The sequence below is a fragment of the Camellia sinensis genome, chromosome 11 (genome assembly GCF_055761805.1).
Source record: "Camellia sinensis isolate YWXY chromosome 11, ASM5576180v1, whole genome shotgun sequence".
Taxonomy (NCBI): domain Eukaryota; kingdom Viridiplantae; phylum Streptophyta; class Magnoliopsida; order Ericales; family Theaceae; genus Camellia; species Camellia sinensis.
The window spans coordinates 8,276,083-8,348,171 of record NC_138971.1 but is presented as its reverse complement, the minus strand read 5'-3'; the positions used below and the strand labels follow the sequence as shown (position 1 = coordinate 8,348,171).

Sequence of the window (72,089 nt, the reverse complement as noted above, 5' to 3'; positions counted from 1 at the left end):
TAAGTCACAGTGTTTGTCGTCTGCTATTCCCGAACGGTTTGCCGGAGGCTCGCTTGGAAAAGCGTACCATAAGGCTGATCGGTTGCAGGCTCTGCCACAATGGGAATACAAACCTCGATTTTTACCAGGGCACCCTTTTTGACCATTCGACCTAGTGCATATTGGAATCCATAGTGACTATTCTAAACTAGGACAAGTTGCTTACCCGGTTATAGGTTGTTTGAAAACGCTGCGTGCGTAGTGAAACCCTAGCTCCTGACAAGATAGGATAGGGAAATCCTACCCCTCCATAGGGGTGTTGAGAATCAACTGTATGCTTTATGGTCGTCCCTTTATGGGTCAACTATTTTTGCTAGTGCTAAAGAATGTACCACGTATGATTAACTGCAAATTCTGATTATGAGTATGATTCTGAATCTGTTTCTGTTATGAACTCTAATTTCGAAACATGACTATGAATTCATTTCTGGTAACTTCTGAATTCTGTTTCTGTAACGATTATGGACAACATTCAATAAAATCTTTACTTTGGTATTATTCACTGGGCTTCCACTCATTGTATTATTTATGTATGTAAGTGATCAAGCGCGTGGCCAAGCTCAGTGATGATCGCCTGGAACTCCATTTTGTCGACCACCCTTTATGTCTCTCGAGGAGGTTTTGGATTAAGTTAAGTCTTGTGGTCTTGTTTTGTGAGCTATGTTTATGATTTTGCTTTCTTTTAGTGATTCTCGAACAAATTTCTGTTTATCTGTATTTAGGGCTAAGCCCCGTTCTGGTGACGTAAGACTACTGTAATTTGATGTCACATATGTTTATCAAGGTTTAAATCATCTGTTCCAAGTATGTTTGCACAGCACAATGGACATAGTATTTTTTCATATTTGTTTCCACAACCCATTTTTATTTGTTATTCTGTTCAGAGGCCTTTCGTAATCCCAGGATTACTAGCCGGTTACGACGCTAAACCTATAGAGGGCAGGTTTGGGTCGTGACATTGTCGAAGTCCTCGTGAAGGTTGAAAAAACTGGGTAGCTTCTCCATGCCATAGCATTGCTAACTGAGTTATTGAAGCACAACTAGTAATCAAGTTAACCTATGTAGTAGAGAACCAAAATTCCTCGAGAATACTCTTAATAAAACTCTATTCTATGCGATCATAGGCTATTTCAAGGTTTTTTTTTTTGCAGCTATGCTACCTCTCTTATTTTTAGAACATTTCATTGTATGTAATAGCTCTTGCATAATGATAATGTTATCCGATGTTTGACAACCAGGGATAAAAATGGGATAATTAGCTTAGGTAGTAAGGGTCAAAGCCGACCAACCAAGATTTTAGAGATGATGCACATGACAACGTTACAAAGAGAAATGGTTCAAAAGTGTCCCATAGTTGAGGGCTAGTCCACCTTCGAAATCAAGGTAATTAGTGTCATGTTCAATTCAGTATGAATGGTGCCTGTTTGGAAAGCAATCTATATAACATCAAGTAAAGATGGTCCAACCGTGTCGCAGTATTTCTGATAGAAGAATGGTTGTAAACCTTCTAGACCTGGGGCCTTGAAAGTGCTCATTGCAAAAACTGCCATCTTAACTTCCTCTCCCAAAATTGGCCTATCCAACCAAGAGGCCTTATCCACCGACATATGTGTGATAAAAGGGGAGAGGGTAGGAGGATTTATCACTGGCTCAGATTGGAAAAGATTCTGAAAGTATTGGATTGCCCTTGTATGAAGTTCATTTTGATCATTGCACCAAGTTCCATCCAAATTTTTTAAGGCCATTAACTTATTCTTCTTACGACGAATAATAATACTGGAATGAAAGAATTTTGTGTTAGCGTCACCAAAAAGGAGCCATTGAGAGTAGGACTTTTGATACCGATGTATTTCCTCTTGAAGTAGAATTCGATTGTACTCAATAACAAGTTCCCCTTTTAATTTTTCTAGAAAAGTATTGGGCCAAGTAGACAAAGCCTTATGTACTCCATTAATACAAGCTAACACTTGTTTCTTATTCCAAAAGATATTCCTAAAACTTCTTTGTTCCAAGACCAGACCGCCTGAGCAAAACGGGCAGTGGTGATATCGAACCTGCCTTTACTAAAATCCCAAGACTGTTGAACAAAAGAGTCAAATGAAGAATGTGTCATCCATGCGGCCTCCATACGAAAGGGACGCTTGGTTGGATGAGGTACAAAGCCAACAAAGGAAATAAGGATAGGACAATAATCAGACGTAGTTCGGGGCGGATATTGAATCCAAGCTTCAAGAAAGATGAGTCTCCAAGAGTTATTACATAAAGCATGATTGAGCCTTTCTCTAATAGTAGCTAACCCTTGGCATCTATTAGTCCACGTAAACTTAGGGCCTGTGAAACCAAGGTCTATCAAATTGCACTAATCCATACACTAAGTAAACAAATCACATTGTCTCTGAGAAGTAAAGGCACCACCTTGCTTCTCAAATCCTGAAGCCACATCATTGAAATCCCCAACTACCAACCGAGGGAGGGGCAAGCCACAAGCTACCCTAGCTAAATAATCCCAAAGCTCTATTCTTGAACTCGGATTAGGGCTTACGTAAAGGGCTGTAAACATCCAATCTAGCTTATTTTTGCAACGAATAGCTGTGCTAAGAGCCTACAAATGAGGTGATAAGATTTCAAGTTCCACAAGATCTTCACGCCATAACATCCAAATGCCACTGGAAAAACCCGAAGCTTTGATCGTTAAGAGGATCGAGAAACGAGTCCGTCGTAATATCATTTTAGCACGAAAACTTTGAACCCGTGGCTCCAAAAGAACCAACACAACTGGATCATAAGCTCTTGCTTTGCTAGCTTGCAAATTGTTCCCAAAGATTCATCACTACCAGCACCCCTGCAATTCTAGACAAGAATCTTCATAGGATCAACAAGAATTTTAAAGCCGAAGGCCTAGTTATAAGTCCATCGCAGCTATCCCGCTCTAATCGAACTCTCTTGCGTTAAGTATCTCATCTCATCTCGTACCTCCATAAGGAGGGAGAGCTCTATCTCAAATTCCCTAAACATCCCCAGTGATGTCCATTGCAGATCTCTCATTTTGAGTTGAATCACATCTACTGGAGGGCTCGGTATGATCAGACAGAGATAATCCGTGGGATGGCCTGCCATGAATATCATGAGTTGACTGATCAGGTGGGCTACCTAAGGAAAAAGAGATAAATTGGTTGGGGGGTAAAAGGTATGGTAGTGGGTTAATGTGCCAAGGTCGATCCATGTGACACAGTGCATTTGGAACCACCAATTGAGAAAGCAATCAATTGAGGGAATTCGGTGGGATCGAATGCAGGATTAAAGAGAGCTAATTTCTGAGTGTTGCCCAGATTTGAGGTCGTTTAAAGGAATAAGGAGCTGGGAGAGCAACTTGGGGCGAAGTGGAGACATTTAGGGTTCCATCAGATGAGTAATTGTTGGGTTAGAAGTGTGGGTGTAAGATTTCTTATCTAAGTTCCTCTTTGAAGAGGAAAAAGTTTTCACAGGCCCAAACCTTACGTTACGCAACCTAATCTCCCTATTTGTACCAATAGAAAAAAGGACCAACCTAGAGAACACAAGAGACTGTAGCCCGACTTTTCATGCTCCTTTCAGAAGAGAAATAGCCCTACGGTTCGGACTCCACTTGGGGTTCTGAATCTGATTTCATAAGTGCAATGTGAAATAGTCAAAACGCAAAAAGAGTCCAAATCCGGCTTGGAAAATCAATGTTTGAATCAAATGCCAAAAATAGATTGCTTTGCCAGATTACAGAGTTGCCACCTAAATATTTTTGGCAAATTTAGAAAACACAAGACTCGTGCCAAAGGCCATTAGTCCGTCATCACTAAAGTGTCTCTCTTCGGGAACTTAGGTACGAAACGGGAAGGTCATGAATTGAGCACCCCACTTGCCCGATCAAAGATCGGCCTTTACTAATCATGATGTGTTTCTTATTTACATTATATACTCTTGTTTCGATTTGTTAACTATTTTTACTATGTGATCCGCATAGAAGGTATAGACTAGTTTGCACAAATTGGAACACTTGATCTCATGTTTTGTTTCGAAATTGTTTTGTGAATTTACCACTTGAAAAAGTGGGTTAAAATGGACATTAATCAAGCCATCCCAATTTAAGCAACTAGCCTTCATGCACAGGCATTCAAAAAATTATATCATTTAAGCAATTAGCCTCATGGTATTCATGCTTTGGACATGACAACACAAGCATTCAATGCAAGATGCTAAAGCAATAAAAGCTCACCTAGTACTCTGAGCCAAAACAAGGATAAAAGTTAGAAAAATATGCATGTTCCTAACTTATGCAATATGGCTAATGCAACGCACACATTATGTATTTTATGGGCTCGGCTATGAGCATGGCATATGATTGCATTTAAGACATGCGAGAGAGCACGTATTCAAGTAATGATTTTGAACATTTGATATCGGGTTAGTATGATGAGCCGAGCCTTGGATGCATGCAAGACAATAGATACAAAGCATGAGAATGCTAATGAAACGTGATGCCCTATACTAACCATCGTAAGCGAGTAAGTAAAATGGAGAAAAACGCAGGGTTGGAAGACATACAACTTATTACAACATCGCCCTCATGCAAGAGGGTGCGAATCAAAGTCCAAAAGTCCGAATTAAACTAATTATTACAAAACTGAATGAATAAATAAGCAAGGCTAATTAACTAGCTAACTATGCTATTACAACAAGGATAACCATGATAAACGAACTCACTATTTAAACTAATTAACTATAATAATTACAAAAGGACAATAATAATAATTACAACACTTAATAATTAACGAGACTAATTACAATAAACAATATTAAATTAATTACAACAACGATCATAATGTAAGCGAGGATGCGCAAGGATTGTATGCATGCACATGCACAATGTTCAAGAACAGCTCTGTCTACCCCAGGCTTGCTCTGTTTCATTTCAGCCACTGCCCTATGTTTTCTGCAAAAAATACACTATTAACCAAACATTAAGGACCGACCATCCCTCAATGAAGCCCAACCGGGCCTAAAGAAGGCCGGTCGTGCCTCAATTTTGTGTAAAACTCTATTTTGTGTTCTAAAGTGAAAACAGTGCAGACAGAGTTGTTCAAGCTCTATTTGTCCCTCTCACACTTCTCTGTCATGGGAAAGCCTCGAGAGAATGTTGGAATTGTTTCCAAAACCATCAATGAGCAAGTTGATTGCTTGATGATTTCGAATGAGATTTTGGACAAAATTAGTGAGCAATGAATATGACCACTCCTCCCTCTTTGTCATGGAATGAACTCAAAAAAAAAGAAGTAGAGACGCTTCAAGGATCATCAAAACGCCATGAATTAGTGTATGACCACTCTTGACTCGATAAACTTGGCATAACGTCCGACTAAGCCCAAGCAATATGACTCATTTTCTTTATGTGTGTTGGTTGCTTTTAAGCCAATTCTCTTAGTCATTTCCATTCTTTAGTCCATTTGTCCGAAGTAATGATTAAGTCCTCTAAAAGGAGAGAAGCGTCAAACGGGAAGTAATTCTCAACATGAAAGAGAGATTATGCCGTTGACAATGAATCTTCGTAGAGATTAAGCCACTAAGCGTGAATCTCTAGTTCATGTGTTGAATGACTGTCAACCGATTGAAACAACTCTCAAATGAAAGAAATGAGTGGCAAGTTGATTCTTAAAATGAGGTTATTAACATAAAAGTTAGACAAAGAAAGGCTAAGAACAACATAATACAAGCTATGTACGATGACCAATGCTACAACAAAGGAACTAATCGAAGCTTGAATCAATTAAATAAATTAGGAAAGCTCTAAAACAGTCTCTAATAAACCAAAACAGTGGCTTAAAATGCAAGAAAAGAACTCAAAAAAGCTAAACAAAAAAGTAAAGACATTAAAGTTATATAATCAAAAACAAGGAAGGGTGGTTAACCCCTCCAATTTCAAGACTTCAAACCATACTTTTTGGCCTTAATTAAACTCTGAAAATCAATTCAAAAATCAAAGGAAAAAAATGTAAAAGAACTAAGGGTTGAGCTATGAAGATAGGTGCAAGTAAGGGTGTCACCCTTACCACCTTTAGTAGCTTATTCAAACCCAAGTTCCAACACTTAAAATGGATGCAAAATAACCCAAGAATACAAGAAATAGATAAAAATGAAGTAAGCAAAAGCAAGAACAAAAGTTGCAAGCTTATACCTCTCAAAATGGAGTAAGCTTTGGTTAGTGATCAAACTCACTCTTGACACGCTCTCAAACTTGAATTATGCTTTTAAGGGTCAACCAAGGCTCTAAGATGATAATTCAAGGTTGTGTATGGTGTATATAGATGATACAAGGAAGGTATGTTAACTCAAAGATAGCTTGCAATGGAAGAAGGAGGAAGAAGGAGCTCTCTCTATGTCTATAGGCTTTCTCTCAATTGTTCAACCACCTAAACAGATGTATATTGTTGTATTTATAGAATTTGAGCAAGAAACATCATAAATATCTTCAAAAATGGACAGTTGGCAGCCTCCCGCCCAGAACAATGTTTCTCGCTACTAAAACCCAGCCAGCCCTCAATAGCCATGACCAGCCCTCAATGAGGCACGACCGAGCCTCAATGAATTCCCCTGTTTTTCTGTTTCAGCCTCAACACAAGGTGTACAAATGAATTTCTTGGGTATGATCAGTGGGAATATGGAAGGTTTGGGGTTGTTTCGAAGCTTACATAAGGCTCCTTTGTTAAGACCTCGAACCACGCATAATACCACTTTCATCATCGAGTGTACCGAGCAAAGCGCCCGAGCCTTACGGGCAATCAAAAATGGGGTGTCCACAGGGACTTACTAGGCCTATCCCCAGAGTGTGACCCAGTGTTGTTATGCTCAGCAAGAGCTGTGAATCGAGTACCCATGGAGTCTTTTGCTACCACCGTCTTCCCTTTGCTGACCGTTGTATGAGTACTGACAGACTTGTGCGCATTATTCATCTTAGCAGACGTAGTGGCTGAGGTAGAGGGGTGGCCACATGTATTCCTGGGTGGACCTCTGGTCCAAGTCGGTGCCATCATCTATGGTCCAAACTAGTGAGTGAGAGTTGAGTCATCCGAGTTGGCCCTAGTTTCGATACCCTTAACGTTCTCTCCATTAGTCTCACCACCAAGCGATACAGGGATTACCTGGGATTATTTTAGAGTTAGACAGACATCCATCTTGTGCCCATACTAACCACACTCAAAGTAAATAGCATGCAACCCCTCATATTCTACATTAAACGTTTTAGAGTTGATATCAATTTTGGAGGGTAGACAGATATGGTGACTAGTAGTGATGGGTAGCTGAATGTATCCACCATAGTTAGTAATCAGATTTGGTCGGAGGACATGAGGTGACCGGAAGGACGCCAAACGATGATCGAAGGCTTGATGGTGACCGCCTATCGGCTAGTCAATCGCCAGATGTTGGCTGGAGCTCGCCACTCACCAATAGCGGGAGTGGTGGCGGCCGGTAGGTAGTGGTGGCGACGGGTAGTGGCCAAAGATGACGGGTGAAAGGAAAAAGTGAAAACTTGTTTTAAAAACAAGTGAAAATAACTTTTTTGTGTTTTTAAAGTTTTGAAAACTTTAAAATCAATTTCATTTTTTTGAAAACAAAAAAATATATATACCAAATAAGTTTCATTTTTAGTTTTCAAAAAAAAAAATTAAAACAAAAACAGAAAAGAAGAAATAAAAACGTTAACAAACTACCCCTAAAAATCAAATTAGAAACTAGCTTTTGAATTTTTTAGATTTTTTTAAAAATAAATTAAAAGTCAGATGCTAGTTTCACAAAAATAAATATAAAAAATCATATTTCTGAATTTTTAAAAAATATTTTTGCTCCAAAAAATAGTAAATTATAAAAATAATGAGTTGTTTTTTATTTTTTTAATTTTATCTACTAAAATAATTTTTTTTTAAATTTGGAAAAAAATTCATAAAACTCAATCAAATAAAACCTAAAAGTTCTCCCTTTTTTTCAATAATAATGTTTTAAATTTATTAAATTCTTTTTTATTAAAAAGTTATAGAGACAGATTACAACTCTCTCTCTTACAATTTTTTGTAAAACAAATAATTATAAAAAAAATAAAAATAAAAAAATCATAAACTAAATTAAATGGCCTTGTTTGTTTAGTTTTTGATAAGTCATATGATTGGATTGACAATTCTATGAGCCCAAAAACAAAAAAAAATGAAAAAACAAAAAACAAAAAACAACAAACAACAAACATATTTAGTTAGAAAATAAATGGGATGGGATTATGAATATCCTCTAAAGATGATAATAACATTCTATGGGAAGTGGAATTGTTAACCCAATCTCATAAGATAGAATGTGAATAGATTATTGTAGATTGTAGATTTGTTTCACATTGATTAAAAGCAAGATGAACTTGGAGCTCGTTGAGGTCTGCAAAACAAAAAGCCCGTTACTAGTTTCCTGACTTGGTTGTTGGTCAGAAAATTACTCCAACAATTAAGTCAATACTTGATAAGAGAATGAGAAATAGAATTCAAATGGATGTTATTAGGTACATCAAGTGTTACCTTCCCTCTATTTACACTACTTTTCCCTAGTAAATTTTTGGTGGCGTGGTGACAGCTTGTTGTCTATATGGCGTTCCTCTAATGTTTATCATTTTATTTAGGCCAAGTTTGGGAAGATTAAATAAGTGTACTTTTTGATTTTTTTTGTATTATGTGTAAAAAAAGTAGAGAGAAGATGTTGATTGATGTGACCCAAAAAAGATAAAAAGATGAAATAAGTGCACTTTTTTTTGTTAGCCAAACTTGATCTTAATCTGATCGACTTTGTTGTGCTTCTTTAGCTAACGTAGTTTGTCGATTGAGCTAGTTTTTCCTGACTGACCTACTCTTTATGTGCGCTTCTCCTCCTTTTGGGTCCAAAAAGGAGATTAGCGATTAGGTTTTTGGCATTGGAATAACCTTTGAGCCTACTCCTCTGGATCAATAACCTTGGAGCCTACTATCTCAAAAGTAATTTTATTACTAAATCTCACAGTACTCCTAAATCTAATCCTATCGAACAAATCCGATAATTATACATGACTAAGAAAACTTATATCGTATTGATTCTCATGCGTATAAATTCAATTATGGATACCATTTTCTCATATAAGGTAGGATTCACACATTAATAAAATGTCCCGTTAATGGTATTATCAATAAAAGACTACAAAATTTTAAATATTTATAATTTGAATACAGTTTTCATATATCTCAAAGTACTTCTATATATTTTTATGACCTTTTATATATTTCAACACATTTTTATGTACAATTTCTAATGCTAACAACAACCCAATCTCACTTCATATAAAAATTTTACATTTCATTTTGTGATTGAATCATATGTACTTAAAATTTAAAAACAAAATAAAATAATATTGTATTTAATTTTGTGATTGAATCATATATACTTAAAATTTAAAAACAAAATAAAATTGAGACCTACAATTTTTAAGTGATAGAATTGTTGCCACAATAACATAAATGGTTATGTATTAATTTTTTATTTATTATAAACTTCACTATGTAAAACTTAACTACTTTATGTAGGGGTAGGCAAGCATCTTCCTAATCTGTTAAAATTGAATGATTCGCACCAATTTGTCACAGAATAGATGGTTTCAATGGTTTGAGCGGACAAATAATGAAGCATTTTTTCTAATTTACCTATGTTTGAACGAATGGCGGATAAGAGTCCACCCGTCCTATCCTAATTCGCCAACACTTCTAAGAAAATAAAGTTATGTGTTTATTTTTTGTGTGTCAAAAAAAGGATAAATCCCAAATACACCCGTTGAGATTTACTTAAAATACGAATTGTCCCTTCTGGTTTGGAAAATTACAAATACCTCTCTGTCAGAATTTTTTATTTAATAGAACTAATTGAAAAAGTGAAATTTCTAACTGTTCACTTATATAATAATAAAATTATCTGAAGGATTAATTGAAATAAAATTTTAACATTATTAAAAACTATTAATTAACTTGATGATTTATTAATAAAATGACCTATTTGTTATGAAATTAGAAATCTTAAGGACATAATGTAATTTCTAAAATCATAGGGGATAATTTGTAATTTAAGTAAGTCTCAGGTTATTTACCCAAAAAAAAATGATAGTTTATTTAGTAATCATATTTGCTATTTATGAAATATGAGAATTAGGCATTTATTTTTATCACAAAAAATGAATAATAAAAAATTTTGAGAGTAAAATAGTAAAGAATTACTGGAAATAGTTCGAAAATATGTCCATAACAGTTAATCTCAAACCGTGAAATCAATTAGCATCTACCCACCAATTTGTATAGCCATTTCAATCCGCATCTGCTAACTAAACGAACAAATGTGAATTGATATTTTTTTCAATCCGTCTAAAGTCAGACATATAACGAATGAAAGACTACCTGACCCAATCCGATTTGCAAACGCTCCTATTTTATCGTATTATTATTGTGAGTGAATTGTAAGACTTAAAATTATAATAATAATGCTTCGCTTGTTTGGGTGGAAAATATTTTTTGATAAATATTTTATGTATTTTATGGTGTTTGGTATAGTGAAAAACAAAAAGTCAACGAAAAATATTTTCTATGATCAATAGAAAATAAATCTATTTAGGCATAAAATATTTTCTACTTTTTAAAACCCAAAAAATATTTTTCAAACTAAAATTTTGCCGATGTCACCACACTACCACCGCCACAATCACCGCTGTTGTCGCCCCACCATCATGCCACTATCTCTACCTTCACCTTCGTTCCACCACCACCACCAAACATAAAAAAAATATTTTCTATGGAAAATGTTTTCTGGAAGGGTAAATTACAAATATATCCCATGAGGTTTGCTTAAAATATGAATTGCTTCTTGTGATTTGAACAATTACAAATACCCCTTGTCAAAAAAATTTATTTTACAGAGTTAATTGAACAAATAAAAGTTTCAACTACTCTTCTATATAATAATAAAATTGATATCATTAAAAAAATTTAACTAACTTGATGATTTATTAATAAAATGGATAATTTGTTATGAAATTAGAAATTTCAAGAGGCAAAATGTAATTTCCATAACTATAGGGATAATTCGTATTTTAATCAAATTTCAATGGTGTTTTTTGATTTACCATTTTAATTTTATAACAAATGGTCATTTTTATTAATAAATGATCAAGTCAATTAATAATTTTTATTATTGTCAAAATTTTATTTCAATTAATAATTCAAGGAATTTTATCATTGTGTAGTAGAGCAATTAAAAATTTTATTTTTTAATTAATTCTGTTAAATAAAAAATTTTGATAAAAAATATTTATAATTTTTTAAATTATATGAGGCAGTTTAAATTTGAAGTAATGTATTTATATATTGAGAGGGTAATTTATTTGAAAATTGGGCCGAGCTGGATCTATGGGCCGATTTGTGGGTCATAATAAGAGAGGCCGAGTAAAAGGGACTAGAAGTTAGCTCGGTGCAAGAGAGCTCTGCAGTTAGCTCGGTCACCACACTTAGAGCGATAACAGTTAACTCGATCATGCCATGTTGAGCCGAAGTAAGGTGGGCTTCCCTCAGAACCTTGCTATTGGTTAGCTCGGTCCAAGATCATTGTGGATAGCACGGTTTCAGACAACCCAGTTGGAATATGTGAACCGAGGTGCACACACAGTGAAAGGAAGAACCGAACTAGTTGGAACTCGGTCTAGTCTGCGGCTCTAGCGTAGCCATGTTATCTCAGTCATAACATCCAACCATGGTAAAACCATCTCACTTGGTTTAAGCAGTGAGGGGGGTGTTGAAGGATAAGCATTATCTTTCAGGAATGTGATTCCTTGGAAGACTCTATATGGAGGAGTAAGAGTCCTACTAGGATTGTGCCACACGGAACCTATAAAAGCTCATAACATCACCTATGGAGAGGTAACACAACTTTGATTCCCGAATACACAGAGTTTTTGTCTATTTATCTATTTTGCTGACTTAGGCATCGGAGAGGTATCCGGCACACACCCGCCGGCACACACCCGCCGGCTAGCTTGCGTTTGTGTTTTGAGGGAGTAAAGCGACGTCGTACGGAGGAGAGCAAACTTGATCAACAGGATTATACGAGAAGGTTTATTTATTTCCCGTACAATTGGCACCGTCTGTGGGAATCACAAAAAGAACAAAACCTCTTGATCAAAGCTTTCCTCGCTAAATTAGACGCAATGGTGCACAATGAAGATTTGCCGCAGTCCGCCATTAACGGGCAAACTCCAAAGGGAGATGGGAGGCGTGAAGGTTTGCCTTCCATCCCTCCCATGGCAGATCTGGAGCTCCAGCGACAGAATCCCCGAAAGGATGCAAGGGGAAGGCGGGGTAACAGCCCCCGTCGCTCTTCAAATCCTGACAGACAGAAGCGGAGGATCGACCCTCAAGTTTTGGAGGATCGGGTAAAGGAGCAGGACGAGTTAATCAGGAAGATGACGGCGGACATGGAATTGATGAAGCGCTAGATAAAAGGGAAAGGGGTGGCGACAAGAGAGGGGCACAAAAGCAATACGCCCTCTCGCCACTCTGAAGATCGTGGAAGGCATACCACGCCATCACAAGCAGAGAGTAGGAGTCTCAGAACAAGCGACACTCAATTAAGAACTTTCAGAACTCGTTACTCTAGGTCTGAGAGAACGAGATCATTGAGGTCTTACACTGAATGAAGCACCTATCAGCCCTCACATACGTACCAGCAATCGTACAGACAAACGGAGTTTGCCTAGGTCGTCCGACTTACGGACTGTGCTTGAAGAAAGGGCACGAAGGAAGGAGGATACCAGGGCACGCGACCCGCACAGAGTTTCAGCCCTTCTGCAGTTGGCTCCTCGGACGCTGGAATGCCAATACCGCACCTTGCCTATGAAACAACAGATAAAGCACTGGCAAGACTACATAGCTCGTCGTTCGTTCCGGCGATTGAGAATGCACCATTACCTTCAAGCTTCATCCAGCCTAAATTTACCACGTACGAGGGGAAGAAAGACCCTTACATGCACCTAAGCCACTTTCGTCAGGTCATGGCAGTATACCGGCGGAACGATGCTTTGATGTGCATCCTATTCCCATCCAGCCTTGGCGACCTAGGTTTAACCTGGTTCAAAAGGCTACCAGAAGGCAGCATAGTCTCCAGGGCGCAATTAGCAGAGGCATTCGTAACAAGGTTCAGAACGAACACCAAGACGCCAGTGGAGATCGATCAGCTACTCTCCATTGACATGGGCGACAAGGAAACATTGAGATCTTACAACAGTCGCTACTGGGAGACGTTCAACCAGATAGGGGTCTGCCCCACCAATCTCGCCATCGCACAATACAAAAGAAGACTTCCAGTCAGAAACAGATTGAGGGATTCGATTACTATAACTCCACCCCTCACGATGGAAGCCTTGATGGAGAGAGTGCACCAACATATTCGGATGGAGGAGGATGGCGCCCGTGCCAAGGCAAAATCTGGTGCAACAGCAACACCAGATAAGAAGACTACGACAAAAGTTAACACGGTAGAACGTCCAAGCAAGAATGGACGAGGCAGGCGAAACAATGAAGTGAACCGAGATAAAAGATGGTTGAGAGTCCGCACTGCTATTACCACAGTATTCAAGAAACCAATCTACCGAATTCTCAGCGAGATACGCGATGAACCTTTCGTCAGATGGCCAACTAAGCTGGGAGAAGCACAAAAGGACTACGACGAAAGATCTCAATGCACCTTCCATAAGGAAAAGGGGCACCGCACTAAAAATTACACGCCGTTGAGACAGCATCTGGAGGAGTTAGTGGCAGCTGGTCACCTGGACCGGTACATAGAAGGAGGGACGCAGCCAGCCCCCCAAAACCACGATCACCCAGACGGAACACCGAATGACGCGCCACCTCAAGGCGTGATAAACGTAATACATAGGGTATTCAAGCCTGAGCGAGTATGTGAGCTCAGGGGCATGATAAAGAAGGCTGAGCACTTAAGGGAGGTATTGAGTGCACAACCCACCATTAAAAAGAGAAAAGCAGGGGCCACGAACGTCATGTCTTTTTTAGACAAAGACTTGGCAAGGATATATTGCCCTCACAATGATGCACTGGTCATCACTCTCCGCATCAAGGATTACGACGTCAAACGAATCTTGATCGACCAAGGGAGCTCATGTGAGATAATGTATTACGAAACCTTCAAATAATTGAAACTGGAAGACAAAGACTTGGCACCTGCCGTATCTCCCTTGATCAGATTCAACTCAATGCCAGAATGGCCAGTAAGCAAGATTATCCTCCCAGTCAGAGCAGGAAGCATGACGAAACAAGTGGAATTCTGGGTATTGAAAGTCCCTTCCACCTACAACATAATCTTGGAGAGGACATTGATGCACGCCATGCAATCCGTAGCGTCAACCTACCATCAAGTAATGCGGTTCCCTAACGAAGCCGGAGTAATTGAAGAGGTCTATGGAGACCAAATTATTTCCAAGCAATGCTTCGTCACAGTAAATGGCAGCCGAGCTGCCAAGGGGTTTGTTTAGATGGTGGAAGAGCCCGAGAGTAATGAATTATTTGCGGATGTTGGCAAAGCCGTTGAACAGAGGGAAGTGGAAGACTTGGTACAGGTAAGAATAGATGAAAAGAACCCGGATAAGTTCTTTTTGCTTGACTCATCTATGTCCAGCACTGAGAGAATAGAGGTCATGGAATTCTTGACCTCTAACATCGAAAGTGTTTGCCTGGACGCCGTATGACATGCCTGGCATTGACCCAAGCTTCATCTATCACCAATTGAATGTCCACCCAACTGCCAGACCAATTATACAGCGTACTCGCAAATCAGCACTCCACCACGCCGAGATAGTGGCTTAAGAAGTGGGAAACCTTCTAGAGGCAGGAGCTATCAGAGAGGTGCACTATCCCAAGTGGATATCCAATACAGTAGTGGTGCCAAAGAAGAATGGGAACTGGCATGTCTGTGTGGACTACAAAACAATCAACAAGGCATGCCCAAATGACTGCTTTCCTTTACCACGGATAGACCAACTGGTAGATCTGACGGCAGGACACAACCGTCTTAGCTTTCTTGATACGTACAGAGGTTACCATCAGATCGCTATGTATGAGCCAGACCAGGAGGTCACATCTTTTACGATGCCAAGAGGACTGTATTGTTACAAGGTCATGCCCTTTGGCCTAAAAAACGTAGGGGTAACATTCCAGCGGATGATCACCAAGATGTTCAAACCATTGTTAAGTATAACAATGGAGGCTTTCATCGATGATATGGTAATTAAAAGCAAGGATGAGAATGACCATCTCAAGGACCTAGGTGAGATGTTTCAGATCCTAAAGAAGCACAAATTGTGCCTTAATGCATCTAAATGCGCATTTGGTGTAGGATTAGGCAAATTCCTGGGCTTCCTGGTGACCAACCGAGGAATAGAAGCAGACCCTTCTCAAATCAAAGCAATTCAGGATCTAGAGAGGCCCAACTCAGTAAAAGAAGTACAACATCTCACCGGTATGGCAGCCGCGCTAAACTGGTTCATAAGTCGGTCGTCAGACAGATGTCGACCATTTTTTCAAGCATTAAAGGCCAAGTTTGAGTGGGATGAAGAATGCGACCACGCCCTAGAAAGTTTGAAAGAATACATGTTTTCTCCACCGCTGTTAGTGACCCCAATACCTGGAGAAGAATTATTTTTGTACCTGGCAGTCTCACAACATACAATTAGCGCAGTGTTGGTCTGAGCGGAAGGAATCCAACATCTGCCTATTTTTTATGTCAGCAAGACATTGCTGGGCGCAGAAACCAGATACTTACTATTGGAAAAACTGGCCTTTGCCTTGATAATGGCCTCAAGGAAGTTGTCGCACCACTTTCGCGCCCACACCATAATCGTCCTCACAGTTTTTCCATTAAAAGTTTTGTTTGAGAGGACGAACTTTTCTGGGCGAATCTTGAAGTGGGCAGTAGATTTAGGACAGTTTGATATCAAGTTTCAACCCAGAACCGCGATAAAAGCCCAAGCTTTGGCAGACTTTGTCGCAGAATTCACACCAGGAAGTTATCACATCTGCCCAGTTGACTTAACGGGTACAACCGAAATAGAGATGGAAAATGGCGCCGGAATAGCACAACCCCTAATACAGGATACCCAGCCACATCCCAAGACAGGCCAGAGAAAACAAAAGAAGGGAGAAACAAACCATGCTGCACCAAGTAAAGACCCATCGACAAATAAAGACTTGGTACAATCAGATAGCAAGGGGCAGACAGTAAGTGTGGACTTTGAAGAAAACACCAGCAACACTCAGGACCCCAAGGCATCATCTGATCCCTCTACCTGCTGGAAGCTATTCGTTGGAGAAATGTGGAAACTCTTTGTGGATGGAGCATCCAACAGGCACGGAGCAGGACTCGGCATAGTTCTCATCTCACCAGATGGCCTAGTAGTGGAACAGGCAGTCAACCATGGCTTCCCAGCATCAAACAACGAAGCGGAGTATGAAGCTGTAGACGTCCCCGAACACCCCGGGAGGGTGAGGTCCCGTTCTGTTCGTTTTGGGCTCACTACATGTTCGGACTCTCAAATTGTCACGGTTCTCAATCTGAACCAAAGAGTCCAAATCTGACAAATCGTTTTGAGAAAACAGATTTTGAAAGAAGTGCCAAACATGGACTGTTTTGCCAGATACAGAGTCGCCACCTAAATGTTTTATTTTGGGGAAATTTAGGAAACCCTGACTCGTTGCCTAAGGCCACGTGTCCGTCATCACCAAAGTTGCCTCAGCTCGGGAACTTGGGTATGATTGGGGAAGGTCACTTCGTGAGCACCCCCGCTCGCCCGATCAAAGATCGGTCTCTACTAACCATGATATCTAGTTTTGAAAACTTTATGCGTTCTTATTCCGGTTATTAGCCTAGATTTACTATGTGATGCGCACAGCATACAAGTATAGACTGGATCATCTGAATTGGAACAAAACATTTCATGTTTATTTTAGAAAGTGGTTTGATGGTGCTACCCGCAAGTAAGCTAAGATGTGGATTTTGCCACCCTCAGGTGGGCTTAGAAAAACATGATTTTGCCACTATCTAGTGGGCTTAAAACTCACAGTCAATGCATTTATTCCAATTCAAATAATCCAACCTTCACCCACAAGCATTCAGGCAGTTATATCACATAAGCATATAGCCTCATGATAAGCATGCTATCATGGCAATCACTCACACACATACAAGGATGCTAAAGCATAAACACTTACCGAGTACTCCAAGCCAAAACAAAAGCTATGTTAGAAATCCATGCATGATCCTAACTATACAGAAATGTCTAATACAACACATGCAAAATGCAACTAAGATAGGCTCGGCTAGTCTAAAGATGGCATGTGAAATGTTATAACGAACATGTATTCAACTTGGAATTGAGATACAAATGCAGTTAGTATGATGCGCCGAACCCGGTGCATGCAAGACAGATGAATGAATGCAAACATGCTATCATACTATATGCTAATTGAAACATGCCCTAATCTAACCATCATAAGCGAGTAAATAAAAGGGAGAAAGACATGGGGTTGGAAGACATATATCACACACACGCACACTTATTACAACATTGCCCTCGCGCAAAGGGTCCGAATAAATAATACAGTCCCAAATAAATAAATAATATAGTCCCGAATAAATACAGAATCCTAATTAATTAACAAATTAATCTAGGAAAGCAGTAAATTGGCACGCAAATCCATGGACCACCTCAGCTCTGTTCCAAATGATGAATGATGCATGCTCGGGTTGCCTTGTGCGGAGAATCCCTTGCGATGCCCGGTTTGCCTCTGTTTGCAATTATTCTTGGGATGCGTGCCAGGCTCCGGAAGGTTGCTGATTTCTGATTTGCTGCAACAGAGAGCAACAAAGGGGCATGGCAAAGTATTTTCACATATGTATGCATGGCTACTCTTCAGGGAGTGCAGTCCTCGATCCTCGTGCCACCAATCACGCATCTCGATGCATGATGGCCGAGAAGTCGAATTGCATGACTCAATATGAAATGAATGCGCATATGGACACAACAACGCCTAGACTCCATCATGGATAATCCGGAGTGTCGGTGACCGGGAATTGAGACACGTTCCGTCACGCGGAGTACGAAACGTCCCTCGTTTCCCGTGCTTGGGCTAACTCCTATCCCAAGCATAATGCAATATGCATGACATGCATGAATGCAATCCTAACATGCAACCTAGCATACGCAATGCTATGAAATGGCACACACAATGCACGATGTAACGTGGCATACACAATGCTCTAACATACAACCTTGCATACGCAATGCTATGAAATAAAATGGCATACACAATGCATAATGGACTTACACTAACATGAGTGGACCTCAGCCACACTCACATTAGTAGTCATTAGGTGAAAATGAGACTCTCAAAATGCGTGCACGCATGCACACAAACCGAGGACCGAACCCAAGGCATAACATGTAACTCTAACAAGGCATGGCAAGGGATGCAAGATGGCATGCAAACTCACAAATTTCAGCACTAAAATATGATGCTAAACAGCCCCGAAACATGGGAAAATGGCACCCGATGCATGAGATGAAACCCGAAACTCGAAACTAGGCACATGGAATGACTTATAGCTATACAAAGCATGCATTATTTGATCATGAAGCATAAAGACAGAGCCAAGGCAGTCCCAAAACATGAACATTTCCAGTTCAAAGCATGGCCAAAAGATGCTAGCATGGTGGACAAAATAGCATGCAATCTTGACTAGCAATCATGGTTTACGTGGCAAGTATATGAAGCAAATGTAATCTCACCAAACCAGAAAAAATCAGTGAATAAATCATGTGAAAATAGGCCCAAATAACCACTGATATGCAACCATGGTATGCAAAAATAATGAGTTACTTTGGAGGGCCATGCAAGGAGTTATTAAGCACATGCAAAGTAGACATTTAACATGGCATAAAAAACTATGAAAATCAAATATAGTAGTCCTAAAACTCACCAAATGACCCTGGAAAGTGACTTCGAAGCATACAAGATAGGGTCTCTTTGGAAGGCCAAAAATGACCACCAAACAAGCCAAGGTGAGAGGGGGTCACCCCCCTCTGATTTGGAGGCTCAAAATAGTGTACTAGCCACTGAAAATCCACTGGATTTCAGTGGCTAGAAGGCCAAACCAAGCATGCAACAAAAGCTTAGGTGTAAGGCTCAAAATAAGGGACAATCAAGCATACACGGAAGCATATGACCTCAAACAAGAAAATGCCCTTAATCAAACATGAATATGATGTCAAAACAAGCCTTTTTTCCAGTTTATAAAAAGTCTCAAAAATGAACATAAATAGGGCTAATCTATCATGCAAAAATGGCCCTAAAAGAGAGAATAGAGACAAGGGATAGCAGCTGGCCCCAAACAGTGAAGAGCCCTTCAACAAAGTTGAATAGGGGCTCAAAATAAAGCACTTTATAGTTTATGAAAAGTCTCAAATATGCTCACAAATAAGGCTATAATATGATGTTAAAATGGCCCTAAAACAGAGATAGAAAGCAAGAGGCAGTAGCTGGCCTCAAACAATGAAGAGCCCTTCAACAAAGTTGAAGAGGGGCTCAAAATAAAGCACTTTACAGTTTATCTCGAAGCCTAGAAATGCTTAAAAATAGGGCTAACATATCATGCAAGAAATAGCCCTAAAAGAGAGATAAAGGGAAAGGGGTAGCATGTGACTTCAAACAGAGAAAAACCCTTGATCAAACATGAATATATGCTCAAAATAAGACTATTTCTAGTTCGGGTCGGAGCCCAAAAATTCTTTCAAGTATGGCTTATAAATGAAGCAAAAAAATGCAAGTTTAAGGGAAATGTATGTTTACCCTTGAAAAGCAGTGAACCAGCAGCTTTTGGATCAAATTTCTGAGCTTCCAACCTCTGCAAATGGCCTCCAAGTTGCTGGAATGGGGTGTGGAGGTGTGGTGCTATGGGTTGTAGTGCAAATGGTGCAAGACTCTTAGGGTTTGGATGGTTGAAGGAGAGAGAGATGGAGGATTGTATGTAATGGCTCTAAATAATTTTTTGTAACCCTTAGAAATGAAGGGGAGAGGCTGGTTATATAGAGGGAGAGGGGTGGAGAGAAGGGGGGAAAAACTAATTCAAATTTCCCCTCAAAAGGGAAGACCTTCGGACAGTGGGTCAAATGCAGAATAGCTGGCACAGCTGGAACACACTCAGGAGGACAAAAATGACTGGCCAGGTTCAAAAGGTTCAGGTGGCCAGCCGGCCACCCCCCCTGGCCGGCCGGCCAGGGGTCAAAAGGGTCAATGAAAATTGCTGGCCAGCCACCTCAAAAAGGTGGCCTCCCATGTGTGCACAACACAAATATGTGGTCAAAACCCAGAAAATGTGAACCAGGAGAGAGAAAAGCCAACTTTTTAGAGGGGTTCAAAAGGGTCAAGGACAATTACTGGCCAGCCTATACATATTGGTGGCCTCCCAGGTGTGTACAACACAAATATGGGGTTTAGGGCTAAAGAAAGTGGCCCCGGGGTGGTCAACATTAGCTTTTTAGTGAGGAAAACGGGCGACGGAGAGCGATGAAGAAATAAAGCTGGCTTTTCAGAACAATTGTTGGCCTCCCACCCTCCTACAAGCTTTCAAACAATGAAAATAAGGTCTCCACCAAAAATGAACCAAAACGGATGCAAAACGGAGATTCGGGGACCGAAACGCGCGGCCTGAAAGCCCCGAAAACAGGCTGTTAAGCACCAGAGGTAGTGTTCGACCACGAAGTTGGTCTCTCGGGCCATAGTGTTCCTCAAAAGGGAGGAAACAAGGTGTGTGCCAAAAACCAGAGCAAACGGAGGTGGTTAGGCGGTCCCGAACTGAGGCACACAGCCGTCGGCTCCGAAAAATCGGAAACCAGGCTCCAAACGGGAAAAATGGCCTACGACCACGGAACGTAGCCTACGGCCACTGAGAGATGATCTACGAGACCTCTCTCTCCCTTCGGGAAGAGAAAATAGAGAAAACAGAGCCTGGTTCGCAAACCGAGGCAAGACACGAAAGAGTCCGGAAGTCCAGAGGCAAGGCTTGCAGACGGGACTCTGAAACTTCTGAACGAGCACGATATGCAATATCACCGAACGCTCAATCAGTGACGTCTGAGTCTTAAGGTCGGTCAAAAATAGGGTGTCTACAGAAGCGCTTCTGGCAGGACTAAAATCAGCACTCTACATGAAAGCCACGGAGCTAATGGTTTACAGTGACTCACAGCTGGTGATAAGCCAAATTTTAGGAGATTACGAGGCAAAAGATAACAGGATGGCTAAGTACCAAGAGTTAGTCAGAAAAGAGTTCAAAAATTTTGAAGTAGTACGGATAGAGCAGATCGGCCGGGAAGAAAACAGCAGAGCGGACGAACTAGCAGGCTTTGCTTCAATGGCAGGTACATTCATCCCTCATCCGTTACTGATTGACTACCTACCAAGACCAAACATTGAAGAACCCGAAGTAGAAGAGGTATGTTACGTCGAACTAGGCCCTTCATGGATGGATCCCATTATAATGTTCTTAAAAGACGGCGTCCTACCGGAAGAGAAGAAAAAGACCAACAAAATAAGAGCAAAGTCACAGCGCTTTTGGCTCTCCCCATCAATGGCACTGTACAAAAAAACCTTCACAGGACCTTACCTAAAGTGTGTCTACCCCAGTAAAGTGGAAGCATTCTTGTTCGAAATACACGAAGGCGTATGCGGAAGCCATCAAGGAGGAAGATCATTGGCTTACAGAACAATTTCGCAAGGATATTGGTAGCCATACATGCAAGTAGATTCAGAGAAGTATGTCAAGAAGTGCGAGAAATGTCAGAAGTTTGCACACCAAATACATCAGCCAGCCAGAGAACTCCTACCATTGTCAAGCCCATGGCCCTTCGCAATGTGGGGCTTGGACATAGTAGGACCACTTCCAACAGCCCCCGGCACCCGGCAACAGAAAGTTCTTCCTCGCAGCAACAGACTACTTCACAAAGTGGGTGGAAGCAAAAGCATTAGCATCAATAAAGGAGAAAGATGTGAAGAAGTTCGTTTGGAAAAATATCATCACTCGGTTCGACATACCCAAGGCGCTAATATCAGACAACGGCACTCAGTTCGACGGCAAAATCTTTAGAGGCTTTTGTGAAGAGTACAAGATAGAATTCTACAACTCTACACCGGCATACCCCCAAGCAAATGGCCAGGCAGAAGCATCAAACAAAGTGGTCTTAGATGGATTGAAGAAAAATTAGAAAAAACGAAGGGCAAATGGGCTGAGGAGCTTCCCCACGTTTTATGGGCTTACCGTACCACACCTCAGCGGTCTACTGGCGAAACATCCTTTTCCTTGGCCTATGGCATGGAAGCAGTAATCCTACTGGAAGTTGGCCTCCCCACAATTAGAAGTGAAAATTTTGATCCAGACTTAAATGGAGAAGCCATAGCATTGGAGCTCGATCTTGCAGAAGAAAGAAAAGAAAGAGCACTAGTTCACATTGCCTCGTACCAGCAAGAGTTGTCCAGAAAGTATAATAAAACAGTACATCCAAGACAATTCAAAATCGGAGATTGGGTACTGCGCAAAGTGATGGGAAACACCTTGGTACCCGGAGATGGCAAGTTAGGGCCTAATTGGGAAGGACCTTACAAGGTGGTGGGATTAGCAGGAAAATGGGCATACCACTTGGAAGATAAAGACAGCAAAGCCATTCCCAGACCATGGAACACTGCCAATCTCAAACTATTTTATTTTTAGCTTTTCTTTCAAGTATTTGTAATTTTTTCTTTCTCAATAAAATAAGTAGTTTCTTTTCAGTATAGTTGTTTCCTTCTGTAAAAGATTGTTTTAGTGAGTTAGGAGCACTGTAAGCATAGTTGGACGGAATAACCAACTTTGCACTCTCTTCAACTAAGATTAGGATCAGTGCTGAAGAAATTGGCTGGAATAACCAACACCCCTCCTAAGCCCAGGATAAGGATCTAGGCTGCAGGACGTTTGGTCAGAATAACCAAACACTTCACTCTAGGTTGGCAGGAATAACCAACTTAGAGGTTGGCCGGAAAAACCAACACCCCTCCTAAGCCTAGGATAAGGATCCAGGTTGCAGGACGTTTGGTCGAAATAACCAAACACTTCACTCTAGGTTGGCAGGAATAACCAACTTAGAGGTTGGCCAGAATAACCAACACCCCTCCTAAGCCCAGGATAAGGATCTAGGCTGCAGGACGTTTGGTCAGAATAACCAAACACTTTACTCTAGGTTGGCAGGACTAACCAACTTAGAGGTTGGCTGAAAAAACCAACACCCTTCCTAAGTCCAGGATAAGGATCCAGGCTGCAGGACGTTTGGTCGGAATAACCAAACACTTTACTCTAGGTTGGCAGGAATAACCAACTTACAGGTTGGCTAGAAAAACCAACACTTATTGTTCTTCAGTCGAGATAAGGATCTAAGCTGAAGAGGTTGGCTGGAAAAATCAACACTTATTATTCTTCAGCCGAGATAAGGATCTAGGCTGAAGAGGTTGGCTGGAAAAACCAACACTTATTGTTCTTCAGCCGAGATAAGGATCTAAGTTGAAGAGGTTGGCTGGAAAAACCAACACTTATATTGTTCTTCAGCCGAGATAAGGATCTAGGCTGAAGAGGTTGGCTGGAAAAATCAACACTTATTATTCTTCAGCTGAGATAAGGATCTAGGCTGAAGAGGTTGGCTGGAAAAACCAACACTTATTGTTCTTCAACCGAGATAAGGATCTAAGTTGAAGAGGTCAACTGGAAAAACCAACACTTATTGTTCTTCATACGAGATAACAATCTAGGCTGAAGAGGTTGGCAGGTATGAATAGCTAAACTACAAAGTTAAGACCGGGATAAATATCTCGGCCAGAGAATTTACTTCATTCAGATTATATTGGGAAAGTAAATACAAGCATAGAAGTAAACCGAACAGACAGTTGAGGAAAACAAGAGACGATTTCATTGAGAATGCAAATAAAGAGTTACAAAATGGTAGGATTTCAGCCCAGTTACAGTTTTCTTTCCAAAAGTAAAAAAAGAAGAAAATACAAAGTCAAGCAAACAGGTCGTCAAGATCAGTATCCAGTTCAACTCGGAGCCCGATTTCAGTGGGTAGCTCGGTTGTCAAGTCTTCCACCAGTGGTTCAACCTGTGCTGACTGGATGGTAGGATCATTGGTGACCGGGGCATTATTAGCCACGGTTTCTTCGTCATCATCCTCAGATTCGAGGAATTTTTGTTGAATAGAGGCTGCATACTCCGCCATATAGCTCGGTATGAAGTATGATGGAGGGTTCAAGAAAACCTCAAAAAACAGATCATTGGCAGCTTCACACTGCAGAATGTAGGTTGCTTCACCTTCTTTGAAGCCGCAGTCTTCTGCATCACCGATCTTCATCTCAAGGTTAGTTATCTCGGTCGTCTTCTTCTTTTCAATGGTGGCAAGCTCACGCAGGTAGTAGTCTTTCAGCTCGGTCAAAGCTTTTTGTTTCTCCACTTCGACTGTGTTAACTACACCGGTGAGGCGGGCGACCTCAAATTGAAGCTCGGCCATTTTCTGTTTGGCCTCGTTTAGCTCGACCATCTTCTGGTCAGCCTCTGCCAAGGCTTGCTTTGTTGTTTTGCATAGCTCTTGCACACGCTTATGAGCAATCTGGTTCTTCTGCATGACTTGCATAAATATGGTAAGTCAATTGGAATAAGAACCGGGCTAACAGTTGCACAAAAAATGAAGCTAAAGGAAAACATACTCACTAGCACCATTGATTTGGTGGCCGAACGGATAGCTTTCAACTCGGTTAGGTGGGCATGATGATCCATATCAGGGGGTAGACACACGCTCTTAGCCAAATTGAAAGCCAACATGTGATCTTTGTCTGCCACCACTGAATCTGTGTCTCAGATGGCTCGGTTCTGGTACGATAATTTCGGTGCCCAATTAAAAGAGTTAGCTCGGTCCGAGCTCTCAAGTTGCGGGCTTGGTACTGCGGTTGGAGGAAGCACGGTTTCATCATCATCGACAAGGCGTGGCTTGAGTGAAGAAATCCGAGCACGCTTACTTGCCCGAGATGTTGAAGGTTGATGGGTTGGCACGGCCTCTTGTGTTTAGCCGGTCGGTGGTACCTCGGGTTGGTTTGTTTCGATCAAAAGGGCTCTTACGGCTCTCTTCTTGGCCATCTCTTGTTCAGCAGTTAGTCAGATCAGGTTAATTTCAGGCAAGGATGGGTCCGGTTCAGGAGAGGCTTCAAAATTCAGTAGCTCGGTCCAACCTCTATTAGGATATCCCAGTGCGGCTTGAAGTGTGTTTAAGTTGGGATAGTTGTACTAGGACTTGAGAAATTTCAAATCTATATGAAGAAAAGAAGACGACAGTCAGTGCGGTTCAACATAAGAAAACCGAAGTAAAGAAAAGCATGGAATTGAACCGAGGTAATTTTACCGGCTTCACCCTTATTCCAATTTATTTTGTCGCCCGGGATCTGGGCTTGTTGGTGCTCAAAGTTCCCAGATACCCAGAAGAAATCATCATCATTTACATCCTTTTTCGGGATATTTTTTATTATCTTTTCACGTCGGCGCCTTATTCTTAAATAGTAAACCCAGCCGTCTTCATTTGATCCTATGGAATATTGGTGAAAGATCTCGACTATACCAAGATTAAGGCCAGCCCGACGGTTTAGCTCGGCGATGCCATTTATTATGCAATATGAATTTGTGGAAAGTTGGGTAGGGCAGAGGTTGGTTTGTCTGAGGAACTCGCATAAAAGGGGCTGTACAGGGAATCTTAGTCTGGTTTCTACAATGGAAAGAAGTGTAAAGGGAACAAAGCTAGGGTTTCCCCAGGGTATGGTATCTAGTTCGGCTAGAATGAGATGAACATCATCAAGGATATGGTAGTCCCTTTGGAACTCGGCCATAGCACCTGGTGAGTTCACTAAAAACCTATATTTACCCATAGAGATTTAAATTATGTATAAATTAGCCTGGAATATTAGCTCGACGCCAAGCAAGTATTGGGTATCTCGGTTAGACGTGCAAAAGAGTGCCTGGCCAACCTAATCAGAGTCTGCAAAGTGAAAAAGAAAGGTGTTAAGCACAGATTGTTGGACCGTGCTAAAAGAAACAAATGCAGAGATAAATGAAGTCCTAACTCGGTTACGTGGGCCATTATGCATATCGAGCTCGGTTTGAGCAAGCCTTTAGCCTGGTTGAACTTTTGGGGCAGCATTCTTAGTTCGGTTTAACTAAGGGAGTTGGTTTAGCTCCAAGTCATGGTTCGGTCGGTGGTTAAGGCTATTGGGGCAACAATCTTAGTTCGGTTTTTACTATGGAAGCTGGTTTAGCCTCAAGTTTTAGCTCGGTCGGTGATGGTGGCTTTCTAGTATGGCATTGTGCAAACCTGATCTAATTTGCTAGCTCGGCTAAATAAAGCAAAAGGTTCTTGGACCTACTTGAAACAACAAGTGTTCATAAAGTCTTAGTTCGGTTGTTCAGTTTTGCTAGGGCTCGCACCTACTACAAACTACTTCCTAGTTCGGTTAGAGTATGATTTCGGATCTAAGACGTCCTAGTTCAGTTTTTTCGCAAAATCAGTAGTGATGGGTACTATTCAAGTTGTTCTTACTCGTTACAGAGAAAACTATTTTGAAAAGTGTTGTGAGAAAGCACGTATAATACATATAAACCAGTCAAACGGAAAGCAAAAAGGGATTAAGTTACTTACAGATTGGAGAAGGAAGGATGTAAGTCTGAAATCACGAAGGTGATGTTGAAAATGCAAGCTTCGCAGGTGCAAAAGTGGCAGCAATGGAGGTTCAAGCAAGAAAAAAAAAGAAGATGAATAGTGCAAGTGAAACGGTTTGTAGCATAAGGGTTTGTTTTGTAAAAAGGGAAGGAAAAAAGGCGGGACTGTTCAAAATTCACGAGGTACGAGGGCGGCATGACAGCTATGATGGGCCAGTAAGAGTTTGCCACGTGTCCAGGGAATAGAAATCGATTCAGTTACAGCGATTAAAGGGACATTTTGACCAGACAAATGGAGCCCGGAATGAATTTAGCTCGGTGGGAAGGCTAAGGTTTTTAGCTCGGTTGAAAAGCTAAAAGCTTTTAGCTCGGCTGATAACAGGCAATCCCTATCATGCTGCGCAGGTAGAATTAAGGGACAATTGAGAGGGTAATTTATTTGAAAATTGGGCCGAGCTAGATCTATGGGCCGATTTGTGGGTCATAATAAGAGAGGCCAAGTAAAAGGGACTAGAAGTTAGCCCGGTCCAAGAAAGCTCTGCAGTTAGCTCGGTCACCACACTTAAAGCGGTAACAGTTAGCTCGGTCATACCATGTTGAGCCGAAGTAAAGTGGGCTTTCCTCAAAACCTTGCTATTGGTTAGCTCAGTCCAAGATCATTATGGATAGCACAATTTCAGACAACTCAGTTGGAATATGTGAACCGAGGTGCACACGCAGTGAAAGGAAGAACCAAGGTAGTTAGGGCTCGGTCTAGTCTGCGGCTCTAGCGTAGCCATGTTATCTCAGTCATAACATCCAACCTTGGTAAAACCATCTCACTTGGTTTAAGCAGTGAGGGGGGTGTTGAAGAATAAGCATTATCTTTCAGGAATGTGATTCCTAAGAGGACTCTACATGGAGGAGTAAGAGTCCTACTAGGATTGTGTCATACGGAACCTATAAAAGCTCATAACATCACCTATGGAGAGGTAACACAACTTTGATTCTCGAATACACAGAGCTTTTGTCTATTTTGCTGATTTAGGCATCGGAGAGGTATCCGGCACACACCCGCCGGCTAGCTTACATTTGTGTTTTCAGGGAGTAAAGCGACATCGTACGAAGGAGCGCAGACTTGATCAATAGGATTATACAAGAAGGTTTATTTCTTTCCCGTACACACACACACACATATATATATATATATATATATTTTAACAAAATGATAAGTAAATAATAAAAATTGAGTTAAGCTAATCACCAAATAATCTATTAAAATTTTTACTAAACTTCTCATATAAAACTCACACGTATATGAATTTGTGGGTATTTTACACTAAAATTTATTAAAGTTGTTTGGTTTTGGTTTTTTAACTAAAAAGCATAAAACAAAATTTTGGCTATATAAGTCAATAAAATAAAATATTATATTTAAATCACAATTATTATAAGATATTTAAATCACAATTATTATAATTTTTCTCTTATAAGAGTTTAAAAAAATTAAAAATAAAAATTAAACGAAGCTAAAAAGCCAAACTATTTTAAGGTTTCGTTTGAGAAGTAGATTGACTTTTTAATTTTTTGGCTTTTTTGATTATTTTAGCTTGGGTTAAAAAGTTTGGTTTGGGAAGAACTTTTTGATTTTTTTAACTTTTTTTGTGAGAGAATAATATAATGATTATGAGTTAAATGTGATGTTTCATTTTTTTAACTAAAATAACTTATTTTATCTTTTATGACTAAAATAAATTTTTTTTTTTTTTAAAAAAAAAAAAATCAAATCCATCGTCCCAAACGGAGCTAACTCTTTCCAAACCAACACTAAAAAATTTGATAAATAATTCATAAAAATTTCCTGCATTATTCATACAGACAGCCAGGGGCCCACCTCAACCCAAAGAGCTCAAACTTCATTTAGAAAGTACGGAAAAAGTGGGGCCCAACTGACAAAACCCTCCTTACTTTAAATTCCTCTCTTTTCCTCCTCTCCCAATTTACGCTTCAAACAGTGCGCGTGTGAAACACCACACACGAGAATTAAATTTAAAGATTTTAAGGGTCCGTTTGGAAAGGTTTATAAAAAAATTTTTAGTTAAATAGACAGTTGTGAGGAAAAAATTAATTGATAAATAAAATGTGATATTTCATTTAGTCTTGTTTAAAAAGTTAACTATTTTAATAAGTTAAAATTTTTATATTTGAGAATATGATTATATTTTTTTGTAATTTAATGTAATAATTGTAAGAAAAAAATAAAATAATTATAAATTTGATATGATATTTTATCTTATTAACTATTTTATTTTATTTTTTTGTAAATTTTAACCAAAAAAAAACTAAAAACCCACCTGCCAAATTATTTTAGGGGTTGTTTGGGAATTGGGTTTGGGGCTAAAATAGGCACAAAAAATAAAATAGATTTTTTAGCTTCAATAAGACAAAACATCACATCCAATCTATAATCATTATATTCTTTCTCTCACAAAAAAAATAAAAAAAATAAAAATCATTTTTCAAATCAAACTTTTTAATCCCAAGTTTAAAGAGTCAAAAAAAATCAAAAGACTAAAAAATCGACCTACTTCCCATACCAAGCCTTAGTTTTTTTGTCCTAACAGTCATGCTACGTAACTCGAAAACAGCTGCCCCCAAATCCCCTTAATCTAAAAACGACATCGTTTCGACGTTTGAATTTTTTTTTTTTTTTTTTTTTTTTTTTACAGATCAGAAGAAGGGAGAAGAAGGAGGAGGAGGAAGGAGGAGGGGGAGGGACTGGAGGGGGCCCAACAAATGGGGCTGGAGGCGGAGGCGGGGGGCCGGGGGCGGAGGCGACGAGCTGACGATCGGCGGAGGCGACGAGCTGCTGCTGCTACGACGATCGGCGGCGGCGAGCTGACGATCGGCGGAGGCACAGGCGACGATCGGCAAGCTTTCTCCCTCTCTCCTCCTCTTCCCCTCTCTTCTCTTTCTCTCCCTCTGCAGACTCGAAGGAAAATGAAAGGAAGAAGACTCGAAAATGGAGGGAAAAAAAAAAAGGCTAATGCACAAAACGACGTCGTTTTGGGCATTAGGGGGATTCGGAGGGGCAATCTCTCGAGCTACCAAACATTATTCTTGTCCTAATTCATCATAACTTCTGAAATAATATCAATTTTAACCCTCCATATAATAAGAACAATTGAGATAATTTAATTATTTTTTTGCTAGTTGTGTTACACAGCGTTAATGGCTGGCTATGGATTAGGAAAGATTGGTGTGTTTGTTTGGACGGACTGAATAAAGGGAGATTGTAATCTATTGAATTATTAGTCCTGTGATACATTATTCCTGAACTATTTTTAGATTCACTAAAAATAATCCAATCCAGATATCTAATCCCATGACTAAACAAACGTAGGATACAAATCCAATGGGAGATTGTAAGGGGAGATTGTAATCTATCGAATTATTAGTCCTGTGATACATTATCCCTGAACTATTTGGTTAGATTGGATTTGTATCCTATGTTTATTTAGTCATGGGATTAGATATCTGGATTGGACTATTTTTAGTGAATCCAATATTTGTTTGGGATATTATAAAGAAGGATAAATGCCCAAATAACTATTTTATCATTTTCAATTATTTACTAAGTAATAGCAATATTAAACATAGCTTTAATATTTTAATTATTTTTAGCTAGATTAAATAAAAATTTATTTTATTTTATTTTTTACACAATTAAATAAATCTATTTTTTAAAAATTAAATAAATTAAATATCAATAAAAATATATGTTATTTTTTAATTAAAATTTTAAATAAATTTATTTTAAATAATAATAATAATAAAATAAAATAAAACATCTATTAAATTTTAAATAATGAAATTAAATAAAATATAAACAAAATTTTAAAATAAAACATCAATAAAATATCTATAAAAAATTATTTTAAAAATTAAATAAATAAAACAAAAATAAAAATTAAATAAAATTATTTTATTTTTAAATTGGGACATTTAAATTTTATTAAATTTACTAAATATAATACATAATTAAATACTAGAGGACAAAAATGTAATTTTATTAACTAATCTCATGGGATGAGTTATCTCATGGTTTCTATCCCACCTCTCTCCGTGGGATACCATAGTCCCACAAATATGGGACTAATAGTCTAAAGAGTCTATTAGTCCGGAGCAAAACTTTTGAAACAAACAACAGATTATTAGTTCATCCGGATTAATAATCCAATCTCATACCCAATTCTTCCAAAACAAACACCCCCGATAGGAGTGGGGTGGCAATGAGCTGAAGAGGAGGAGGAGTAGCGGTAGACAAGAGGAAATAGATAAAGCAGCCCCGTTTGTTTTCAAAGGTAGAATAGAGGGGATTCATAGTGAGGGGATTGTTAGTGAGGGGATTAAGTAAAATTGTGTTTATTTTGATGATAATTGTTAGTGTAGGAATTGTTAAATTATTTTTATATAAAATAATAAAACAAATAAAAAAATATAAAAAATTAAACATTAATATTTAAGAAAAATTCTCAATATATAAAAAACAAAAATAAATAAATAAATTTCTAATCCCCTTACTATATTTCTAATACCATCTTCACCTCTTCCATCTTAATCCCCCTTCCAACCTCCATCTATATCACCTCTTCCATCCTAATCTCCTCCCCAACTCTACAAATAAACACAATATTAAATAACCCCACCTACATCTTGATCCTCTCCCATCTATTTGACCCCAAAACAAATGGGGCCATAGTGAATTGAAAAAGAGGATGGGTGGAGATGGATAACAATAGGGATAAGAGATAATTATTAACAGTGATAAAAAAAAAATTAAAGTTTTTAAAGTATTCCTTCTAACTAAACGATACAAATGAATATTTACAATTAATACTATTTTTTCTAATTGTTTTAAAAATAAACTCTAGATTTTTATGTTAAATAATTTGAACCAAGCATTAAAAAATTTAAAAAATAAAAGTTAAAAAAAAAAAAAACTGAAAGTAGAGAAAGAAAAACCTCAAAGCAATTAAAGTAATAATGTTGTAGTAATCAAATTTAATATCAATTTTTTTTAGGGTTGACTTTTTTTTAAGTTGGTCATCTCTATTTGTAAGAGCATTTGGACTTTGTAAGCCAATTTTGAGACTAAAATTTTGATAATTTAAATTGTTTATTTTTTAGAACTCATTGCATAAAGTATTCATATAAAAAATTAATATGATCGAATATCAGTAGTTATTTGTTTTAATCAAATTTATATTATAAAAAATAAATGATTATTTTTTAAATTATATTTTTCGTCTCTTAAAAAATGAACGATTTAAATTATTGAAATCAATAGCTTATCAATTTTAAATTCTTTCTCAAATTGAAATGACAACTCGAAAAAAGTTAAACTCTTTTTTTTAATCATTTAAGTCCTTGATTTAATATGTCATTTTTCTATGTATTATATTAATTAATGAAATAATAAAACATCAAATAATTTTTATAATTTGAGTAAGTGCAACTTTATTTGCAATAAGTTCATGTACTAGTAGTTTTATGATATGGGATTTGTGTGAACTCTCTTCCTTGGTTCTTTTGCCATACATGCCTATTTTGGAAAGATATTAAAAAGTAATTTTTTTTGGAGCATTGATAGAGACCCTTTCCAATCACCACCCCACCACCTCCACACATACGTGGCGGGTGGTGATTGAAGGAGAAGGAAAAGAAAAAGAAAAAAAATAGCAAAAGAAAAACTGGCCAATGAGAGGAAAAAAGGGTCAAATGGGTGGAAGGGAAAGGGGGTCTCAAACATTTTTGTTTTTTTTGCTTTTAACCAAATTTTTGACTTTTTTAGATAATTGATTTAGGAAGTTGATAAAAAGTTGCTTTTAATTTTTTTGATTAATATTTGTCTATGATATTAAATCACAATAAAATGATTAAATTGCACCCATTAATTTAAAATATTTACAATTTCACTCATGTAGCACATTTGGACTCATGAAGGGTAGAATTGTAATTTCACCAATAGCTAAAAACCAACTTCTCAAATGAAAAATAAAAATAAAAAAAACCAACTTTTAACTTTTGTTGTAAACTAAAAAAAAATGACAAAAAGCCAACTTCTCAAAATAGCCCACAATCCGACTAACCTACCTCGTTAACATCCTTAATTGAATTGGACTGAATCAATTCATCCATTTCAGTCTAGTTTTGTGATTTAGTTGAACTCTCTAGTTCTAGTTTTAAAACAAATTGAACCAAACTAATATATATACATATATATATATATATATATATAAACTTTTTTTTTGAGAAGTAAAAATTATCAGAGTACTATATAAATTTCAATATAGACGTGTGTTACCATTATAAGGCCTATTTTGAAAAGTTAAAAGTTAAGTTTTTGATATTTTTTTAAAAAACGTATAAAAAAATAGAGAAATAATAATGTGATTCAAAAAATTTAAAAACTAAAAAACTAACTATTAATCCATATCCCAAAATAGGTCTAAGTTAGTTTCTCATCAATATATGAAGATTTTCATAAACAATTAAATTTTATATTGAGAAAAAATTATCTAAATAAGTAGTCTTGAGAAAACAATAATAATAATAATATAAAGATAGATTCTAAGGGTTGTCTTAGAAAGTAAATAATAATAATAATAATAATAATAAAATTTTTACTTGAGAAAACATATAAAAAATAAAGAGGTAATATAATTTAAACAGATTAATAAATTAATTTTTTTTACACTTTCTAAAATAGGCCTAAGAATTCAGAATGCAATCTTTGACACAGTAACGAGTGTTTTGGAAAGATGGGTAAAAATTGACTTTTTAATTTTTTTTGACTCTTTTAGTTTTTTTATATGAAAGATGATATGATTCAAAATAAATTAAAAATTGACTCTTGATTTTTTTATGATGTTCCCAAATGGCCCCTAAATTGATTAGTAACACTATATTGATGAAGATTGATACACTAAATTGATTGTTACCGGTAAATCACAATGGAGAAATAATTTAGAGATTGTGAATGAAAGTGGAAGGGGAAAGAAATCCTCAAAGAGCAAAATAATTACTTCATCTCAAACATTAGAGCATCCACAATAGACGTGTTAGTGATTGTGTTAGTGTCAGAGGCCAAATTTTAGTTAGTTACAGTAACGTTTGAATCTCACAATGGAAGTGTTAAGTAGTATATTAGTGGATTTTGTTAGTGTTAGGTGTTAACTTCTTTGTTAACCGTGGCTAGCTTTTTAGTCAGCGTGAGAGAGAGGGGAGAGGAAGAAAGGGACATGGGAAAGTGCCTTGGGGTCGTCCGACCGGTCATCTCCCCGGACATCCTGAACCTTCAAAAAAAAAAAAAATTTGCCTTTGACCGGTCAATCGACCGGTTGACCCACGGGACGACCTGCCCATTCTGCTATCTTCATCCTGTACCTTAACACATATTATTTATATATATAATACACACATTTAACACATATTATTTATATATTTAATACACATATTATTTATACTATTTTATTTATTATATATATATATATACACTTAACACATCCATTGCACCACACTCACTCTCTAAAATTAACAAACTTTTAACATACCTTAACACATATTTTTGGGCCCCACTTTTATTATTTTTTGTCATATAACGCATATTTTAACAAACAATTTCAGCTATTCCATTGTGGATGCCCTTAGTCTGTTATTTTATTTTTTGTTGTCTTAAAACATTAGTCTTTTTCCAAAAATTAATGATTAAAATAATATGAATTTGGAAAATGTTTGAGGGCCCTAATTTCTGTTGCTCAAATGGCTCAAATTTGTCAAAACGACGTCGTTTTGGAGATTTTGATGTTGTTTTGTACTCAAAACGACGTCGTTTTGGCAAATTCGAGCCATTTGAGCCACAGAAATTAGGGCCATCTATCATTGTTGTATGAATTTTATATTTATCCTTCTTTTAAATTTATTAAGAATACAAAAAAATATAATTATAACAATTGATACTTTTAAAATATAATAATTATATTATTAGAAGAAAGAAAAAAAAAAGGTTAAATTTCTTAAGAAGGACTATTGTTTTGGGAAGGAGAGAAATAATGGTATATTTGAGGGGGAATGTGTAATTAACCCAGAAGAAGAAAGAGAGAGTAGAGAGAGAGAATAAGCTGTGTTGGTGTAAGTATTTAGTAGTAATAAGTGGGACCCACCACCCATGTGCCCTCCTCCTGTCTCCACCAGCTCCTGCCGCTCAATGATTAGAGCTCTGTTTCCCACCCCCCTCCTCCTCCTCTCTACCACTCTCTCTCTCTCTCTCTCTAACACTCTCACACCCAATACACTTCCATCCATAGCTGCAAACGCTTATATCCAAATAATATCAGTTTGATCTCTTTGCCTATCTCTGTTTACAACTCCTCTCCAATAAAATTGGTTGAAGAAGACCCATGTCAACTTCAGACGGAGCAGCCAACGGCGTAATTAACGGCGCAATTATTGAGCAGCAACGCCTCCAGCCGCCTGGAAACGGCGCTCTATCTGTCAAGAAGCCGCCGGCGAAAGACCGACACAGCAAAGTCGACGGCCGAGGGCGCCGCATCCGCATGCCGATCATCTGCGCCGCCAGGGTCTTCCAGCTCACTCGCGAGCTGGGCCACAAGTCCGACGGCCAGACCATCGAGTGGCTCCTCCGCCAAGCCGAGCCATCTATCATCGCCGCCACCGGCACCGGCACAACTCCGGCAAGCTTCTCCACCGTCTCAGTCTCCGTCAGAAACTCCTCCAATTCCTCAATCTCCGCCGCGCTCGATCAGAAGCCATCTCAGCCGTTGATCACTCCGACGCCGTTTATCCTCGGGAAGCGACTCCGCTCCGACGACGATTCTGTCGACGGCGGCGGCAAAGACGACGTTGCCGCGGCCGCTGCAGTAGTGGGCCCAGCCGGTGGCTTCTGGGCTCTACCGGCTCGGCCGGACTTCGGCCAGGTATGGAGTTTCGCGGCGGCGCCACCGGAGATGGTGGTTCCTTCACCGGCCATGGCGTCGCAGGCTTCGTTTTCTGGAAGGTTCCTTCAGCAACAACCTATGGGGGAAGCTTCGGCTGCCAGGGTTGGGAATTATCTCCCGATAGCTCAGGGGCATCTCAATTTGCTCGCTTCGTTGTCTGGTGCACCATCGGGGTCTTCGGGAAGGAGAGAAGATGATCAGCGCTAAGCTTGAAATGAATTGAAATTTGGGTGATTGTTGTTGATATATGTGTATGTCGTTTTAATTTGTATGTGTGAAGATATGAGAAATTTGTTAGTAATCTAGGGTTAGGGTTTTAGGTTTTCAGTGAGTGTTTTTGGGGGGAGGGGGAATAATTAGGGTTTGTGCAACTTGACCTATTAGATTTTAGGGTTTTACCGCTTCGTTTCAATGCATTCTATCACTAGGGTTTTTAGAGTCCATTTGTTTAAGTCTTGGGTCTTTTTGGAGGAGAGGGGGAGAGAACGATGAATTCATGACTGAATTTGGGAGGAATTTTCAGAAATTTGGCTCAAATTGATGTTGGATTTTGGGAATTGGTACAATCCATGAAGGTGGGTTATTTTGAGAAACTAGGGCTTTTGTTTCAAATGGACATTTTGCTCTCTGTTTCTGGCGAAACCACGGTTGGTTTCCTCTGAATTGAGTTTGTGGCATGTTGAAAAATGATGATTGTGAATTGGGTTTGAAGAATTGTTCAAAGTATCCAACTTGATTGCTGTAGAGACATCCAATTTCTCTGTAATTTGGTCTTTAAGCTTGGTAATTGCATTATAATTAAGATGCTGAATGATGGGTTCTTGGAAGTGATAATGCTAGCTTTGTTTGGATGAGCTTATTTGCAAAGATGATTAGATATTGTGCTTTATATACTGCAAGTTTTGGGTAATTGGCAGAGAGGTTGATGGATGCTTTTAGTTTCTGCGCTCGCTTTGGTACTGTGGCAAATTGTTTGTTGCTCTCTCTTCCGCTTTTGCTGTCTAAGTATGTAGAATGCTCTCAAAGAGGCTGCTGTGTGATGAATGGAAAGGGCTTCGGTTCTTCTCCGTAAGATCTATGTCTTGAATTTTTATGGGTATTTATCATAGACATTTCTTATATTTGTCTGCGTGAAAATAATTTGTATGTAAGTGGATTGTTTTTGGGTGACTATGGTGTGAATAAAAAGCCCACCTGTTTTCTCATTCACTGCTCAAATCTTTCATTTGTGTGCCATTTCCTTCTGCTTATTGTACGTATAAACCTATTTAGTGACACATTATTATGTTTGTTTGAGTTGACTGGTACTCTTTTTGCAGTTTATCCCTTGTTCAGTGATTATTGGAATATGTTGATCCTATCAGTTTCTTTGTGCTTTGTGTAGTTTTGATCATCGTAGTGATGTCTTATATTAGGGAATATTTCTACATTTCTTGCCAATAATCAATAAACTAAACTACTGCTTTATACAATTGAGTACTATAATGGTTGGTTATCATTTTATGAACAACTCAAGAGTTATTTGAACTAAAACTGCATTGTTTTCATTTTGGTATATTTTAATTATCTTTCAGGGATAGGTTGGGTTTTCCTTGAATGGAGGTAAGGAGTGTGTATCCACTCAGAATTATTCGGTGTGTTTGGTTTCAATTTTTTAAAAATTGAGTTTTTTATTTTTTCATATTTTTTTTGTTTTTAGTGAATATTTTTAAAATTTTAAATAATTTTTTTATTTTTTTAGATGCACCTTAAATGTATTTAAATAGTAAAATATTTGTGAATATTTTAAAAAATTAATAAATACACAAAAATATAAAAAATGTATTGAATTTTTATATATGTTTTTGTATTTTTGGTATTTAGTAAATTTTTTTAAAATTTTCTTCACAAATTTATACTTTTTAAATGTATTTATGTTATCAATAATGTTTGAGAGTTTTAATTTAAGAGCTCTAATGGTAGGTCTCACATGATGATGTGATGTTTTAGTTTGCTTTTCTTTTTTTTTCTTTTCTTTTCTTTTTGCTTGACACCTCACTAGAGCTCTGTTATTAGAGTTCTCTACCACTACCCAAAACGAATAAAGTAAAATTTTCTGAAAAGTAAATGCTGAAAACTGAAACTGAATAGAGTGATTGATGTTCTTTTTGTTTTGTGATTGTAACAATTGAATGCTCTACTGTTTAACTATATTTTCCTTTGAAAACGGAAATGAAAGTCTATCAGGGTTAACAACATTCTCTTTGAAAGAATTTGAAACTGCTTCTGCCTTCTATTCGGTGCAGTCTGCTATATTTCTTCTTATTTCTGTTTTACATCTTTCCTGAATTTGAATTTGAAATTGATTTGAGCATTAAAGAGTAGGTAACCCACTTTCCTGACTTCATTTCTATTGCATTCTATCTCATATAATCACATTCTGTTATGCAATATTTGAGAATTACAGTCAATACCTCATCAGTGGTAGGTCCGGGAGAGCGGTGGATTTCTAGTTTGCTTTCCAGAAACACAGGCATTAGTTTACTTCTGGTAGCTCATACATGCTCAAAGCCTACCCTGCATAGTATAGAGTTTGTATATTACCAATTCAATCCAAGTTTTCTGGTTGGTAAGGTGACATTTATTTGAGATGTTGAGAGCATTTGGTCCTTTTGTTTGTTTCATTGGTGGCAACTCATTTTCTCTTGACTTATTGTGAATGTTTTCTTCTTCATTTTTTGCCGATTTTGTTGACTTAGTAATTAGTATTTTATCATATAACGATACATAGATTAGGACTTCTTTTTCTACTTGATGTAACTAATTTTGCTAGGAATTTTTTTGCCTTGCGCTTAATAAAACTGATTAGTTCTAAGAAGTAAGTTATACTATGGCCTTGCAGGAATTTTTTATTTTATTTTTGGCAAACAAATAAGAGAAGTTGATTGATAAAAAGATAAAACTAGGGGACAATAACGATACAAAAAAAGATAATAGAAAAGAAACAAAGGAAACATAGAGTTCTAAGGCAGCAAAAAAAGTCCAGCTTACAACTGTCAGCAAGCCTGGCAACATATAACATAAGTACATAATTCTCCCCAATCTCTTTAGGGCTGGTTAGCAAAATTAGTGCCTAAGCTTGTGCTTTTTCTTGGGTCGAATTGGATCGGCCTAGTGTTGAAAGGCTTAGACCTAGGTCCTATTGAAGCCCTATCTAGCCTCCGCACGTCTTGACCTGATATAATCGGTTGACAATCAAATTTAATTCAATCCAAAAAAAGACCCCCACCGGATTAAACTTGTGCAATTGCTCATCCAACGGCTTAAACTTGTGCATATTTATATGTTTTTTTTATTTTTGTCGGCTTAAACTTGTGCTTATTTATATATATATATATATTTTTTTTTTTGTCGGGCTCACGGGTCGCCTCGCACAGATCAATGGATGGGCATTATTCAAGCTAGTCCAACCCACTCGATGTATGCCTTTAGGCAACCAAAAAAAAAAAAAAAAAAACTGATGGGCTAATTGGGCCTGGGTTAGGCCACAGGCCTTTAATCTAAATGATAACTTTTACTGACGAGGTTTGGATAAAGTTAAATGATGACTTTTACTGATGAGGATTTGATAGAATTTCACACGGATAAATTATAATTAAATGACCATAGAATTATTAGAACCTTAATCCATATCAATGAAGAAAATTAAAGTTCGGCTTCATAAATGCGATCAAATAATTTACCTTTATTAGTTGCAAATATCACTGTTATACCGAAATTATGTCTTGTCAAAATTTCATTGGCAAATGACATCCTCGTCGTGAGTGGGGATATAATGATAATGTTTGTAGAAGAAGAATAAAAAGTTGGCAACGCTGTTATCATCATTCAATTCCAAAAAATTGTACTTTCTTTCATATGTAAAAACGATTTGTCTGGGCCCCAAAAGGCAATAATCTCGTGGAAGACAAAGGGACTCATCTTTAAAAAGTTAAAGATTATTTGCTATTTTGGACCATTTAAGAGGACTTCATTTCTGCATTAGATGCATGAAATAGCTTTAAAAAAAAAAAAAAAAAAAAAAAAAAAAAAAATGGCAGTTGATAGAGGTCAGAGTAACTCTAAATTTTAATTACGAAAATAGAAGAGAAAAATAAGTTCTATATAAAATACAAAAAAAAAAAAAATAGCATTCATCTAAATTTTAGATTTCATTAAGAATTGGGCCCTGCTTATCATTGTGGTAAGATCCACTCTCTCTATGCATGAAATAATAAATCGAATGTTACAAGTTGAGTTTTTTTAGAGAGAATAAAACATGTCATTATTTTAACACAATTTTTTCTAAAATCAAGCAATATTAAATTTAATTCTCTTTTTTGTTTTTGATTTTTTTTTTTTTTTTTTTTTTTTGGTAATTGTGTCTTTAAAACACATACTTCAATTAATTCTTTTAAAATCATATTTTTAAAACACGATGTTACTAGGGAGTAATTCCTTTTAGGTTTTTTTTAAAATATCACATTGGTAGTGTCTGTCTACTAGTAAGAGATTGTAATGACATATAAAATTAAAAATAATTTTAAAAGATCACAAAAACATCATTGGTCAAATACATATCCTCTCCTAGTGTTTAATGTTATGGGAAGACTAGATAATTCTCTAATTTCTCATTACACCTACTCTTTTCCACTACCACTACCATTGCCTCCTCTTCAGTACCACCACTCCACGCGATTAGGCACTACACTACTGCTCAATCCCTCTTCGCTCTAGCCTTTACCTATCTCAACTTCTTTCACATCTCCTTCGTTTCCCTCTCTACCACTTTTTTGTAAAACCCAACCCATTCTCTCCTCCCCTCATTATCCACCTCTACTCCCAAAGCCCTTCTACCACCCCTCTGCAACCCCTACCCCTTTTATCATTTCCTATCACTCCTTTAGATATGAAATTCTTAGCCTCTCTAATTTTCCCCTACTACCCATTCACCCATATTTGAAACCTTTAGCCCTTTTCCTACCTCCGTACCACCCCTCTCTAGAATTGTAATTCCCACCCCCATTCTCACTTTTAGATATGTCTTTTCTCTCCTCAATGACGATTACCGTGACTTTTTCTATTCCCTTTTAATAACAACTGCTGCTGCAACCACCCACCACCTTGAATCCATATGCTAAAGAGAGAGGAGAAATGAAATGGAAAAATAATAGAGAGAGAAAGAGGACAAAAAGAAGAGTTGTAAGGAGAAATTACGAGATTTGGAACAATAGAATTGAAAAAAATTATAAAACGTAAAATAAATAAATAAATATAATGAGAAAATGATATAATAATTAGACCAAATTATTGAGCAAATATAATTACCCATAGCTCTAATATGAGAAAAAATATTGGTTGGTCTTGAAGCGCCATGTGATCATATATCACACTAATCACAATTCACTATATTTTTTATATTATCTAATCATCCAACACAAATTTATAAATCCTATCATTTTCATCAATTACAACACTATTAAAATATCATATAGTGATACTCCAAGACAAACCAACAACATCTCCTAATATGATCCCCAATATGGGAAAATTATGAAATCATTGCTTTCCTTTACTGCACTTCTCTGTCTTTTTTAACTGAAAATGGCGCGGCCGACTCGGCCCACTTTGGTGGGAACCCAACCCGGATAACACGGGTTCCATAAAGCCATTTTACGATATCCCTACCCTGAGCCCTAAGGAAGTTATAGGGGTAGGCTTGGGCCTGTGGGCTTTCTCAATGTTTCATGGTTTTGTTTTTTTTTTAAGTTCTAATATATTTTAATTTTTGTAGCATTAAATAGTGAGTGGAATATTATAGCATTGCAGCTCAATTAATTTTTTATTATTTTTTTATTTTTTATAGCTTAACCAAAAATATATGTATAACTTGGTATCAATTGCCCCGACTACAACCTTCACTAATGCTTATGTTTGGTTTAATTTCTACAAATTTGTTTTAGAAAATTTTTATAAAAAAATTTAAAATTAATTTGATTAAAAAATAAATAAATAAATACTTATCATTTTTATATAATTTTATATTTTGAAAAGGTCGAAAATAGTTTTAAAATATTTTTTTAATGTTTATTTTTATTAATCTAATTTTATTTTTCAATAAAAATTCTTTCTTTTTTTTCTTCCTTCTGAAAGTCAAACGAAACATGACAAATTATGTAACTTATGGAGATGATTTATGATTTATGTTTTTATTTTATTTTAAGATTTTGTTACAAAATTTAGTATAACTTATATTTACTATTTAGGATTATTTACACAGACACCTCATGAACTATTAAAAAATATGACTTTGATCCTCTAAATTATAAAATCATATAAATAGATCCCTTAAATTATTAGTGTGTTTCACTTTGACTCCTCTCGTTAAAGAGTCTAATTTGTAGTTTTTATAGTTTAGGAGCGTTATTTGTACGTTTTTATAGTTTGAGGGCCTTTTTGTATATTTTTATAATTTAGATAGTCAAAATGATACTTATTAATAGTTATGGAGTCTCAGTGTAAATAATTCTATTTGTAAAGGAAAATTAATTTAAATTAGTTAAAGAAATTGATTATGAAGAAGCCGTAGGTAAATGTTTTTAAATTTCATACAGCTTATGCAATTCCAAAAAATAAATTAAATTAAATTAAATTAAAAAAATTTAAAAATTAAAATGCTTTTTAATTATTAATTTTTTTTTTTGAATTTATTACACTTTATATTCCTAAAATATCATTAAATAATCTATTTAGTTCCTAAACTATCGATTGAAAATAATAAGTGCTTAAAGTATATGAATCAAAATCTAATTTGCCTTTAGACTATCGATTGAATCTATTAAATCCTAAACTATTAATTCAAATATATTCAGTCTTTAAAAAATTTACAAAAAAAAAAACAATATAAGTCTATAAGTATCATAAATTAGTAAAAGACCCTATCTGAGAGGGTAATTTATATGCATAAACTGGGCCGAGCTAGGTCCATTTGGTTTAGGTATTGGGCCGAGCTAAGTAGACTCCTCAGTTCGTAGGGGTGCCCTTGCAGCCGAGCTAAGAGCTTTTATAGCTCGGTTTTGAATTGTACAGATATCAGTCCATGGACTGGAGCATATTGGCTAGATATAAATAGCAACCCGGACAGGGGTATATTTGTAGCACACCGGATTGAAGGTTATCTCGGTCAAATACCACCTTGGTTCTGTCCAGCGTGAAGCAAGACCAGGCTAGCTCGGTTAAGTATACTACCGAGCTAAGGCAGGAGGTTTGAGCAATCTCACTTGGTTGGTAGTGAGTAAGGAGTTATCAGGATGTCATTATCCTTTGAAATGTGATTCCTATGAGGACTCTTATAAAGAGAATTGGAGTCCTACTAGGATTGTGCCAGGAAGAATCTATAAAAGCTCATACCAGGACCTATGTATAGGTATCACAATTTATACTCTCGAATACACAGAATTTTTGTCTATTGTCTACTTGCTGACTTAAGCATCGGAGAGGTTTCCGGCACATACCCGCCGGCTAGCTCACGTTTGTGTTTTCAGGTAACAAAGCAACGATGTTTGAAGGAGTGCAAACTTGATCAACAGGATTATACGAGAAGATTATTTCGTGCTCGTACAATTGGTGCCGTCTGTGGGAAGCAATCACAAAAAAAAACCTCTTGATTAAGTTTTCTTTCAACTGATTTCAATGGCGCACAATGAAGATTTACCACACTCTACTACTGATGGGAAAACCCCAGAGAGGGGCAGGAGGCGCGAAGGCTTGTCTTTTATCCCGTCCATAGCAGAGTTAGATCCCCAACGACGGAACCCGCAGAGGGACGCACGGGAAAGACGGGGCTTCAGTCATCGTCACTTCTCAAAACCCTGAAAGGCAGATGCGGAGGTTGGATCCTCAGGTTCTAGAAGATCGGGTAAAAGAGTAAGATGAATTGATACGGAGGATGGCGGCAGATATGGAGACAATGAAGCGCCAAATAAAAGGCCAAGGGGTGGCAACACAAAATGAGGGCAAAGGCAACACACGCTCTACCACTCAGAAGATCGTGACAAACAAGTTATACCATCACAAGCTGAAAGTAGAAGCCTCAGGTCAGGCGATACACAATCAAGGACTTCCAGGACTCGTTACTCCAGATCTGAAAGAACGAGGACTGAAAGGTCTTACACGGAGGGAAGCAATTATCGGCCCTCGCATTCGCACCAAACGATATTTAGGCACATAGAGTTGCTTAGGTCGACAGACCTGCGGACAGTGCTTAAGGAAAGGACTCGAAGGAAAGAAGACACTCAGGCTCGTGACCCCCGCAGAGTCTTCGCACTACAACGATTGGCTCCTAGAACACATGGGAGTGTCGAGGTTGGAATGCCAGAGCCGCGCCTTGCCTATGAACCAGCAGAAAAAGCGTTACCAAGGTTGCAAAGCTCGTCGTTCGTTCCGGCGATAAAGAATGCACCATTACCCTCCGGTTTCCACCAGTCCAAATTCACTATTCATGAGGGGAAGTCAGACCCCTACATGCACTTGAGCTACTTTCGCCAGGTTATTGTAGTGTATCGGTGAAACGAGGCTCTAATGTGTATCATGCTCCCTTCTAGCCTTGGCAACCTGGGTTTAACATGGTTTGAAAGGTTTCCAGAAGGTAACATAGCTTCATGGGCGTAACTAGCAGAAGCATTTGTGACCAGATTTAGAACGAACACCAAGAAACCCATGGAGATTGACCAGCTTCTCTCCATAGACATAGGCAAGAAGGAAACATTGAGATCTTACAATAACCGGTATTGGAGATTGATCAACTTCTCTCCATAGACATAGGCGATAAGGACACATTGAGATTTTACAATAACCAGTATTGGGAGACTTTTAATCAGATTGGAGATTGCCCCACAAACCTAATTATCGCACAATATAAACGAGATTTGTCGGCTGGCAATAAATTGAGGGATTCAATGACAATGACTCCACCCCTCACAATGGAGGCCCTAATGGAAAGAGTGCATCAGCATATCTGGGTAGAAGAAGATGTCGCACGCACCAAAGCAAAAGCCAGCACAATAGCGATGTCAGACAGAAAACCTGCTGCAAAAGTAAACACGGTTGGGCGAGAAGAACAACCAAGCAAGAATTGGCAAGGCAAATGATCCAACGGAGAGGACTCCCAAGCAAGGAAGTTGATAGTTCGCACTGCCATCACCACAGTATTTAATAAACCTATCTATCGGATTCTTAACGAGATACGCAACGAACCCTTCGTTCGGCGGCAAGCCAAGTTGGGAGAAATGCAAAGGGGCTACGATGATAGGTATCGTTACACCTTCCATGATGAAAAGGGGCACCAAACTGAAAATTGTATGCCATTGAGGCAACATCTGGAGAAGATAGTGGCCGCAGGCCACTTGGACCAGTATATAGAGGGGGGAACACAGTCGGCTCCCCAGGACCACAACTGGCCGGATGGGATGCCGGTCGACGATCCACTCTAAGGTATAATCAACGTAATTCATGGGATCATTGAACCTGAATGGGTATATGAGCTCAAAGGGATGATTAAAAAAGCTGAGCACTTGAGAGAAGTACTAAGTGCACAACCTACCGTCAAAAGGGGAAAAACGGAGGCAACGAACATCTTCTCCTTTTCTAACAAAGACTTAGCAAGGTTACAATGCCCTCACAACGGCGCACTGGTGGTTACTTTGTGCGTCAAGAACTTCGACATCAAGAGAATCCTAATTGACCGAGGGAGCTCCTGCGAGATAATGTACTACAAGACCTTCAAGCAACTAAAATTGGAGAACAGAGACTTGGCACCCGCAATATCTCCCTTAGTTGGCTTTAACCCAATGCCAGAATGGCCGATGGACAAGATAGTTCTGCCAGTCAAGGCAGGAACAATGACGAAACATGTGAAATTTTGGGTATTAAAAGTTCCTTCCACTTACAACATAATCTTGGAAAGAGCATGGTTGTATACCATGCGATCGGTGGCATCAACCTACCATCAGGTATTACGGTTCCCCAACGAAACCAGAGTGATTGAAAAAGTCTTAGGGGATCAAATCATGTCAAAACAGTGCTTCGTTACAGTAAATGGCAGCCGGGCTGCAAAAGGGTTTATATAGATGGTCGAAGAGCTAGAAAGCAACAAATTGTTCGCAAATGTCAGCAAAATAACCAAACAGAAGGCAGTGGAAGACTTGGTAGAGGTACCGATAGATGAAAAAATCCAGAAAAGTTCTTTTTACTCGGCTCGTCTCTGTCCAACACTGAGAGAATAGAGATCATGGAATTTTTTACCTTTAACATCGAAGTGTTCACTTGGATGCCGTATGACATGACTAGCATTGACCCCAATTTCATCTGCCATCAGCTCAATGTCTATCCAACTGCCAGACAAATTATACAGCGAACTCACCGATCGGCACTCTACAACGCAGAGATAGTGGCGGAGGAAGTGGGAAACTTGCTGGAAGTAGGGGCAATCAAATAAGTACACTATCCCAGGTGGATTTCCAACACTATAGTGGTGCCAAAAAAAAAAAGCAAATGGCGCGTCTGCGTGGACTACAAAACAATTAACAAAGCATGCCCGAAAGACAGCTTTCCCCTACCACGAATAGACCAACTAGTGGACCTAACAACAGGGCATAACCGACTTAGCTTTCTTGATACGTATCGTGGTTACCATCAGATCACTATATATAAACCAGATAATGAGGTCACGTCCTTTACAACTCCCAAAGAACTATATTGCTACAAGGTCATGCCATTTGGCCTAAAAAATGTAGGGACTACATTCCAATGGATAATCACCAAAATGTTTGAACCATTGTTAGGCAGAACAATGGAGGCTTACATAGATGATATGGTGATCAAAAGCAGAAATGAGGGGGACCATCTCAAGGACCTAGATGAGATGTTTCAAATTTTGAAGTCTCACAAGTTGCAATTGAACGCATCTAAGTGCGCATTCGGCGTGGGGTCAGGCAAATTCCTAGGCTTTCTAGTGACCAACCGGGGTATAGAAGTTGACCCCTCTCAGATCAAAGCCATCTAAGATCTTGAGAGGCCCAACACAGTAAAATAGGTGCAACATCTCACTGGCCTAACAGCCACACTAAACCGATTTATAAGTCGGTCGTCAGACAGGTGTCGACCGTTCTTCCAGGCACTGAAGGCCAAGTTTGAGTGGGATGATGAATGTGACCGCGCCCTGGAAAGCTCGAAAAACTACATGACCTCTCCTCCGTTGTTAGTGACCCAAGTACCAGGAGAGGAGCTCTTTTTGTACCTAGCAGTTTGCCAGCATGCAGTTAGCGTAGTGTTGGTAAGAGTTGAAGGAATACAACACTTTGCTGGGCGCTGAAATAAGGTACCTGCAGTTGGAAAAGTTGGCCTTAGCCTTGATGATGGCTTCAAGAAAATTGTCGCACTACTTCTATGCCAACACCGTGATTGTCTTAACGGCCTTCCCCTTAAAAGCCTTGTTTGAGATGACGGATTTTTCTGGACGAATCTTGAAGTGGACAGTGGAGATGAGGTAGTTCGACATTAAGTTTCAACCAAGAACTGCAATAAAGGCCCAAGCTTTGGCAGACTTCGTGGCCGAGTTCGCACCAGGAAGTCATCGTGTTTACCCAATCGACTTGACCGAGGCAACTGAAAGAATGAAAGAGAAAGAAGAAGGAACAAACCGTAGCACTGCCAGCAAGAACTCACCCAAAAGTAAAGTCTTGAGACAGTCAAACAGTGAGGATCAAAGTCCGCGACAGACAATAACTTGGAAAAAGGCATCAGCAACGCCCTTAATCCCAAGACATCATTAGATCCCTCTACTTGCTGGAAGCTATTTGTCAGAGAGATGTGGAAACTCTTCGTAGATGGAGCATTCAACAAGCACGGCGCAGGACTTGGCATAGTCCTCATCTCACCGAATAGCTGAACAATTGAACAGGCAGTCAACCTTGGCTTCCCAACATCCAACAACGAGGCGGAGTATGAAACATTGCTAGCAAGTTTGAAATCAGCACTTCGCATGAAGGCCACCGAGCTGATGGTGTACAGTGACTCCCAACTGGTAGTCAACCAGATTTCGGGCGACTACGAGGCAAAGGATGATAAAATGGCTAAGTACTAAGAGTTGGTCAGAAATGAGATCATGAAGTTCGAAGTAGTCTGGATAGAGCAAATCGGCCAAGAGGAAAATAGTAAAGTGGATGAGCTTGCCAGTTTTGCGTCAATAGTAGATACATCTATCCCACACCCACTATTGATTGACTTCTTACTTAGACCAAGTATTAAAGAGCCCAAAGTAGCCGAAGAATGTTGTGCCGAGCTAGGCCCTTCCTAGATGGATCCCATCATAGAATTTTTAAAAGATGGCATCTTAGCTGAAGAAAAAAAAAAACCAACAAAATTAGATAAAATCACAGCAATTTTGGCCTTCTCCATCACTAGCATTGTACAAAAAATCCTTCACAGGACCTTACTTAAAGTGTGCCCATCCCAATCAGGTTAATGCATTTTTGTTGAAATACACGAAGGCATTTGCAAAAGCCACTAAGGGGGAAAATCGCTGGCCTACCGAGGAATTTCACAAAGGTATTGGTGGCCGTACATACAAGCAGATTCAGAGAAATATGTCAAGAAATATGAGAAATGTTAGAAGTTCGCACATCAAATACATCAACCAACCAGAGAGCTTCTATCGTTGACCAGCCCGTGGCCCTTTACAATGTGGGGCCTGGATATAGTAGGACTACTCCTAACTGCGCCCGACAACAGAAAGTTCTTTCTCACAGCAACGGACTATTTTACAAAGTGGGTGGAGGCAAAAGCACTCGCATCCATAAAAGAAAAAGACGTCAATAAGTTCGTATGGCAGAACATCATAACTCGGTTCGGCATACCCAAGGCTTTAATATCCAACAACGACACTCAGTTTGATGGCAAAATCTTTAGGGACTTTTGCGAAGAATACAAAATAGAATTCTACAACTCTACACCGGTGTACCCCCAAGCTAATAGCCAGGTTGAGGCTTCCAAAAAAGTAGTCTTAGACGGTCTGAAGAAAAGGTTGGAATGAGCAAAAGGTAAGTGGATTGAGGAGCTTCTCCATGTTTTATAGGTCTACCGTACCACATCTCGGCGGTCAACTGGCGAAACACCTTTTTCATTGGCTTATGGCATAGAGGCAGTAATCCCACTAGAAGTGGGCCTCCCCACTATTAAAAGAGAGAATTTTGATACAAACTTAAATGGTAAGGCCATAGCCCTCGAACACGACCTTACAGAAGAAAGAAGAGAAAGGGTATTGGTATACGTTGCCTCTTATCAACAAGAGTTGTTCAGAAAATACAACAAAACAGTGCACCCAAGGCAATTCAAGATTGGAGATTAAGTACTATGCAAAGTAATAGGCAACACTTTGATACTTGGAGATGGCAAGCTAGGGCCTAATTGGGAAGGATCACACAAAGTGATTGGTTTAGCAGGAAAATGAGCATATCACCTAGAAGATATGGATAACAAAGCTATTCTCAGGCCATGGAACACAGCCAATCTCAAAGTATTTTATTTTTAGCTTTTTCTTAAAACACTTGTAATTTTTCTTTTCAATAAAACAAGTAGACTTTTTTCTAGTAAAATTCTTTCATTTGTTTGTAAAAGTGGTTCGTACTTATTGCCGACTGGGGGCACTACCACAAAAATAGTTAAAGATCATACTTTGACAAAAAAAATATCTCACTTTTATTGGAAGTGTGATAAAAAATTAGATTGATATTTTAATCACACTTAGTTTGATTAAGTGTGATAATATTTATTTTTTATGTCACTTTTCAATTAAGTGTGATTATATATATATTTTTAATCACATCTTCTAATTAAAGTGTGATTATATATACACTAGTACTTTTTAATCACAATTTTTACATAAGTGTGATTATATATATATGTATATATTTTAATCACACATTCTAATTAAAGTGTGATTATTTATATATTTTTTAATCACACTTTTTAATTAAAGTTTGATTATATATACATTACTACTTTTTAATCACACTTTTTAAATGAATGTGATTATATATATATTTTTTAATCACACATTCTAATTAAAGTGCGATTATTTATATATTTTTTAATCACACATTCTAATTAAAGTGTGATTATATACATTACTACTTTTTAATCACACTTTTTAAATAAGTGTGATTGTATAAAATATTCCAATTTGATTTTTAGATAAAATATACAATTCCTAATTTTTTTTTTTAAAAAAAAAAGTCCCAAAACCAAAATACAAATTAAAAAAAAACCTTAAATAATAAAACTTTCTATAACGTGCATATAACATGTCGTTAATATATTAACTATACACGATCCACATACCTCAACTATTAAAAATATTAAATATTTCACGACGCACAAAAAATCAACCGTTAAAGATTATATACTTTCCACTACACATAATAAATCAATTGTTTAAAATAATACGGCTCTGTTTGGTTGTGATTTGTAATCAATTTTCTACACTTGTGTTTGAGTATGATGTTTGGTTATGGTTTTGAAATCAATTTTCCACACTCTCTGCAGAGAACTCTGATGCACAGGCCGCGTTTTTTGTCAAATTTTGCCTGAGAAAGTCCACCCAAAAGACCACCCGGATGTCCACTCGGATGTCATTGAGGACGTCCACCCGGATGTCCTCTGAATTCCAGATTTTTTTTTCTTTTTTTTTTTTGGCAATTGATTTACATACTCGGGAAAAATATTTTCTGAATTTTTTTAAATTTTTTATGTGTTTTAAAATAATTTTGAGTTATATGTTTAGTTATGAGTTGTAAATTTTTGTATCACATATCAAATATCACATCAACAATTCCCCACTCAAATCAAACCTCTTTTCCAAAACTATTTTCAAAACTCTTTACCAAACAAATTTTCTACACTCAAATCATAATTTTACAATACACAAACTCAAAATAAAACTTACACTCTCAAATCACATTTACAAAACACAACCAAACGCAGGATACATTTTTCACAACACACAATTATTATCATGAAAGGTGCGACTAAAAAAAAAAAAGGCGCTACATAAAAATTAATTAGCGCCAAAACTGAAAAATACGAAACTTTCAGCCAAAAATATTAAAATTAAAAATTAAAAATTAAGAAATTTTCATCTCTTTCTATAGGCTCTCTCTCTCCATCTTCATCCCTCATTACCATCGACATCCTTTACTCTTCTACCCTAAACCTTTCTCTCACTCACGCTCACTGATTGACTTTTCTCTCCCTCTTCACCGACCTCATAGCTAGCGCACACTAATAGCCGCTTTGGTTGCCCCTGGTGAGTGGAAAAAGAGGGAAGGGAGAGAGTGAAGATTGGAAGGCGGTGTGTTTAGGGTTACAAAGGAGGCCATGGTAGAAGAAGAACGATGATGGAAGTGGAGGAGAGACTCTCCCCTTGTTTTCACAAACAGTCTCCTTTCTCTCTCTCTCTCTCCATCCTTCCCCAGGTATTTATTCCCTCCAATTTTCTTTATATTTATTTGCTTTAGATTGCTTGAGATTTGTTGAAATTTCCTCTTTTTTTTTTCTAAAAAAATAAAATAAAAATCACTTGATTGCTTCTGTTAATTGCTTCAGATTTCTTGATTTATAGCATAATTTATGTTGAAATTTCTGTTCAAAATTGGTGAAACAATTTCTGTTTTTAAAAAAAAAATTTATTTTAAACAATCTGTTTCTGTAAACAAATTTTTGCTTTATATTTGTATCCTTTTGTTTTTGTTTTTTTAATGGATTTAAAACTAATATGGGTGAGAGTATTTTGGTATTTTTGATGGTTTCTTACTAATTTTGATGGGTTTATGATTAATTTTGTTTGGTTTAATTGACATAAATCCTTTTAAACTCTAGATTTATTTTTAGTGGGTTTATGATTTTTTTGTGCTAGTTTTGAATGCTGAGTTCAATCTTTTATATTGGCCATTTTGGTATTCTGTTTTCTAGGTGTCAACTCTTTACAATCTAAGATATTCAGGAGCAAACAACGAAATATTTAGCAGGACTTTTGAGAGCTTTAAGTGGGTCACGGTCCCTTTTCCAACCCCGGTTCTGCCTTTGTACATGTTACTGCTAGAAAATGAGAGTTAGAGAGGCAGAGAGGCCTCCATATATGTCAAAATTAGTGAAAGATAAGATGTGTTTGCCTCAAGGCATTAGTAAAGGGGCTATTTATAGATATTTTCACTTTTGGCTTTGGCTGATAAAATGGTGACACCTGTTTTATGTTTGTTAAAGTGCTGTAATCTTTTTCCCATCTGGCATCCCCTTGGTGCCTTCCAATCATTAGCATTACCCTCTTATTCCCCCTATATGATTAGCTCCTTGAAGCCCCTAGATTGATCCCACAACATAACATGAAAACGGCTTCCTAGTGCTCACACCTACCTCTTTGATGGACCGTATTAATAAAATTGTCAATTTGTCTAAGGTTCCATTTCATCTTTTGGACGAATTTGCATCACTAGTCTAGGTGATCATCTGTTGGCTGTGCTAGAACCTGTTATAAGTAGTTGCCTTGTTAAGGTAATGTCTGTGGGTCTTAGTATTAAATTATTTCTTAAATGAATGCACTTTGTTTTGATCATATTAGATGATATGATACCTGGTTATGAGCAACCATTTATTTTGGAATTCTGATGCTGTAATAAACTTTAGTTTAGTGTTTGTGTGTTTGGGCATCCCTGCTGGTTCTTCTACTTGTTCGAATGCAAAAGATTTTGATGGACCCTCTTTTTTGAATTGTCTAGGCATGGTGCACTACCTCTTAGTGCAATTCGGATCTTTGGATCCCTTTTGGTGTATATTTTCTTTGGATGGGTGCTATATTTGTGTTTTGTAGTTATTGCACCTTCTCTGGTCTTAGTCTCAAAATTGGCAAAAAAATTCAGGGTTCTGCTAGAAATCATCTATAGCTTACACAACAAACATGGATAAATATAGTCATTTGGCAATTCAGATACATATCACACTGAGAAAATTATGTTTGCTGTGTCATATTGTCACGACCCAAACCCGGCCCTATGGGTTTAGCACCGTAACCGGCCAGTAATCTGAGATTACCGAAGGCCTGCAGAACAGTAATACAGTAAAACAGAGTACAGGGCCTGGCGGAAGCCAATACAGTAATTAAACAATGTCCAATGAGCTGTGACAGTCTGTATGCCAAAAGGATTTTTCATGCATTCATACATAAACAGTACAGAACAGTATGCACAATGTTTACATTCATTCAAACTAGGGACTCAACCCTAGATAGCAGTACAGTGAACAGTCAGTCTATACAAAACAGTGAAACAGTACAGAAGGGGGAATTCTTAAAACACCCCTAAGCCTTAGCAGATAGGCTCGGAACCTCGCAGTGAGGCACAAAGGCTGGCTTGACAAAACTGGAGTCTAACCCACGCTCCTAGCTCCGATCTGGTGGCTGAGCACCTACATATATATATAAACAGTGAGCTAAAGCCCAGTGAATAACATAATGCGTAAAGGGGTTTAGAATGAATGTCCTTACAGTAATGAAAACAGTTCAATTCAATCAGTATTTCAGTTGTTCAGTACAGTAAACAGTCATATGTGGTACATCCATTAGCATAACAGTAACAGTAGGTCTTAAAAGACCGAACAGTAATGATGGCCATCAGTCAGTAAGCAGTAGTGGCTCCACGAGGGAACCGACAGAGATCTCTGTAACAGTAACAGTAACAGTAAACCGTAGGTACTAAGGATGCCACAGTACAGTTCAGAAATAAAGGACATACATTCATTCAGTAATATCAGTTCAGTAAACAGTTCAGTTCAGTATTCAGAAGATAATCATTTGTGAACATATCTTTACACAATCGTTACTCACAGAGTTCGGGCTACAGTATGCTAGAGCGTGTCTCCCCAGTCGCCAACCCTACACAGTTAACAGGTTGAACACACTAAGCTACACAGTTGGGAAATCTCATAACTTAATCCCTAATTTGTCTTGGTGTGTTCTACATCTATATCCTCATTAAGATGCCTTAAACTAGGCCTAAGAATGCCTAGGATGGGATGAGGATGCAAAAATACACTTAGAAAACATTTTGCAAACTTTGCTGAAAATAGGAGCCTCGCTCGAGCGGGACTTTCTTCGCTCGAGCGGGATTCCAAAATCAAAGGCTTCGCTCGAGCGAGTAATCCTTCGCTCGAGCGGTCTGTCGAAACAGTGAAAATACTGGATGCTGTGATTTTACGCGCGATGGTCGCTCGATGGTCGCTCGAGCGGATTCCTGGACAAAGGTGCTCGCTCGAGCGGGGAATCCTTCGCTCGAGCGAGGAAGCCAAATCTGGAATTTCCAGATCTGCCTCCCAAGCTCAAACCAAGCATTCTACCACTCCAAACTCGACCTCTTGGGCCCAAGTTCTGGAAAACATAACTAAATTCAATGTATAACAAGTTTCAAAGCTCAATTTATGAATTCAAGCCCCAAAGGTGAGTCAATTTAAAACCATATTCAAACCCATTTTCAAGAATATGAAGAACATGCAAACATGCATGAATTCAAATCATTTCAAAGCTTCAATTTGATGCTCTAAGGAGCCAATTGATCCAAAAACAAGTTGAAAACATGAACCATTACAAAATTATGAACATGCATGCATCATTTTACTATGAATTCAACTCAAACTTCTACATTACAACATGCATGCATGAATTATGCTCTATATCATCATGTATGAGCTAAAACATGGCTTGACTCTACAAGTGAAGCATGAATCATGCAAGAACTAGCTCAAACACATCAATAAAGGTTGAGTTCTCTTACCTAGAGCCTCAATTACAAGTGTAGGACCACAAAGCAACAATCAACCTTCAATTCTCTTCAAATTCTAAACAATATTGAAATGAACTCAAGACTATCACTTCCTCTCTCTCTAAATTCGGCTAGAACAAGAAGAAATGGCTGAGCAAATGTGTTTTGATTCAAGTATAAGGCTCAAGTGTGTGTATGAGATAGTGGCCCACTCAAGGGCAAAACGGTAATTAAGTCCAACTCTTTAATTAGCTTATTTTAATCTAATTTAATCATACCTAATCAGTTTTCAGATAATTATACTATAAAATCACATAAATTATGTTAATCATTAAACATCAATCAATTTTGGATTCGGCCGCCGATAAGGCCTTCAATTTGCAGTTTAAACATATAAGCACGAACAGATATTCATACAATCAAACAGATAGGATGTAATTTAACTAACATATACTCCATCAATTCGGTTTCCAGTTTCAGTCAGTCAGTTATCAGTCATTATTAGTTCCGTTTAACAGTAATTGGTGATTAACGGTAATCAATCAGTCATTAATCAGTAAACAGTATGAGGGTTGTTACACATATACTCATCTAAATTTTAAAGTAATTATTTTTTAAAATTTTAAAAGAATTAAGAAATTATTTTTAAATTTTTTAAAAGAATTACAATTGAGACAAAACCCGATATGATTTCTAATTTTAACATTTTTTTCTTATTAGATAGATAAAGACATTATCAACCATGTCAACTCCACCAGCCTTGGTTGCCCATGATAACAATTGATTTTTGTTCGGAAATACATACATGAAGACTTGGTTTTTGTTCAAAAATTGATAGAAATTGATATCCGAATGAAAAGCACCAAAATTTTATAGAAACCATTGGATTCTCCATTTCTTTTCTTTTTGAAATTGTGAAAGAATCTTCTATATTCATTCTCAGTAGCCCGACACCCTTAGGTATGACTCTTTTCTTCAATAGACGACTACATGGATTTGTAATTAGAAAAAAAAAAGAAAAAAAAAAAAAACTACCTTTTGTTTGGTCCTCTACTATATTAGTTTATATTGAATATTTTTGTCTAATATACGTTAATGCATTGCAAATTATGGTTAAAAAAATGTAACTATAGTCGACATTATTTGTCTAAATTTTTGTACATAATATTTGTAACCCTCTCCGTCCCTGCTCATAGGGGTTATCGTTTGAACTTTGAACTTAAGAGTTACAATGGCTGCTGCTGCAACATTTGGTGCTACAAACACTACCACCGCTACTGCCGCCAACAAAGAGTACGATTATTATCGTTCCTTCAGTCATGAGAAGAGCTCATGCTCATTGCTCACACCACCTAGACATCATCACAACTCTCCTCTTCGTAGTCGTTTATTTCCTCATCGTAAATTAACACCCATGACAACTTCTTCATTGGCCATCCCAGGTGAATAGTTTTAATTTTAGGTTTATTTTTCTTTTTAAATTTAATATGAAAACTATTTGTGTGTTAATCATGTCTATCTAATTTATTTATTTTTAGGCTTTTGGCCTAATGTTGGAGTGGGTGTGAGCAGTGAAGATGATCTTTCTCGGACCCAATCTTTGTCGTTCGCATACACAACAGCTGTTCGACATTTGACAGGATCTCTTACTGCAACTGAGGGCCTTCGCTTTGCTGTGGTCAGTCTATTTATTTTTTGTGTCCACCCCTCTCTTGTTGTTTAGCATTTGTTTGAATGAGCACATGGGATTTATTCAATTTCATCAATGAATGCTTCACTTTGTGCTTATATGCATATATTTTATGCATAATGTACTATGAAATTCTATTTCTAGCTGTGCATTCATGTTTTTTAGTTCTATGTTGGTCGCATTTCCACATTTTCCCTGAACATTCAAATATATTCCAATTTTTGGCCATGTAACAATGTGTTCTACTTTGTCTCTTCATATTAATGCTCTCATTTCGTTGCAATTAGTGGTTATGCCTTAACAAAATTTTACAACCTCTTCATTCACAACACCTCTCTCTCCCCTACGAATGAATCTTTAAAAAAATGACTCTTTTAAAATTATGTAGTTTTTATTTATTTACTTTTTGCTCCAAAAAAAAGAAAAAGAAAAAAACAAGAGGTAAATTGCAACTTGAGTTGATGATTAAGTAATCTAGGTAATGTTGGTTCAATTAAATATTTGTAGTAGTTCAATTTATATTCTATTTTGATGTGTATCCCTTTGATGTTTCTAATAATTTGTTTCCGTTGCAAAGGTTGTGGCACGGTTTAATGAGATTGTGACGAAGCTGCTTTTGGAGGGAGCTTTGGACACGTTCAAGAGATATTCAGTTAAAGAAGAAGACATTGGCGTATGTAGTTATCTGGGGTCTTCCCACAGTCTCCGATGCACACCAAGAGCCTAGTTGTTCTCAAACGGAAGGTAGACGTAAAAAATAAAATAAAAATGGAGGAATTATTTACTTATTCCCTAATCTGCTTTTAGGTCGGGATGTTGAATTGGGATGTTGAATTGTGCATTTTGTCTGTCTTAAGTTTTCCTTATCTGGCATATGCTTGTCAGCATTTAGGTTTATCCATATGCAAAACCTTCAGGATCAGCATCAATTACTCAATTGTTGTGGTAATTAATTCTTGAAGCGTTAGAAAGAATGCTGGAATCTTGAGAGTTTATTTTCCTTCCCTGTATTTCACTATTTCTTTGCCATAGTATTCCTGGAATTAGCACATAGATTCCTCTTAAAAAAAAATCTGATTTCTGGGTTATTTTCGAACCTATTACAGCTATGGAGAAGCCTATGATAAGATTCAATATCAATCAAGTGAGCAATTACAGCTATGGAGAAGCTGAGGCATCGACTGATGATATTGAATAAGAGAGTCAAATTTTTTGGGAGGTCTTCACGATCAAAAAGATTATTGATAATTGTCAAGATGAGGTTTATCTTCATAACTTCTACTGAATCTTTCTCTTTTATGTGAATTTAATTTTCATTTATGTATTTTGTTGCTTTTTAAAGTTTTTTTTTGGTAAGAACTTTGATTGATAAATGGGAGATTAAGCAGAAATTCCCTGTTACATTCTGATCCCAGAGTGTGTAACTCATCAATGAACAGAATAATGGCCCTTTGCTTTGCTTAACTTCATCAACCAGTAAAATGCTGAATAGAATCAAATAGAATCAAGCGAAGTAATGGGGAAAGGAAGGAAAACGTCACATCAATTTGAAACGACAAAATCCAGAGGAAGGAAAATTCTGATAGGTAGTGTTCAGATTTACAGCTCTTGAAAATGCTTTGTCACTTCCCATCTCTTGGTTTAAAAACTTATTTTCATTGCTTCTATCTGTTGCAGTGAGGAACATTTTGAACATGCATTTGAAGGGGTATCTAATAGTTCTCAATGAAGATCTCGAAGGACAAATTAAGGGTCTATATGAAAAGTGAGTGTCATTTCATGCATATGTTTTATATTGCAAGTATTTGACCATGAATTGCCATTGTAATTATAGCATATACATTTTAATCATGATAGAATTTATACATATTAAGTTGCATTTTCAATTGTTTGACTTGTATTATCGAAGTGACTGAGCAGTTGCTCTTTGAAATTCTAGATGTACTCTTCATTATGTTAGGACCTAGTAGCATTAGCAATGATTAATTCCTAAAAATGAAGTGGTTATATATATTTTTCTTTTTGACTATTTCCTTGAGCTATGTTATACTTTTCTTTAGATTTATTCCATTTTCATAATATATTTTTTGATTTTAGCGGTTTTTGAATTAATTTGTGTTTTTATTTTTCAGGTTAGAAATTTCCTGGAGAGATGCAAAATATGGTTAAAGAATTCAAGAATTTAGTTTTTTTAAGTTTTTTTCATTTTTTAATATATGTAATTACAGTTAAAAACTTTTTATTAATTCCTTTGTATATACTTTTGAACATTTAACTTTCATTTATGAAATATATGACGTTATTCTATTCAATATATGGTTGTGATTTAAAATATAGTATATATTGTGTATTACATTATTCAAATGCGCGTACAAAAATAATATTGATTATTCTTCAAATATGTCGAATTTTTTTTTTATCACGGGTTTTATTAGTTATTTATCACACTTAAAAGATGTGATCTAAATGTTATTAATTACACTTAAAAGATGTGATCTAAATATTTTTAATCATACTTAAAAGATGTGATCTAAATGTTTTTAATCACACTTAAAAGATGTGGTCTAAATATTTTTAATCATACTTAAAAGATGTGATCTAAATATTTTTAATCACATTTAAAAGATGTGATGAATCATTTTTTAATGACACTTAAAAAGTGTGATTAAAAATGACCATTTTTAATCACACTCTCAAATATCACACTTCAATAAAACTTAAAAAGTGTGATTAAAAAACATACATCACACAAAAAAAAGTGTGATCTTTATCTGTTTTTCTAGTAGTAGGGCAACAAAGAAGGTTGACAAGTTTGACCAATACTCTTTTCTTCAGCCGAGATAAAAATCTAGGCTGAAGAAGGTTGACAGGTTTGACCAACGCTTTTATAAGTATCAGTCTATAAGTATCATAAATTAGTAAAAGACCCTATTTAATTAAATTTTTATTATGTCTTTGAAAAATGGGTGTTGGTTCTTATGGTATCTAGTATTATATGTCAGACGTGGTTCATAATTTCTAATTGTTTGTTTTTAAGTTTTTGCTAACTTCTTTTCATAAATTAATTAATATATTATTTATTTTATTATTATTTGTAGCAAAGTATTATTATTTAAATTATTTAATTATACTTCTTCAGTATATCTAATACTCATATAATTTTATTAGAAAGACTGAGAAACCAGACTCTAATACTAATTTAAACACATAATAAAATAAAACACTTTTTAAAGACAAAATAAAATTTTAAATTTTTTTTATATGAAATCTTAATTAGGTTGAGTCCTTTAATAATTTATAATGCCTATGAGCTTTTATTTTATTTTTTGTAATCCTTTCTGTACGAGCACGAAATAATGTTTTCGTATAATCCTGTTAATCAAGTCTGCGCTCCTCCAAACGTCGTCGCTTTATTCCCTGAAAATACAAACGTGAGTTAGCCGGTGGGTGTGTGCTGAATGCCTCTCCGATGCCTAAGTCAGCAAAATAGACAAATAGACAAAAACTTTGTGTACTCGAGAATCAAAATTGTGATACCTGCACATAAGTCTGGTCATGAGCTTTTATAGATTCCGTGTGGCACAATCCTAGTAGGACTCTTTATTCTTCAATGTAGAGTCTTCCTAAGAATCACATCTCTAAGAGATAATGCTTATTCTTTAACACCTTCTCACTGCTTTAACCAAGTGAAATGGTTTTACCTCGGTAGTATGACAAAATAACCGAGCTAACACTACCATGCTTAAGCGCTAGATTTAACCGAGCTTCACCTAGCTCGGTTTCCCCTTGTTCTTATAATTCAGCTCCATGTACCTCGGTTTAGCATACTGAAACCAAGCTATTTCAATCACTTATGACCGAGCTAGCTAGGCTCAATGGGGAAGTCCACTCTACTCAGCCCACAGCTCGGCTCGTTTCTTCCCAGTCCTAGCTCAACCAAAATTTACATATTTTACCTTCTCACTTTCAAAAACTAAATATGTTTGAATTGAATAGTTTAGGGATTTAATAGATACAATAGGTAGTTTAGGGAATAACATTGTGTCTGGTTGGGAGATTTGAGAAGGGATTTGGAATGGAAAAAAGAAAAAATATGTAAAATATGAATAAAATATGCCTACATTTTATCTAATTTCACACACGTTTTCCTTTTTTCTTTTCAAATTTCTTCTTAAATCTCTCAATTAAATACAGCGTAAATAGATTTTGATTTATATATTTTAGGAACTAAATAGATTCAATTAATAGTTAAAGCTTCGTTTGGCATTGGCTAATATAGCCAACTTTTTTGTGTTGGAATTTTTTTAGCCTCGTTTGGTTTGGATTTTTTGACTTTTTTGACTTTTGTAAGAGAAAAAGTACAATGATTATGAGTTAAATGTGATATTTTGTTTTATTAGTTTATTTAGTCTATTTTGTCATTTTGTATTTTTTCAGCCCCAAAATGATAGCCAAATCAGGGCTAAATACTATATAATTTGGTGATAATTTTGGGATGGAAAGTGTAACAAACCCTTTAGAGTTTGTTTGGCATTGACTAATATAATCAACTTTTTATGTTGAGACTTGTTTAATTTTGTTTGATTTTTGTTTTGAGACTTCATTTAATTTTTGTGAATGAAAAAGTATAATAATTATGAATAAAAAGTAATATTTTATATTATAGACGTTTATAATCAATTTTATCTTTTTTGAAATTATTTAACCCAAAATGTTAGCCAAACGGGGCTTAAGTAAAGTTTTCAATTTTTTACTGCACCAAAACATACCCTTGCCTTGCAAAGCTGAAGGAGAGAGAGAGAGAGAGAGAGAGAGAGAGAGAAGGGTTTTGGGTTTAGAAATGGCGTCTAGAGGAGGAGGAAGCGGAGGAGCAATGATGAGAGCGGCGGAGATAGATAAGATGAGCGTGGAACAGCTAAAGGCACTGAAAGAGCAAGCCGATCTGGAAGTCAATCTCCTCCAAGACAGCCTCAACAACATCCGCACCGCCACCGCTCGCCTCGACATCGCCTCCACCTCCCTCCACGACCTCTCCCTCCGCCCCCAAGGTCTCCTCTCTCTCTCTCTCTAGAATTTCATGGTTTGACCAATGATTTTGCCCGATTTCTGATTTCAGGTAAGAAACTGCTGGTGCCACTTACGGCGTCGTTGTACGTTCCTGGCACGCTCGATGATGCTGATAAAGTTCTCGTCGATGTCGGCACTGGATACTTCATTGAGGTCTGTTGGTAGCTTCCGAGTTTGCATAATTTGAAAATTTTCAGCTCTTTTCACTCAGTACCTAAATCGATGATTCAAACACGACGTTAGGGTTTACTGACGGTTATCGATGTAAGGACTATTTCTGATTTGCAAGGGTCTAGAGATATGTTAAAGTGACGTTTGGTTTTTATTTTCCTGTTTTAAAATCACAATAATGTGAAAATTATGCACAATAATGCATTTTGCAGTGTTTATGTTTTTTGCGTACTTGAAAATTAGCTTCCGAGTTTGCGTACTTGAAAATTGTCAGCTATCTATTTTCATTCATTTTTGTGTATGTTTTTCTCATTTTTTTTATCAGTTTAGGCTGTGTTTGGACCATGTATTTGGGTAGGGATTTAGAAAAGAAAAAAAAAAGAAAAAGGGAAAAGGTCAGACTAATGTTAATACGACCAGTACCTAAATCTGTGATGCAAACACAACGTTAGGTTTACTGGCGTCTAGGGGATGTGAGGACTGTTTCTGATTTGCAAGGGTGTAGGGATGTTAAAGTGATGTTTGGTTTAGGTTTTCCTGTTTTAAAATCACAATAATATGAAAATTATGCACAAATGTATTTTGAAGTGTTTTTTTGGAACTGTTCTGTTTCAATCTTATTGTAAGAAAAAAGGGTCTTATTGTCAACCACAAATCCATGTATGAGAGGTAACCTTGTTTTTTCATAAAAAATGGTTAAAACAGGTTTTTAGTGTGAGTTTGGAATGTTTCAAAAAGATTTGATGAATAAAGAAAGGAAGGATTGGATTGTTTTATATCATATCAAGCTTTTAACCAAAAATTCACTCAAATTTCGCTGAAAAAAGAGAGTAAGGATTGGAGATGCTTTGAGGCACATGTTAAATGGACTAAAAAGCCTGTTTGGGAATCATGGTGCTTGAGAGTTATTTGTTTCAGAGCCAACTCCCGTTATCTAGTTTATGTCGCAGCAAACTTTTACTTGACCTGGTTCTAGCTTGTATGCAGTTTGTCAATATCGATTATGCTTTGGTTTCCATTTTTTGTTGTGCTTAAATCAAAATTGGATGCTTGTGTAGTAGTGATGGAGGACAACTATAGGAAACTAAATAATTAAGCTGCCTGTAATTGAATTCATTTTTTCTGATTTGTTAGAAAATGAAGAATTCATGGAAAGTTGGAATAATAAAAAGCATATTTGATAGTTATTAGATTTTGGACAAATTACATCGGTAGTACTTGCATTTTGCCTCTTGTGTCATTTTAGTTCCTATAATTTTAATTAGCTAAATTTTGACCCTTAATTTAGATTTGGTATCAATTTGGTCCAATTAATACTGCCGATTAGGATTTTTGAAGGAAAATGGTCACTAAGTTAGTTGAGGCTAACTCACTGAATTGAAAAAGTTTATCATTTTTCTTATAAAAGCATAATATATGCTGTTTATTTGCGCATTTTCTATCAAAAAACACTAACAATTGTAATTAATTGAACCAAATTAAGACAAAATCATAAATTCATGGCCAAAGTCGAGCTAATTGAAATTGTAGAGACCAAAATGACAGAAGGGCCAAAATATAGTGACTATTGGTGTAATTTTTCTACTGTATAAATTTTCTTGAAGTGCATATGGAGAAGGGGGATCTGAGTGTAATTTTCCTTTAAACTCCCATTTCATACGCTAACTTAAAAAATGATCCCATTTCATTTATAGATTCTTTTAATAATTAGGAAGGAGATCATTGTTGTAAATGTGATCTATTACTCTCTTTTGATAAGTTGAACATGTCAAAAAGTAGTGAAGGAGAGGAAAAGGTGCAGCAAATATGTCAGTTTTTCTCACCTTTCATGCCCCCAACTAAAAGTTTTAATATTTTTCTTCTTTCTCCCCCCCTTATTGATGAATCTATATCATGACTTGATTTTGTTAATTGTCTTTGAATCAGAAAACAATGGCAGAAGGAAAAGATTATTGTGAGCGTAAAATCAACTTGCTGAAGTCTAATTATGACCAACTTGTTGAGGTATGATTCCTGTAAGTCTTATGTTTTTTGTTTTGAGATGATGGTTATGAATATCCTGAAGCATGTTGCCCTTGAGGGCCAGGAAATTTACTATGTATTTGCAAAATCAGTGAGGTCTCAGCACTATTGTGCTCTTTGAGGATTCCCTGATTTGAAAATATTATAGTGGTTTAGTGAAATTCTGAATTGTGAGCCTCTTTGCCTTTTCTGTTTTGGAATTCGTTCTATTATGTGTGGACCTTGTTCTTATGATGACTCTTTGTCCCATTGAGTGGAATGTCATGTTTTTGTTAGATAAAGTGATTTTTCTTATGTGGAGAGTATATGAGCTGTAAATCAGGTGGTAATATAAATTCTCTAGCATGCAGTATGGATATTGTTTTCCAAACCTGCAGATATCACGAGCTTTGGATAAGTGGACTTAGTTAGAGTGTATGACACATGGACTCTTTTACTGTATGAGATACCCTTGTCAAACACTCAACTCTTGGATATGGGTGCAACATTTCCAGAAAACCAGTCCGTCTAGATAAACAATCATCTAAATCATTATTGTTTGTAAAATGATGGCAGATTGCTTGATGTTTGAGCAGGTTGTCAACAATATTTTGTGATCAGGTTGTGAATGATGACAAGGTTTCTAAAAACCGTGGTTCCAAACCGAACCAAATCACGCTTTTACTGCTTCTGTCTGGTTTGGTTCCAAATTTCATAGAACCATAAGTAGTGGTTTGGGTAAACCGAACTAAACCAAACCATGCTCACCCTTTGTTAAGAAAGGTAGGTTATTATATTTTATTTATATGAGCACATGATTTCCTACTTCTCAGGCTCTCACCCAAGACCAAATTGTACCCCTCTAAATGCAATACTTAACAAACCTGCTTACATTAATATATTCATTAACCATATATACACTTGGTTTTGGAGGTCAACAAACTTGGAATTGCTTTGAAAAATGAATTAGGGTTGAATTGAAACTAAGAAATTTCTTATTTTTAGTTTAAAACTGAGAAATTTCTCAGTTTTTTTTTATACGATTTCATATTTAATATGGATTTTATTTGATAGATCTTGGTAAATATGGTCCAAAAATATCAATTTTAATTTTTTTTTTAATTTTTAAAATGATGTGTATAATGGAAGTAATGACATTTTAAAGTTTCAGACAAAAATGCAACTGCCATGGCCTTATTAACATGCAAAATGATAAATAGTTGGGACTGAAAGAGTTAAAAAACTTATGGTGGCTTGCATAAGTTCCAAAAATACAAAAATAGGATTTTCTTACGTCTATTTTTCGAAGTAAATTGTCAATGATGCGTTGTTATACATTAAAATGCATAAGTTGTTGATTTACTTTTTTAACTTTTGTTACATTAAAGTAATCGTGTAAGAATTTACCTTAGTATGTTAGGGTTTGACGTGGTGTTGCCCTGTCCTTAACCTTACTCGTTAGAAAATTCATCTTATTAATTATCTGATCTTACCATTATAAATTCATTATCTTATATTTCTTTTATGGAGAACAAATTCGGGGGGAGTAATAGGAAATAAGTTTATCTGTGTGGGGAAAAATCTTACCACACCTTGCAATGGCGGCGGTCCTGGCCTGAACTCCAGGGTAAGTTGCCTGAAAACACTCAAAAAAGGAAGAAACTCCGGCCGGTGGTCAGCCAGAGGACTCTCCTATAAGAGTTTAAGCACCAAAAGTATGAATTCAAGTATGAGTTCTTGGGTACCTTTGTTGGGTTGATGTACTGTGCTTATAAGGGCTGCATATGACCTTTGTTGGGTTGATGTACTGTGCTTATGAGAGCTGCATATGACCATTGGAGGTGGTTAAGACTTCCTTATCACTCTTCATGCTTGTTCCGCTTTATGTGGGATCATGTCCCATGTTCACAGATTTCTAGGAGTTGTTGGTCCACGTTTGTTGGACCGTGCATTGACCTAGTTTGGCTGTTTGGATTTCCAATTCAAGCCCAAAAGTTAGTTCGGATCTTTGAGCTGACTCTCAGTCCAGCTCGTTCCCAAAGTGTTCTAGTGCGGTCTTCCCAACCAACTCTATCCTATGGCCGTGCTCTAATTTTGTTTGGATTAAAGGGAACTGTCGTTTGGATTTTACCTCCCACAATATGTGGCTTTGCTCTAATTTTGCTTGGAGTAAAGGAAACTGTCGTTCGGATTTTACATCCCACAATATGGATTCATAAATCGTGTAAGAGAAATTGTACCACTGCCCTGCAATGTGCATTCCAAAATGTAAAATGCTAAGGTATTATCATATTATGTGACTTGAGACAGTCCATTGTGACTGGACCATGGACATCAAGATGGATGAGTTTTGAGACAGAATGTAACAAATATTAATAAATACTTTTATGGGAAGTTCTGGATGCACAAAGTTGGTAGGGAGATGAGGAAATGATTTAGGATGGTGGGTGTGAAGAAGTGTTATTGTAGGAGAGCCAAGTCATTTGGAACTTCCTGAGCTGCTTATAGCCTTTTTTATTTTGAGATTTTGTGTATTTGGTGTAGTTTTTGCTCACAGTTTACAAGGCAAAAATAACTTAAATAAGTTGGTTATTTGGAAGCTGAGAGAGGAATATTTTTAGCTTTTGTTTTATTATTATCAACTCCTCAACTTTGAGACAAGTTGCACTAAGGGGTTATTTGGTGTAGCTTGTGGAGCTGCTCACGGCTTCTTCTTTTTCTTTTGGAAATATGTGTAAGAATGTTTGATGCAACTTCTACCTACAACTTATGAGACAAAGATAACTTAAATAAGCTAATTATTGGGAAGTGTAAGGGGGAGAGGTGCTTTTAGCTTATGTTTTTTTATTATCAATTTTAGTTTGCTTGAAGCTGCATCAAATGGAGCCCTAAACATGCTGTTTTATAGGTGTCGGGATCCCCTAAATTAAACTAGCAATGGAATTTCATATTAAGGGATTTGTTTAGTGGTTTTACTTCTGAATTTGTTTATTGTTTATTGGGATGCTGTTTTCGATTGATAATTAACATAGAATTTTGAATGCAGGTTGCAACTAAGAAGAAGAACATAGCAGATGAAGTTGGAGTCATCTTACAAGCTAAATTGAAGCAATTGGCTCCAACACCATAGAGTTTATGTTCTTGTTGTAAAATCAGTACTTGATATTGAATCTGGAAGCCTTGTGTTAAACTAGTTTTTGAAACCACAAAATACATAATCTTTAGTTTTGCTCTCCCCTAGAAGAATTGTGCTCAAGCTGGTACAGTTGAATTTTGTATTGCTTTTTTGTTTTGTTTTGTTATGTTATGTTATGTTACTAATGGTTGAAGTACCTGGAGTGGAGAGATATTCCATTCTTGTGCTTGCACATAAATGAATTATAGAATCGGACACATCTTTGTCACATAGGTATAGGACCTATTTCGTGTGAGACTTTTGTGTCCAGTTTTATAATCGATTTTTGTGTTTTTAGACCTTTTTAAAGATATTTGTGTCTATGTTGCCGCTACTTGACTATCCTGCAGTGGCTGCACCAATGGTGGAAGTGGATATCTCCACTTGGTTTTCTCTGTTCAAATTTTAGAAATCTAAGACCATTTCTAACTATGATGTCAATTCTGACATAAAATGTGAAATGGTAAAAATTTGTTGAATATTTTATAATTAGATTTATCTAGTAGTTAGGATTAGTAGATAGGATTATCTATGGGTATGTTGATGGTAGAAGGTAATAGGTCTTTTATATATTTATTTGGAAAATTACCAAAAAACTCTCCAAATTTGAGTTTTATAACAAAATAATTTTTAATTTTTTAATTGTCAATATAAACTTTAATTTTTTAAATATCTTTTTTTAATTTAAACTGTGGGAACCAGAAAAATATAGGTACTAGCTTATTGGGTCTAACCCAAACAAAGTCTATAATGGGTTCAGCTCAAATAAGTATCACACCCCCCATCTATATGAAGGGGGGGCATCTTGAGTGGAAGATATGTCTCATCTCCCTTCACAGAACACACATCCCTTCTAATATATATATACTATTTACTTCTTAATTCAAGGACTAACTTCATCATCAGAGTACTCCCGGCCGGCAACCCCAATTAGGTGGCACGATTATGTTCATCATTGCAGATCTACAGGGGTGAAGCTCTTCTCTTCGTTAGATCTCTACAATATCCATGTGAGAGGATATTTCATGGTTCACAATTGGCGCCGTCTGTAGGAATCGTCAGAAAGAGGTCAATGAAGGCAATAGCAAACACGGTACTGTAAGTAAGAAACAAAATTTCAACAAACACTGTAATGCTGATCTATTTTCTCTCTAATTAAATGGGTTCTTGAATTGTATATACGTATATGTCTGTATACAAACTTTGTGGAAACTTTTGTTCATTTGAAATATTGATTGAAAAGTTGTAAAACAAAACAGAATTTATGGGTCCACTTTTATATCTCCATTTTCTCTCTCTAAAAATAGGTTTCACACTTTTATTGGTACGAACATCTTTTCGGCAAGTCAATACAGTTGCTCGGCTAAATTAATACATGCGTCTATCTATTTATTTATTTATTCTTTGTTTCACAAAACATATCTTGAAGTTGATTCTTCATATGTATGCACGTGTACACAAGTTGGATTCACTTTTTCTCTAATGGCTTACGTTGATGCCAACCAAAATCTCGACAAAACCAAAGATCAAAGGTGTTGCATGCATAAAGCAGTCTTGCCAACCACATTCTTAGCAAAGCCAAATACAAAGAGAAGCCGACCAAGTGATTCGGCACATTGTAAAGCTAAGAGAAGTTGCCAACCAAGATCCGGCTATTACAAACTCAAGATCCAGCTATTACAACTGCGCCTACTCGGCAACGTTGCAGAGCCGAATTACATTGATAAATCCCAATGATGACACCAAAGCACCTCTTGGCCACTTCACCATAGTTCACTCGGCAATGCCAGATAGTTATCAACTTGCCCAATTCACACTAATTCCATCATCAAGCTCATTGGCAATGATAATCATGTAGTGCATATATCTTTAGTCATGTGGGCTACATCCGTGGTGTCGAGAACCAAATCTCTTATGGTTCTCTTTTTATCAAGCATATGTTAGCGGACATTTCTTCCTCTGGAAACAACGACTCAAGAATGAAACTTCATTACATCAATTCTAGCAATACATCGGTTAACACTGAATCGACTTCGCCAGGTATCACACCAAGTTGCATAGCCGACTAAGCAACAATCAAGCTCAAAACTTTGCCGAGTAGCTACCAACTTCCCAACTAACGAAATCTATGAGCACAAGGATAAAAAGAACGGCACCACTACGAGCCGAATATCATGCATAAGTTACTCGCATTTGAAATCAGCGTCCAAGTCATCCGCTTGTTACTTCAATGCATCATGGCTTATTTCATTCACAAGACAACATGAATTACATACCGGGTCAATACTATACATCAAAGTGAGTATTCGGCAATTTATTCAGGTTGCCCATCAAGCGGCAATAACACCTTTATTTGTTATTTGTTTTGTTCGGCTCACAAACAAGGTATTATAGGCCGACCACAGCTTTCTCTTTCTAGCACTGTTATCAGCAATCTTTAATTTCTAGCGAGTCAAGGGTGGAGTTGTCGCCGACCAAGTGATTCGGCAAATCAAAGTGCCAAGATTTGCCTTCCAACCATTGCGCAACCTTACCACTAATTACTCCACAACATTGCCAAGCTGAACACAAACGAACACACTAACTCTTATTTTTGATCAACTTTCTGAGGTCCAACGGCATCCAACCCAGGGCGGAACGACGCGTCTGAATAGTGGAATGCACACTAGGCCGAGTGATGAATCCAACGCCGAAAAAATGAGACCAATCGGACTTTAAACGAGGGAGATACAAGGGCTCTAAGTCAGGAGTTTGAATCTACAAAATCTGCATTTTCATGACATGTTGCATGAAGAATTCGGCTTTGCACTATTTGGGCCATTATTAATGCATCAGCATTATTCGGCAGTGCATCAACCTTATTCGGCAGCAGTATTTGGCACCATTATTAGAACCATGATTAATTCATCATTTTTCATCAACATTAATCGGCAGTACCCCAACTCTTAGAAGATTACTCGACAAGGCTACAAAGCTGCTCGGCAACCATTCCACACTAAACGGCCATTCAATCACGACCTCCGCCTGTTTATTAATTCGTCTCTCAAACCATGTTTGACCTCCTGAACTACAATGTCGAGAACCAAGTGCTTCGGCTAGCCAAAGTGTCGCCGACACCGTTTACGTACCCAATTTCTCGCTCTAGCAAGTGGGTCTACATTTTTCTTCATGCGAGCAAGAATTTGGTGGCCTACCATTAGGTTCATGCCCACTAACGGAGTCACAAACACCGACTAGTAAAGCCACGAACTAACTGTAGGCTGCGATAGTTGCAAAATCAACTAAATGTCCAGAAATTGACATTTTTCAGCCTTGTAGAACTCAAGCTTTGACTATACCGGTGTGAATTCCTCATCAAGACGAGTCCAACGCCACAAACCGCGTCAAAATCGGACTTAAAACGAAGGAGATACAAAGCCTCAAAGTCACGAGCTCGAAACTGGAACACCCTGCCTTTCATGGCATGCAGCATAAGGTGATGAAATAAGAATTTATCATGCGCTTCTCGGCACAATGTGCTCCGTTGCATCTTACCGCATTCCAGTTAATCGAATGGTCCAATAATTTTGAGGACGCTTACCTTCTAATTTTTCGTTGTGTAGAATCCATTTTTGAGATCCAATTTTGTGTATTTTGAGTATTAGCTTGGGATCAATCAACTAGCAAATCGGGGACGTTAAATGATAGATCAATGGTCAAATCATGTCCGATTAGCATGCAATTTTGACAGCAGGCTCTAGGAGCTAAGCCACAATTATCCATCTTCACCGATCATTCACCCTAAACTTGAATTTCTTTTATATTCGACAACCACTAACGAACCAACTTACATCCACAGGCCCAACGAACAATTCAGCAATTTTATTGGCTTACTCGGCATATTATCAAAGGGGAATTTCGGCAAACTTATTGACTTATTCGTCAATTTGTATTTTCATTCACTCTGCATATTATTACTCGGCTTTGACAACTTTTATTCGGCATATTATCAACAAAGTTTCGACAACTTATTCGGCTTATTCGACCACTCGGCATATTAGCAACTACAATCGCATAATATCAATTCACAACTTATTCAGTATATTACCGCTTCTATCCACAGATCATTTGGCATATTATCAAAAGCGAATTAATGTCAACTTTGCATTATCTAGCACGGACAACTTATTCGACACTATGATTTCGACATAAAATTAGCACCTCGGCTTACCGAAATTCACATCTAACGATACCAGAGGATTTGCGTCGACTTAAAGAGTCCAAAACCACTACCCAAAGGAGCAAAAAAGTGACCGATGCTTGCCGACAATTGCGCAACAGTCCATATTTAAAAATATATATATATAAAATATAAAATATAAAAAATTCAAGTTTTGATTATACCAATGTAAAGTACTCATCGAGATGAGTCCAACACAACAAACCGCGTCAAAATCGGAGCTAAAACGAAGCCATACGGGGCGATCAAAGTTTGCTCAGAAAATGAATTCTTCCGCTGGAGAAGACGACCCAGCAAGCTATGAAGAAATAATCATGTGCGTCGCGGTTTCATTACACCCTATTGATCTGAGCCGTTAGATCCATTTTGGCTACAATTATGCCATCAGGAGTCTGATCACAGCGATCCAATAGTCCTTTCTAGCTATTTGACGCATTCTGGGTCCATTCGTACAGTCAGAATTTACAAATTTCGCTCAATAAATAAATAAATAAAATAAAAATTACCGATTTTATTCAAAAATTGAGCGCAATGGCTCACTTCGCATATCTCCAAGCACCCTATTTTGTCTATTTTATTCCTTCCGAATAACCAATCTTATTCAAAAGCAGCGGGGCAAGTATACGTTAGACAAGAAACTCAACTTTAATAATTTGGCAATCATTGCCAACCAAGTTCTTTGCAAATCCAACTCCGAAGGGATGCCAACACACCGTGAAGCTAAGAAAAATCGCCGACCAAAAGATCGGCACAATCACCGACCCAAGTGTTGTTGACCAACTTTTCAGCAAAATCACATTATATATGAAACGGACACCGATATTTTGACACTAGTTACTCGGCAGTGCATCAACTTTACTTGGAAAGATTATTTGACTATTAATTCAACATGCATGGTCATTATTCGGCCGTGCATCAATTTTATTCGGCTAAGCAGCATTATTTGTCA

General features: G+C 37.2%; 3 protein-coding genes across 3 annotated transcripts; all 3 read left to right on the top strand.

Annotated features, from left to right (window-relative positions):
* Positions 1-35,147: 35,147 nt before the first annotated feature.
* Positions 35,148-37,145, top strand: LOC114256149 (transcription factor TCP7). Its single transcript, XM_028195756.2, has one exon. It carries the CDS (start codon positions 35,379-35,381, stop codon positions 36,141-36,143), a length of 765 nt encoding a protein of 254 aa, XP_028051557.1. The 5' UTR covers positions 35,148-35,378; the 3' UTR covers positions 36,144-37,145.
* An 18,511-nt stretch (positions 37,146-55,656) lies between these two features.
* On the top strand, positions 55,657-57,234 carry LOC145803318 (6,7-dimethyl-8-ribityllumazine synthase, chloroplastic-like). The gene is made up of 3 exons (XM_082896594.1): positions 55,657-56,259; positions 56,356-56,495; positions 57,085-57,234. Exons 1-3 carry the CDS (start codon positions 56,049-56,051, stop codon positions 57,232-57,234), a joined length of 501 nt encoding a protein of 166 aa, XP_082752720.1. The 5' UTR covers positions 55,657-56,048.
* A 4,030-nt stretch (positions 57,235-61,264) lies between these two features.
* LOC145801837 (prefoldin subunit 5-like) lies at positions 61,265-66,981 on the top strand. Its single transcript, XM_082893535.1, has 4 exons — positions 61,265-61,555; positions 61,624-61,727; positions 63,672-63,749; positions 66,793-66,981. The coding sequence occupies exons 1-4, from the start codon at positions 61,348-61,350 to the stop codon at positions 66,874-66,876; spliced, it is 474 nt and encodes a 157-aa protein (XP_082749661.1). The 5' UTR covers positions 61,265-61,347; the 3' UTR covers positions 66,877-66,981.
* The last annotated feature ends 5,108 nt before the right edge of the window (positions 66,982-72,089 follow it).

What these genes read in the sequence shown, in the direction of transcription:
- LOC114256149 (XM_028195756.2), top strand. Translation starts at nt 35,379, where the DNA reads ATGTCAACTTCAGACGGAGCAGCCAACGGCGTAATTAACGGCGCAATT.
- LOC145803318 (XM_082896594.1), top strand. Translation starts at nt 56,049, where the DNA reads ATGGCTGCTGCTGCAACATTTGGTGCTACAAACACTACCACCGCTACT. An exon ending in TTCTTCATTGGCCATCCCAG is followed by an intron (nt 56,260 to 56,355) that starts GTGAATAGTTTT and finishes ATTTATTTTTAG; the next exon opens with GCTTTTGGCCTAATGTTGGA. An exon ending in AGGGCCTTCGCTTTGCTGTG is followed by an intron (nt 56,496 to 57,084) that starts GTCAGTCTATTT and finishes TCCGTTGCAAAG; the next exon opens with GTTGTGGCACGGTTTAATGA.
- LOC145801837 (XM_082893535.1), top strand. Translation starts at nt 61,348, where the DNA reads ATGGCGTCTAGAGGAGGAGGAAGCGGAGGAGCAATGATGAGAGCGGCG. An exon ending in GCACTGGATACTTCATTGAG is followed by an intron (nt 61,728 to 63,671) that starts GTCTGTTGGTAG and finishes TCTTTGAATCAG; the next exon opens with AAAACAATGGCAGAAGGAAA. An exon ending in ATTATGACCAACTTGTTGAG is followed by an intron (nt 63,750 to 66,792) that starts GTATGATTCCTG and finishes TTTTGAATGCAG; the next exon opens with GTTGCAACTAAGAAGAAGAA.